The sequence below is a fragment of the Henckelia pumila genome, chromosome 4, assembly GCF_033568475.1.
Source record: "Henckelia pumila isolate YLH828 chromosome 4, ASM3356847v2, whole genome shotgun sequence".
NCBI classification, from domain to species: Eukaryota; Viridiplantae; Streptophyta; class Magnoliopsida; order Lamiales; family Gesneriaceae; genus Henckelia; species Henckelia pumila.
Genome location: NC_133123.1, coordinates 228,108,095 through 228,180,183, shown reverse-complemented (window position 1 = coordinate 228,180,183; position 72,089 = coordinate 228,108,095). Strand labels below are relative to the sequence as shown.

At 37.2% G+C, this 72,089-nt stretch overlaps 5 protein-coding genes across 9 annotated transcripts; 3 read left to right on the top strand and 2 right to left on the bottom strand.

Moving 5' to 3' along the window:
• The first annotated feature begins 18,357 nt into the window (after positions 1 to 18,357).
• On the top strand, positions 18,358 to 22,863 carry LOC140863973 (protein MAEA homolog). The gene is made up of 7 exons (XM_073267796.1): positions 18,358 to 18,796; positions 19,309 to 19,503; positions 19,591 to 19,713; positions 19,878 to 20,063; positions 22,013 to 22,146; positions 22,280 to 22,466; positions 22,545 to 22,863. Exons 1-7 carry the CDS (start codon positions 18,488 to 18,490, stop codon positions 22,644 to 22,646), a joined length of 1,236 nt encoding a protein of 411 aa, XP_073123897.1. The 5' UTR covers positions 18,358 to 18,487; the 3' UTR covers positions 22,647 to 22,863.
• Positions 22,864 to 23,393: 530 nt separating this feature from the next.
• LOC140863672 (protein RDM16) lies at positions 23,394 to 27,710 on the bottom strand. Of its 3 annotated transcripts, none has more exons than XM_073267262.1 (6): positions 27,397 to 27,710; positions 26,179 to 26,454; positions 25,551 to 26,018; positions 25,146 to 25,340; positions 24,895 to 25,055; positions 23,394 to 24,500 (listed from the first exon to the last, which is right to left on the bottom strand). In XM_073267262.1, the coding sequence occupies exons 1-6, from the start codon at positions 27,685 to 27,687 to the stop codon at positions 23,621 to 23,623; spliced, it is 2,271 nt and encodes a 756-aa protein (XP_073123363.1). In that variant the 5' UTR covers positions 27,688 to 27,710; the 3' UTR covers positions 23,394 to 23,620. The 3 variants fall into 3 exon arrangements, with proteins under 3 accessions (XP_073123363.1, XP_073123365.1, XP_073123364.1); XM_073267264.1 differs by lacking the exon at positions 27,397 to 27,710 and having other exon boundaries at positions 26,179 to 26,297; positions 26,374 to 26,454; XM_073267263.1 differs by lacking the exon at positions 27,397 to 27,710 and having other exon boundaries at positions 26,179 to 26,302; positions 26,374 to 26,448.
• Positions 27,711 to 38,840: 11,130 nt separating this feature from the next.
• Positions 38,841 to 39,452, top strand: LOC140862859 (secreted RxLR effector protein 161-like). The gene has a single exon (XM_073265896.1). The coding sequence runs from the start codon at positions 38,841 to 38,843 to the stop codon at positions 39,450 to 39,452; it is 612 nt and encodes a 203-aa protein (XP_073121997.1).
• A 1,786-nt stretch (positions 39,453 to 41,238) lies between these two features.
• On the bottom strand, positions 41,239 to 57,244 carry LOC140894416 (E3 ubiquitin-protein ligase UPL1-like). 3 transcript variants are annotated; one of them, XR_012153819.1, is made up of 17 exons: positions 56,905 to 57,244; positions 56,249 to 56,344; positions 55,969 to 56,175; positions 47,128 to 55,005; positions 46,741 to 47,058; positions 46,401 to 46,599; positions 46,026 to 46,315; positions 45,648 to 45,937; positions 44,335 to 45,457; positions 44,089 to 44,235; positions 43,923 to 44,003; positions 43,583 to 43,808; positions 43,354 to 43,493; positions 42,802 to 42,908; positions 42,528 to 42,690; positions 42,106 to 42,182; positions 41,239 to 41,716 (listed from the first exon to the last, which is right to left on the bottom strand). XR_012153819.1 is itself a non-coding variant. In XM_073302923.1 (16 exons), exons 1-15 carry the CDS (start codon positions 56,935 to 56,937, stop codon positions 42,588 to 42,590), a joined length of 11,238 nt encoding a protein of 3,745 aa, XP_073159024.1. In that variant the 5' UTR covers positions 56,938 to 57,244; the 3' UTR covers positions 41,239 to 41,716; positions 42,549 to 42,587. The 3 variants fall into 3 exon arrangements, 1 of the variants encoding a protein (XP_073159024.1); XR_012153818.1 differs by lacking the exon at positions 42,106 to 42,182; XM_073302923.1 differs by lacking the exon at positions 42,106 to 42,182 and having other exon boundaries at positions 42,549 to 42,690.
• Positions 57,245 to 59,988: 2,744 nt separating this feature from the next.
• Positions 59,989 to 62,709, top strand: LOC140862858 (uncharacterized). The gene is made up of 2 exons (XM_073265895.1): positions 59,989 to 60,069; positions 60,244 to 62,709. Exons 1-2 carry the CDS (start codon positions 59,989 to 59,991, stop codon positions 62,707 to 62,709), a joined length of 2,547 nt encoding a protein of 848 aa, XP_073121996.1.
• Positions 62,710 to 72,089: the final 9,380 nt, after the last annotated feature.

The window sequence follows — 72,089 nt, the reverse complement described above, 5'->3', positions numbered from 1 at the left end:
CATACTTTTGTTCTTTTAAAAAGTAACAAACAAACATTCATTTATATCGTTCTCAACTGTAACTTCGATTTTTTTATTTATTTGGCACTAAGTGTTCGTCCACTTAGCACCTATTAATGATCATATAAATAAGTTCCAACCTAAATTAACAAAATTAGCTAAAAAACTAAAAATATATTTAAAACATACTTTCGTTCTTTTAAAAAGTAACACTCTAATATTTTTTTTTATCGTTCTCAACTATGGTTGACTTTTTTTTTCTCTTTTCTCGAAAGCAGAGCTTTTTAGGTATGTTTCACTTTTATCACGCTTAATCGCCGCTTAAGCGTGCTTTTTAGAACACTGCAAATAAGAAAAATTTTGCTGCTCCCTCCAGTTTCGGCGACGGAGGAAAAATACAAAAAAAAAAAAACCAAGTTATTGTAACTTTTATAACATAATTATTATTTTTAAAAAAAATTAGAAGGTCAACATCTAAATTTTAAACCTAATTTATTTAATTATAAAATCATAAAAAAATATTTATTATAAAAGTTTAAGCGGTGAAGTTGGAAAGTCAACTTTTAAATTCTAAATTTAATTTATTATTTTAAAATAAAAAACATAGGCGCTTATTCTAACTTAACCGAGCTTAATTTGGTCAAAACCGTATCTTTTCCATGACCAAAATAAAAAACAAGTCAACTAAATTACCAAATCCAAAAAAAATCCAAATTTCTGTCCTTTTTTTCAAAACATAACTTTGTATAAGATCAAAACCAAAAATTAAGTCAACTTATAGGACCAAAACCAAAACAATCAACATGTAGGACTAAATCCAAAATAAAAACAAAGTTACAGGATCTTTTCCAAAACAAGCCAATATACAGGACCAAAACCAAAATGAAGCCAACATACAGGACTAAAATGCTAATTTTCTCGTGGTATTATGTATCCTCTCATATTTTTTATTTATTCATTCTTCTTAATAATCTCATCACATGTACCAAGCGGGCCCTTAATGCTCTAATCTTGAATCATGATGAAAATTAAAAATAATTTTTGTGAAATTTATTTAAATAATAAAAGATAAAAGAATACGGTGCATCGTATAATCTCAAGATCGATCAATTCAACTAGGGGTGCAAACGAACCGAACGTGTTCGTGAGCTTTACGAGCACGCTCGATAAATATTTGATTCGTATTCGAGCTTATCGAACTCGAGGCGAATTCGAACATGTTCAAACTTTTTTTCGAGTCGAGCTCGAGCCGAAATTACTATGTTCAATAGTTCGCGAATAGTTCGCGAGCCTTAATATTTAATTAATATAATATAATTATATAATAATATATATATACATTTCGAGCTTTCGAACCATAATATCCGAATAGTTCACGAATAGGTTCGAATATTTCGAACCGAACTCGAACTCGAACTTCATTTCGAGCCGAACTCGAGCCAAAATATTTGAAATTATCGAACTTCGAATCGAGCTCGAACTCGAATATACTCTTATCGAGCCGAATTCGAACATTAAAATTTTACCATTATTCGGCTCGATTCGGTTCGTTTGCACCCCTAAATTCAACATTGTGGTAGATTCGAAAACAAGTATGGTGTTGATTATTTTAATATTTGTCCTTATTTTCTAAACCCCTTTGTAAAATGTGACTTGGTTGTTTAGCAATAATAATATGACTTTTTGTTTTTTTTTTAAATAGCACCAATAATATGAGTCAAATGACTTGTTTCTTATAATAAATAAAAATAAAAGATAAAAGAATATTAGGATAATAGCCAAAATAGTCCTGTAAGTTTACTTGTTTAGTAATTTGGTCTTGTAAGTATTGAATTTTGAGTTTTGGTCCTGTAAGTTTAGTTATATTTTGATTTTTAGTCCTTTTTTTATTTAAGAAGTATTTTTATAATCGGACCGATGATCAAACCGATCTAACTTAAAAAAACATTCCAATTGATTGGATTATTTTAACCAGATGGTCGTATCGGAAAATCGTTTATATAATATAATTAATAATATATTTAAAATTATAAAACCTAAAAAATTTATATAAATAGAAAAAATATATATCTATCGTAGTTTGAAAACTAAACTTTAATATTTATAAATATTAATTAATTTTTAAAAAATAAAAAATATGTTAAAAAATTATAAACTCTAATATTAATAAATAATAATATTTCTAACGAGAAAAAAAATCAAATAATCATGTATATATATAATAAAATATTAAATTAAGGTTTTAAAATAAAAAACTAATTTTTCTAAAAAAATTCGAAAACCCAATTTGTTAATTCTTAACCAATTCTGCCGGTTCAATCGTTAAAACAGTTTTTTGGAGCATTTCGGATCAAATAAGTGACCGGTTCCGTGTCGAATTGGTTGAACCCGTTGGTACAGTCTGATTTTGAAAATATAATATTTAAGGTGTTGAAAACATAACATTTAATTGTTGATACCACAACAGACACGTCATCATTTCTCAATGTCATTTAAGCATTTTTAGCTGTCACGTCAGCATTTTCTAATGTCACGTCAACAATCTATGAAGAAATGACTAAAATCCAATTATAACTTAACTTGTAGGACTAAAACACAAAATTAAATACTTACAGGTGTAGTGAAAATTCCTCGCAAAAGTACGAGTGTCAAGTTTTAATATAGTGAATAATTCAGATATCGATCCCACAGGGAGTAAAATGAAAATAATCAGTGCTTGTAATTAAAATAGTCCAAAATTTATCTAGAAAATCAAACTTTGAGAATTTTGCAAAAAATAAAATAGCAATGAAGATTTGATAAGCACGCACACAACTTTCAGATAAAATCAATCAGAGAAAAATGGTCTAGAGGTTTAGATTTCACCTGGTTTCAACAACAATCAATCCTAATTAATTAATCTTCATGAATTCCAATCAATTAATAGCCAAAAACACTTACGTGTATTATTTTCCTCTCCCGAGTAATAAATAATGTTTATTAACTACAATTCAATTACAATATCCCTATTAAGAATTTATCGCAGAATCTATCACAAAACAATGTTCTTTTTAAAAGCTCTGTTAAAATTATACACTCTCCCAAGCTGTATAAATAATTAACAGTGTATTTTCTAATGGTCCTATTCAAAATCCCCTCTCCCGAGCAATGATTTCAAATAAATATAACAAATCAATTATTGATCAGATAATTGAAAAAAATAATCAATTCTAGAAAAAACAATTAATCTAGAAACAAAACTCAATTCAATAAAATCAAAAATTCATGAAAGTATGTACACCAAGTTCCATCCGACCTCTAGACTCTAAAAAAATTAGTTCATAACTGAATTCAAATAAAACCAAAATATATTCAAAAATCTAGACATGAATTCAGAATTAAATAAATAAAAGATAAAGGAACAAATTCATCGTCGACGCCGTGTTCGGTCTATCGAACTCCGTCTTCGTTCTTCAAGTTAAGCTCCAAAATCCTTCAGAAATTTCACGAGTAAAATCACAAATCTCTCTGATATGCGTGTGGTGTGTGTAGCGGCTCCTCCTCTTCTGATGGAATTAAATTCCCTTTTATATCATGTGAAAAAGCCCATCCAAAAAGCCCATAGAATACTTGCCCGAAATAATTAAAACATTCCAAACAGCAATGGGGCGGGCGCGCTAGTAACGGCGCGAGCGCGTCTTGAGCTCGACTCTTTCAATTTCTCTTCTTTCAGGAACTTGCGCGTTTGCTCTCTTTCTTCTCTTCTTCAGTGCTTGCATTAGCGCTAAAAATCAAGGCCCACAAGAAAGCCCAATAACTGTTCCTCTTTTGTCTGATCGATCCTTTCTTCTTCTTTTCTTTTCTCAGCCTCTTCTTTCTTATTTTATTCTTTTTCCTTTCTTTTATTTTCTTCACAAATTCTCATTTTTCATCACTTTTTCACATAACTTCAATAAATTCCTACAATCACAAAAACAACAACAAAATTCCGCATAAATCTGCTCGAAACAAATATTTAACAATTAAAATCATATATAAATTAAGTGTATAAAATACACTTATCAACAGGACCAAAACACAAAATAGGCAAACTTACAGGACTATTTTGACTATATTCCCAAGAATATTTATAGTATAAAATTGTAGGTAATAATAAAGAGAAAAATACAAGAGAGCATTTGTGTTTTTAAAAGGGGAATTTGGAGATAAATCCCCATACACAAACTAAACTTTAGGTTCAGTACCTATGTCATAAAATCTTATACTGCATTCCCTATTACATCAAAAATTTATTTTGAACTCCCTGTTTCACGTATTTATTTATTTTACCATTAATTTTATTTCTCCTAAATTATTCACGCTAATTTTATGCCTATTCTCTTCTTCTCTCAGACAAAACTCATGCCTCCTCTTCTTCTTCTCAGGCGAGAAAATTCACGGATCATTCTTTTCCCTTCTAAACCAACGCCTCCTTCTCACGCAAGAAAACCCATGGCCGAAGGAATTAATTTATCTACAGGGCGACGACGAGGGATATGAGTTTTGAATTGGGGCGAGCCAAGGTAACACAGACGATGACGAGGGACGAGCCAAAGCAACATAGGTTGAATTTATTGTCGATTTCTTGTTGATTTATGGTAGTATATTTGATTTGTGTTGGGTTTTTGTTGATTTTTCGAGTGAAAGAAGAATTTATGTTTGTTCGATTTCAGTGACATATTATTGTTGAGTTGATTCTGAGATATCCGGATGAATTTGGTATCCTTCTTCAAAGCTTTAGTGAATTCCCCTTGTAGAAAATAGTTCAATTTCAGATTTCTAAGAGCTTTAGTGAAATCTTCTTGAACACAATAGTTTAATTTCAGATTTCTAGGTTATATGCAGCACATTGGTGAACAATAATTGAGCTATAGTTGCTATTAAAATTGTCAAAAAAAACTAAAAATTTTCTGCTATTGGTGCTTGATTGTATTGGATATATTTTATAGAAGTCATTTTTTTTTTTGCATTATATAATTTCTACAATTCTTAAGCTTGTGTAGTTAGATGATTAGGGAATATGGTGCAAATTGTAGTTTATATATTCGATTTGTGCTAGTTTTTTTTTTTTTATTTTCTCTAGTTTCTTTCGATTTATGTTGGTTTAATTTGGTTCTATTTGAGCTCTTTTGGTGATTTGTCGAATTATTCTAGATTTTATTTGATTTGTGTTCTTTCTACTTATATGTAAAAATCTTACATTCTTATATTTTTATATTAAAATATTATGAATGATCTGAAAACAACTAATTTGTTTTCCATTTCACAGGAAAAAGAAGATGGGAGAACACATAATTTGCAAGAACACATCTACAAGAAAGTGTACTCGGTTGAGCGGAAGTTTTTTGGGATTGTTTTAGAGTTTTCTCCAATTTGATCAGTGTGTTCTCGATTTTTTCTATATTTCATGGTAATTTTACAAAATCTTTGACCCACTTTTGTTTGATTTAATAAATACCTTAATTTACTAAAATGTTTCGTGTCTTTTATTGTCATGCTTCTGATTTTGTTCTATTAGTTATGCAAAATGTTTTTTCCTTTTTCTTTTCTTTTTTGGTTATACTAATAAAATTTATGTGAAAGGGATGATGCATGTAAGCCGTAGGGATGAGCTCTGCATATTTAGGGAGAATACACTTGAAATTCGGAAAAAAAATATTGAGTTTACTTGGATTATTATTTGTATTTTTCAATATTTAACTTTATAATTATGCTGCACATTTTGAGTTTGTGATTATTTGTTATGACGTCGAGTGTAATAGTTTCCATGTTGTGTTCACATTGAGCTTGTCATCGGACTCTCAAGAAAAATACAATTTAAAGTTGATTCCAATATTCATTCTACAAATTGTTTTAGTTGTAGTTATATTTTTTAACATCGTGGGTTATTTAATAGTGTGGTGGTTATATTTAGTTGATGATCACATTTACTAGATTAATTTTGTGGTGGTTATATTTAGTTGATGATCACATTTACTAGATTAATTTTGTGAGCTTCTAATTTTGAATGACATCATTGTAGTGCAAGGTGTTGTTTGAGATCCTGTGAATATATCGGAATGCATACGACTTATCTCCAAATATTGCAGCACCATTGGAATTACTCGATGGACTCAAGTAAATGGCGAATTTCTTGGGTAGATTAAATGAATTTGATATCATAGAAGGGAGCAAAATGGGGCTTTTTCCGAAACCTGCCATGCCCACAACTCCATTGCAAAGACCTTCAAGAGTCGAGGACCCAACCCCACAAGTTAGCTTAAATTGAGAACTCAATCTTTTCATTCACTCTTTGGTTAAATATTTTACATTGGTTTCTCTTTGGTTTGTCCATGTTTTTTGCTTGCAGGTTTTTCTTCTATTTACTGCTAGTTTTTGTTCTATTTTTGAGGGGTTTTGTTTGGTTTTGATTAAATTTTTAGATGTAATTGGTTCCTTTTGCCACTGCTTTTTGTTTGATTTTCGCATAATTTTACTCAATTTTAATTTTGATTCTTGTTTGTCAACTTTTTTATTGATAATGTTCTTGGTTTCTTTCCAGGTGTCGGAGAATGAAGTATGATACATTGGCAGGAGCCCCATTTTGGAAGCATGGGCGTGCATCTATTATTTGAAGAATGAAATTAGTTTTGTATATTTGATTATAAATTTATATTAATGACTCAAATATGTAGTAGTAGTAGTAGTAGTTTATTTTGTTTGTCAGTTTGCATTGATGTACTGATACAATTTTTTGATATTTTAACCGTGTTGGTCTTGTTTGGTTCAGTCACATGTAGTACTAATATTATTCATGAAGTAGCATTATTTTGATAATGATATTAGTACCAGGTGCACGTAACTGTAGTACTAGTATTATTTATCATAACTTCATATTGTTTGGTTTAGCCACATATACTACCAATATTGTTATAAACGTAGTTGTTTTGATAATAATATGAGTATTTGGTGAATTCAAAATTAGTACTAATTAAGCTAAAAACATGAATAATCACAACAAAGCAGAGGATGTATGTTACATTGGCAGAAACCCCATTTCAGAAGCGTAGATGTACATCTAGTATTTGAATAATGAAATTAGTCTTGTATTTGATGATCAAATTATTTTGGTGACTCAAATATGTAGTACTAATAATAGTAGTACACATATGTATACGTTATCATATTTTAAATATTAATATTGCTGGTAAAATTAATTGAACCACAAATTTTAACATTAGTACTACGTAACAATGCAGTTGCTACTGAATATATGTAAACGTATAAAGACATAACAATGGAACTGGTACTGAACATGCATGAAAGAACCAATACATAATATTACAGGTAGATTTAATTGTACCCCAATTTTCCACATTAGTACTACGTAACAATTGAACTGGTACTGAACATACATGAAAGAACCAAGTCCATGATATTACAAATATATGTATATGATACCTTATTTTTACAATATTGGTACTGAGCATAGTTTAATTTTACCACATTTTGCCACATTAATACTACGTAGCAATGCAATGGTATTGAATACGTGAAAGAATCAAGACCATGATTATACACAAATATGTGTACGATACAATATTTTAACTATATTAGTACCACATGTAATCTAAAATGTACAAATATTTTGCCACATTAGTACTACATAACAATGCAATTTGTATTGAAAATACGTGAATGAACCAATATCATGATGTAACACATATATGTATATGATACAACATCTTAACTATATCAGTAATACAAGTAGTCTTAATTGTACCACGTGTTTCCACAATAGTACTACGTAACAATGTAACTGGTACTGAATATACGTGAAAGAACCAAGATCACGATGTTACATATATATCTCGTAAGTATAAACATATCTTTGAGATACTTATATGTCATTAAATTAATTACCATAAAGGTTACATGTATATTGGATTCATAAAAATATGTTTGATTGAGCTATATGTGATTAATGACGATAGATGTTACATATATCTTGGATTTATAAACATGCGTGTCAGTGAATTATATGTCATTAATGACCATAAATGTTACGTATATCTTGGATGTATAAACATATGTTTGAGTGAATTATATGTCATTAATGGTCATATATGTTACATATATCTTGGTTATATAAATATAGGTTTGAGTGAATTATATGTCATTAATGATCATATATGTTACATATATCTTGGATATATAAACATATGTTTTAGTGAATTATATGTTATTAATGACCATGAATATTACATATATTTTGGTTGTATAAATATATGTTTGAGTTACTTATATGTCATTAATCGCCATATATGTTACATATATCTTGATTGTCTAAACATAGGTTTGAGTGACTTATATGTCATTAATGATCATATATGTTACATATATCTTGGATATATAAACATATGCTTTAGTGACTTATATGTTATCAATGACCATAGATATTACATATATTTTGGTTGCATAAACATATGTTTGAGTGAATTATATCTCATTAATGGGGTACCAAACGTCTTACAAAGTAGTACTTATGTCTTGATATGTGGTACACAATAGCTTAGTTGTGGTATCAATAATACCCAATGTGAGGTACCATGCACATATGTATGATTTAGTGATCTTCGTACTTGTAATGTATTAGCAGTACAAAAGATCTTATTATGTAGTACTTATGTCTTTATTTGTAGTACATTTTAGCTTAATTGTGGTATCAATATTACCTAATGTGTGGTACCATAAACACATGTATGAGTTAGTGTTCTTTTTTCTTGGATGATATTAGCAGTACGAATGGTCTTACTATATAGTACTCATATCTTAATTTGTAGTATATTACAGTTTAGTTATGGTATCAATAATCCCTAATGTGTGGTATCATTAAGACATATATGATTTAGTGGTCTTCGTTCTTGTAACGTGTCAACAGTACAAATGGTCTTGTTATGTAGTACTTATGTTTTCATTTGTGGTATACTCAAGCTAAATTATGGTATCAATAATAAGCAATGTGTGGTACTATGAAAATATGTATGAGTTAGTGATCTTTGTTCTAGTGTGATACTAATAGTACAAAACGTCTTAAAAAGAAGTACTTATGTCTTGATATGTGGTACAGAATATCTTAGTTTGGGGTATCAATAATACTCATTGTGAGATACCATCAACATATATATGATTTAGTGGTCTTCATTCTTGTAAGGTATTAACAGTACAAAAGATCTGATTAGATAGTACTTATGTCTTTAATAGTGGTACATTTTAGCTTAATTGTGGTATTAATAATACCAATGTGTGGTACCATAAACACATGTATGGGTTAGTGATCTTTGTTGTTGGATGATATTAGCAGTACAAATGGTCTCACTATATAGTACTTATGTCTTGATTTGTGGTATGCAATAGCTTAATTGTGGTATCAATAATATCCAAACACAGTACCATGGACACATATATGAGTTGTATTCATGCACTCGATAATAATACCAAGTATTAGTAATACTAGTACTACAGTTAAGTACACCTGTTACTAATATCATGATCAAAATAATGATACTTCTAAAATATATTAGTACTACATGGGATTGAACCAAAAAACACCAACAACGTCAAGATAAAACCAAATAACACCAACACCAAGAAATTAAATCAGTACTTATGTCTTTAATAGTGGTACATTTTAGCTTAATTGTGGTATCAATAATACCAATGTGTGGTACCATAAACACATGTATGGCTTAGATATCTTTGTTCTTGGATGATATTATCAGTACAAATGGTCTTACTATGTAGTACTTATGTCTTGATTTGTGGTATACAATAGCTTAATTGTGATATCAATAATATCCAAACACGGTACAATGGACACATGTATGAGTTGTATTCGTGCACTCGATACTATTACCGGGTATCAATAATACTAGTACTACAGTTACGTGCACCTGGTACTAATATCATGATCAAAATAATGTTAATTCTAGAATATATTAGTACTACATGGGGTTGAACCAAAAAACACCAATGTCAAGATAAAACCAATTAACACCAACACCAAAAAATTAAATCATTATATCAATGCAATTTGCAAAACAAAACAAACTACTACTAGTACTACATATTTGAGTCACCAAGATAATTTGATCATCAAATACAAGACTAATTTCATTATCCAAATACTAGATGTACATCCACGCTTCTGAAATGGGGTTCCTGCCAATGTATCATACATCCTTGACTCCTGCCAAGAAACGAACATTATAAATAAAAAGTTGCAAACAAGAATAAAAATTAAAACATTAAATGCATGTGTTACATATTATCAAAAATCATAATCTTAAACCCCTTCTTTGAATGCGCATATGTTATGTTCCTTCGTATGACACCAAAATTTAAGAAATATAATCCGAACCAACATTTAAAAACAATCAACACCAATCAAGAAGCAAATCAAACCTCAAACTTCGAGAGAATCCATTCGGCAATGAAATCAATAAGAAATTGAGATCAACAAAAAGAATGAAACAAAAAATAATATGAAATCAACTATGACAACTTAAAACCAACGAAAAATGTGAAAATTCAGTAACAAAATACCAGCGGAAAATTGAGTAGAATTATAATATATACAATAACATAAATCACGTTTACACACATCATGGTATAAAACAATCTCACATATAAATAAACAAGAAAAAAATACAAACCAAAAACCCCTGGGCACGCCCTAGTATACTTGTAGATATATATACTGGTATAGACAAAACTCAGACATCAACTCGAGCTATTACTACTTATAGAAGTACCATCTTTGGGCTCCTGATGGCTTTAGCTACCTGCCATATCTACACACAAAAACAACAGTAACCCCATGGGGTGTGTGTTCAAACATAGCGGATTGTCATTGCAACAAAGTCAAAATGTTTAGAATTAACTAAGAAGTATCATTATTGCAATCAAAACTTTCAGAACTAATTGAAGACAAGGATTACACGTTTCATCAAAACTCATCAATGTTGTAGCGCCCCGATTTTATCTTAATTGACTTTATTTGAGATAATCGGAGATTCCAGAGTTCAAGAGCCGACTTGATTTTGATCAGGATCCTTTTTGAAAATTTTGGAATTTTCATGGACTAAAACGCAATTTGGAATTTGTTAGATATTTAAGCAAGCTTTGTCTCTCTTTTTCACCTCATCCTCCTCCTCCTTCATGTCTCCCTCCATTGAAGCGCCTCCCAAGTTTTTCGAGCTTCCAGATTTCAGTCCGAGCTCGATCCGTCCGTTGGAATTTATTTCTGAAGGCAGATTAGCGATCACGGCTGCGAGAGCTTCGTTCTATCATTGATTGAGGTCAGTGGAGTTGCGAGATTGCAGCTTTGTGCAGCCTGAATATTGTAGCCGGTATAGTATCGATTTCTTATTATCGATTGAGGAAGTTTGATTGAATCTTGATTGAGGAATCGTTGTTGTTTCCAGGTTTGGAGCCTCGACGTTTGAGAAGAGGTATAAGATGACTTAGACTGGAATGGAATGGAACGATTAACTCGAATCCGACTTGATTCGAGTGTTCCGAAAAAATCACATACTTGCATGTTATTTGATTTACTTGAATGAGTTATGATTTTCATTGCATTCATATTGAGCCAATGGATTTATTTCATTTTGAGTTAGACGTTCTGAGAACTATAGTAGAGGGAATTGACAGACGATTTACTGCAATGACCGACTTAACTCTATATAGTTGCTTCAGAGTCTAGAGGATTGAATTATACACTATCCACCCCGAGTGGAGGGTCGGTGTGATTTTGTGTGATAGTTCACCCTCGGGATCCCAATAGAGGAAGAGAAGAGCTGATTACCTTTTGATTATCCGGACTTGATAATCCCAGAGTTTTAAAGACATTCATTTCACTTTGATTTGTCTTGAATTTGCATGGTTGATATTTGAGTATCTGGAAGTCGATGTATTTCGTTTGAGATGCTTATTTGATATTGCATGCTAGTCTCTTTTACTGGAAATATTATTCTCATCGGATTATCCGGCTGTTGTCTTGTCTTTGTATGTGTGCTTGGCAACAGGTGTGGTAGGACCGAGTCAAAGATCGCATGGATAGGTGGTCGAGTTGATAGAGTGAGGCCTTGGCGTTTTTAGAAGTTGATTTTGTAATCGAACTTAGATTGGATTCGTACTTGTATTGTATTGTATCGCATTGAATAGGATAGACTGAAGCATGTTCTAATAGTTTGAGATTGTATAACTCTAGAACTACTTCTTTTGGACTATGTATGATGTTTGGATGATTTATGCATGTCAAATGAATTTAGTTTTGAAGATTTGGAGTTGAATAGAGTTGAGCATATCTGTTTTATTTTATGCAGATTTGTGCCCGCTCGATCGGTTGAATCTTATCGATCGAGCGAGCACCCCTGAGCTGAGGCAGAATGTTGGACATTTTGTGTCCGCTCGATCGGTAAGATTCTACCAATCGAGCGGAGGGCTTTGATAAGTCTCGGCAGAGACTTGGATTTTATGGCCCGCTCGATCGGTAATGTTTTACCGATCGAGCGAGCACTATTTAATTAAAATATATATATATATTTGATTGCTTTTAAATCTTGGATTCTCTTATGCTTAATTATTGTATATCCCGAGATTAGAGGTTTAGAATCGAGGTCTCACATTAAGTGGTATCAGAGCGATAAGATTCTTGGACTGAATTTAGAAGTGAGCGGGGTAGATCGAGTCCGCATGAATTGAATTCTCGCATGTGATTGAGTTATTTAAATTGATTTGTTTAAATACCCTGCGAACATGCTTTATTAATTGAGAATTATTTGAATTACATGATTTTGTGATTTGAATTGTAAAGCATGAATTATTTGAGATATGAACTGCATTTCACCTGTATCCGGAATTCTGAGAGGTTTCAAGGACACCGATTGCAGCGATTGAGGTATCTTGTGTCCTATCCTTTGATTATCAGATGGGTCATCGACGAGTTATTAACAAGAACCCACCGCCAGTTATTCCTACGACTGAGCAAGCTAGTACTGAAGTTGATCAGTTGGATGCTACAGCGACGCCGATGGAAACCTTGCTGAAGAGGTTTCAGTCGTTTAATCCGCCCTTGTTGTTGGGTACAGAAAATCCAGTTGACTGTGAGAGTTGGTTGGACGACGTTGATCAGTTGTTCGATTCCCTTGACTATTCTGATGACCGCAGAACTAGGTTGGTCATTCATCAGCTTCGTGGTGTTGCAAAGAACTGGTGGATTACGACAAAGAGATCCATGGAGAACCGAGGTACAACTATTAACTGGAATCTGTTTAAGTTTGAGTTTTATAAGTGGTTTTTCCCTGTTTCGTACCAAAAGGACAAGGGAGCAGAGTTTGCCAATCTGAAGCAAGGGAACTTGAACATTGAAGAGTATGTTGCCAAATTCGATAGTCTGTTGCGTTTTGCACCGCATATCGCTGACAATGAAGAAGCTAAAGCCGACCAGTTCATTAATGGCCTGAACCCTGATATCTTCACGCTGGTAAACACTGCTAGGCCAGATAATTTTGCGGATGCAATGAATCACGCAAAAGGAGCTGAAGCAGGTTTGTGGAGACAGAGAGGAGGTCAGTTTGTGCCTCAGCAGCAGCAAGGACAGTTCCAGGCACAACCTTCTCAATACCAGAACCAACCATCGTATTACCAGAATCAGTCCTTTCAATTGCATAATCAACCACAGAGTTCTGAGGGTGGTAGCAGTGGAGGTAATAGAAAGGATTACTATCATCTGAAAGGGAAGCAGTTTACGAAGCACGGAACCAGATCTTCGAGCTCTAGTGGCTCGAGACAGTTTGGATCGGGATAGAGTTCGGGTCAGTCAGGAATGTCTTGTGCCAACTACGGAGGTCGTCACTCCAGTGATCAGTGTAGAGGTATTTTTGGAAGCTGCTATATCTGTAACCAGGTGGAACACTTTGCCAGAGCGTGTCCTCAGCGTGTCCCTGAGCAAGCTCAGAGTGGAAGTTCTTTGAGACAGATAGCTCAGCCTCAGCAGCAAGCACCTACTGTCCACTCTTTCCAACCTCAGCAGCAGAATAGACAGGAAGGTAATCAGTATGCGAACCAGTCTCCCAGACAGCAGACACGAGTTTTTGCTCTGTCTGAGGATCCGCAGACTCAGGCTGCACCCGATAACGACAGATCAGGTAACGTTCGATTTTGGTTTTCTATTCTTATTGGACTGTTAGATACTGGCGAGTCTCTTGCCTTATTATTGAAAAATCTGTTTTATGTTTAGAGTGCCTTTAAACTTTTGTTGAATCGTTTGAATTGTCGAATGCTCCAGTAGTGTTGGTAAATTCTTTTAACCGGATCTTTCAGAAGAATTAGTTGAGACTAGGAATTCTTATCGTTGATTTCTTACCTTTTTGGAATGAGAATTGTACTGATCTTTCAGAGCTTTTGAGAATCATATAGCAGATTGTGGTACCAAGCAGTTGTATGTTATTCTTCGATGTCGGGATTCTTTTTGGTTCGAATGGTCTTCTTCAATTGTATGATTTGATGATGGAATTTGTGTCGATCAGCGCTCTCTTCTTATCGAGATTTTGGGGATGTATTCTTATTCAGAGGAATCGCGCTATAGTCTGGACATCGAGACAGCTGAAGACGCTCGAGACTCAATGTCTGAATCTGGACTTTGAGCTCGCAGCGATCTTATTGATTAGAAGATCTGTTATCTAGTGTCTTATGAGGAAATTTTCGTGATCTTTTCTAATCTTAAGAGTTGGAGTATTTGTTTTTGCAGACGGAACTGATTTGGAGGCAGAGAAGAGGATTAAATTGTATGAGATTTCTGACTGCGAATCTTAATCGGAGGAATTGTATGCAACAACTGATGTTTTGAGATGTTCTTATTTTATCTACTATCTGACTTCTATTGACCGATTGTTGGAATCTGCTACCGTTTTCTGTACTTAATGACTTTCAGTAAAGATTGGAGGATTGATATCTTGTCAGAGGTCGTCAGATGTCATGTTTTACCGAAGCCTGTCAGTTTAGACAGAGATCCTTGATGCACTCGTTCTTTCGGCATAGTTTTCGATGAGGTTTTGTTGTCTGATTTTAACTTATTCAGTTCGATATCCTCAGAACGACGGATAGCCAGATTAGACGATTCGAACTTTAGATGTTATGCTTGAGTTGGAACCAGAGATGTTTCGGATTGTGACTGAGCAGATGAGGATTTTGCCGAAGAGAATGAGTCGAATTTTGATTGGCGGACTTGAAGGAGTAACTTGAGAGACACAGTTCGTGTTGGAACAGTGTTTGATTTCGAGGACGAAATCTTTTCTTAGAGGGGGAGAATTGTGACGCCCCGATTTTATCTTAATTGACTTTATTTGAGATAATCGGAGATTCCAGAGTTTAAGAGCCGACTTGATTTTGATCAGGGTCCTTTTTGCAAATTTCAAAATTTTCAGGGACTAAAACTCAATTTTGGACTTTGTTAGATATTTAAGCAAGCTTTGTCTCTCTTTTTCACCTCATCCTCCTCCTCCTTCACGTCTCCCTCCATTGAAGCGCCTCCCAAGTTCTTCGAGCTTCCAGATTTCAGTCCAAGCTCGATCCGTCCGTTGAAATTTATTTCTGAAGGCAGATTAGCGATCACGGCTGCAAGAGCTTCGTTCTATCATTGATTGAGGCCAGTGGAGTTGCGAGATTGAAGCTTTGTGCAGCTTGAAGATTGTAGCCGGTATAGTATCGATTTCTTATTATCGATTGAGGAAGTTTGATTGAATCTTGATTGAGGAATCGTTGTTGTTTCCAGGTTTGGAGCCTCGACGTTTGAGAAGAGGTATAAGATGACTTAGACTGGAATGGAATGGAACGATTAACTCGAATCCAACTTGATTCGAGTGTTCCGTAAAAATCACATACTTGCATGCTATTTGATTTACTTGAATGAGTTATGATTTGCATTGCATTCATATTGAGCCAATGGATTTATTTCATTTTGAGTTAGACGTTCTGAGAACTATAGTAGGGGGAATTGACAGGCGATTTACTGCAATGACCGATTTAACTCTATATAGTTGCTTCAGAGTCTAGAGGATTGAATTATACACTATCCACCCCGAGTGGAGGGTCGGTGCGATTTTGTGTGATAGTTCACCCTCGGGATCCCAATAGAGGAAGAGAAGAGCTGATTACCTTTTGATTATCCGGACTTGATAATCCCAGAGTTTTAAAGACATGCATTTCACTTTGATTTGTCTTGAATTTGCATGGTTGATATTTGAGTATCTGGAAGTCGATGTATTTCGTTTGAGATGCTTATTTGATATTGCATGCTAGTCTCTTTTACTGGGAATATTATTCTCACCGGATTATCCGGCTGTTGTCTTGTCTTTGTATGTGTGCTTGGCAACAGGTGTGGCAGGACCGAGTCAGAGATCGCATGGATAGGTGGTCGAGTTGATAGAGTGAGGCCTTGGCATTTTTAGAAGTTGATTTTGTAATCGAACTTAGATTGGATTCGTACTTGTATTGTATTGTATCGCATTGAATAGGCTAGACTGAAGCATGTTCTAATAGTTTGAGATTGTATAACTCTAGAACTATTTTTTTTGGACTATGTATGATGTTTGGATGATTTATGCATGTCAAATGAATTTAGTTTTGAAGATTTGGAGTTGAATAGAGTTGAGCATATCTGTTTTATTTTCTGCAGATTTGTGCCCGCTTGATCGGTTGAATCTTACCGATCGAGCGAGCACCCCTGAGCTGAGGCAAAATGTTGGACATTTTGTGTCCGCTCGATCGGTAAAATTTTATCGATCGAGCGGAGGGATTTGATAAGTCTCGGCAGAGACTTGGATTTTATGGCCCGCTCGATCGGTAATGTTTTACCGATCGAGCGAGCACTATTTAATAAAAAAAAAACATATTTGGTTGCTTTTAAATCTTGGATTCTCTTATGCTTAATTATTGTATATCTCGAGATTAGAGGTTTAGAATCGAGGTCTCACAAATGTTCAATCACATGGATTTCTCGGGATCACATCGTCCTTTAGTCATTGATTTTCAAATAATAAGCACACACAATTAAAATAAGAAATTTACAGTCTATTTTTTTTTTTACTAAATCAATTTAACTTTTTGAAAATAATCGCGTAAGAAGCTATTTTAAATATTCTTGAACCCAAAGAAGAAATTTAAGGGAGTACAATGACCAATCTTTTTCGATGTCGTAGCTAAGAATTTCAATAACTCCTATCAACAAATCTAGCAGCAGATAAGGAATCGAAAAAAATTCACAGCTTAATTGAATGCAATAAACCTTACAGGCCTTCTACGAATTTTTTTTTGTCTATCCTATTTTACCTTCATTTTCCTCTGTTTTACTATGTTTTCTTTTCCTACGTGTTTGAAGGCAATATACGTACACAAGCTAAAATATCCTCTGCATTCAAGGCATCTACATATACATTTGTTTTGTTTGACCATCTCTCATTTAATTACCAGTTACCACTACAAGGGAAAAGAAGCCAGATATCGTGTCTTCTATATATTTTTTACTATAAAAGTGTGTGTTTTCTTCCATTAAATGTGATTTTGAACACTATTATGATGGTCACATTCTAAATTTCATTTTGTACTTAATACTAATTACATCACATTTTTTTTTAATATACGTATAATGGTTTAAGGCATATGGATTGACTAGAATGAGAGTTCAATTTTGATTCTTTCGACCAACGTAGTTAATAATTTGTCAAAAAAATATAAAAATTGTTTTATGATTATTGAAAATTTAAACATGATTTCTAATTACACTTTTCGAGGAAAAATATTAATTGAAAGTATTGTAGCAACCACAATACCTGCAAGCATATATGGAACATCAAATAAACTCTTTATTTGTCTCTTTCTCCACCGATAAAAACGTTAAAATAAATAAATGCCACGAAACTTGTATATGTCATTTGCCAAAGAAAAAAAGAGCTTACTCTTTCGGACACATTGATTGTCCATCCCTTGATTTCCTCAATTTATAGATCTTACTCTGGGATTTTGTAGATGGGTGGTTTTTTCCGTCGAGCGAAAACGAGTGGTGAAAAAGAAGATAAAGGAGGAGAATAAGGGGCAGAGTTGAGGAGGTGACTCGCTGGTTTTCAATTTTTTTGATTGGGATTTTTGGTTAGTGCCGAGAGAAATGGTGAAGAAGAGAGAGGGGAAAAAGAAGAATAAAAGGAAAGGTTGAAGAGTTCTCTCACGGGAAATAAAGTTTTAGGGAATAAAATAATATTTAAATAGAAAATGATATAAAATGTGAAATAGAGAGTTTTGAGAAAGACTTTGGGGAAATCTACAATTTTATGACAAATGGACTGATCATTAAGTTTGTGTTTTGATTAGGGATTTATCTCTAGTTTGCCCTTTTTAAAAAGAATCCACAGGAAAAAAGAAGAAAAACAAAATGTCTTCTCCGATGGACACCGATGCGCAACTCAGTAACGGCAACTCCGGCGGCGACGCCGCTGTGGGCGCCACTACTCCGTCGAAGATGGGGAAACTGGCCGAGTCTCTGAAACTGGAACATCAGTTCCTCCGTGTTCCTTTCGAGCACTACAAGAAAACGATCCGAGCCAACCACCGCGCCGTCGAGAAGGAGGTATCAGCCGTGATTTCCGCCGTCACGGTGGCCGCAGATTCAGATATCTCGCGAGACGACGCTGTTCTCCAACTCAATTCTATTGTCTCCCGATTGAACGGCCTTAAAAGAAAGGTTTTTTTCTTTTTCGTTTCACATTTTATTTCGCTTTCTTTCCGCACAAAAGTTCTTTTCCAGTTCACATTTTTCTTTCTTTTCGTTTTCTGTTGCGGAAGTATCCAATAAAACATGTGTGTAATTTAGAAACGCGTCTTCTCTCTAACAATATTTGCATTCTTAGTGTTTTATGGTGAAAGGAATTTCAAAGTTTGAGGTTCTCAAATATATTTTTGTTTAGATGGTCAAGTTCAATCATCAAGAAAATTATAGCTGTTAAGAAAAATCTAGTTTTTGGCAAAATCTGGCCACACGTTCAACGGTAGTTTAATCTCTCTTAACACTTAAGTTCAGCTGTCAATCTAACTTCTAGTGTATTAGCTTGAATTAGGAGTGGTCTTGGCATTCGATTTATGAGAGTCTGAGGCATACATTTAGGGTTTAGTCGTGAAGGTATTTACTGGTTGCACTCGGTTGAAAGTTGGAGTTGAATTATCAGAGGTTCTTAAATCTGATGTTTGATTGATCAGTTGGAAGAGGAAAGTCGAACCGAGCACTTGCAAGCTCAGAGATGCCGAACTAGACTGGATCATTTAGAATCTGTAGAGGTGGACAATTTGTCAGAATGGAACAACATCCGCCTGAAGCGGATACTTGTTGACTACATGTTGCGAATGTCATACTATGACACAGCTGTGAAGCTAGCAGAGAGCAGCAATATTCAGGTGTCCTTTATGACGAACTTCATATTGCATGTTGCTCTTATCCAAATGATAGCTGGCATATAGATAATCTTTGGTATCTGTGAGCAGGATCTCGTTGATATAGATATGTTTCATGAAGCAAAAAAAGTCATTGATGCTCTTCAAAAGAAAGATGTGGCCCCTGCTCTAGCCTGGTGTGCTGATAACAAGTCCAGACTGAAGAAGTCAAAGGCAAATCACCATATCTACTTTTCTTGATTCTAATACTACCACAGACTAGCACCATTCTTTCCACCTGCTACAGTTGCTTCTGCCAAAACTATAGTGTCATGAATGATGTTAAAGTTTCCTTGATTATTTCTTTTAACCAGATTCTTTCTGATTTTCTTCTGCAGAGCAAATTTGAGTTTCAACTGAGACTGCAAGAATTCATTGAGTTTGTGAGAGCTGAACACAATATGCCGGCTATATCATATGCACGGAAGTATCTGGCTCCTTGGGGAGCTACCCATATGAAAGAATTGCAGCGAGTCATGGCAACACTTGCTTTTAGAAGTAATACTGAATGTGCTACGTACAAGGTGAAACCTATTTACCTGTCCTATTAAAATTCGTATTGCTCTATCTAGGGGTGGAATCGGGTCGGGACCCGTCCCGTAACCCCCTTACCCGATTCCCGTCCCGATAGGAATTGAGATATTTTTTTTCTCCCGATCCCGCACCCGAAAAGTGTCGGGACCCGAATGTTCGGGATCCCGTTGGGTCGGAAAAGGGTAATCCCGAATAATATTTTTTTCAAAAAAAAATTCTATGAAAATATTTTTTTAAAAAAAAATTATGAAAAAAATAAAACAATTTTTTAATACATTACAAATAAATTAAAATTTCTTTATATATAACCATTAAAAAACTAAAACATTTTTTTAGTACATTACAAATAAACTAAAACAACTTTTTAATTAATAAAAAACATATAATTATTCATAATAATAAAAAAACAAAATAAAAATTTATAACTCAATGTTAATATTAAAAAAGATAAATATAAAAAACATTATATGGTATATATTTATTAAAAAATTAATATTAAAACATAAAATTTTAAAAAAAAATTATTTTTTAATTAAAAAATATTATTAAAAAAATATTATTTTTATATTCGGGTCGGGTCGGGTCGGGTCGGGTCGGGTCGGGTCGGGTCGGGAAGAGTAGCCTATACCGATCCCGATCCCGAAATTAATCGGGTCGGGAAAAATCCCGACCACTCGGGTCGGGAAAATTTCGGGACGGGATCGGGTTGGGAATCGGGACGGGTCGGGATTTATATAAAATTTGCCACCCCTAGCTCTATCTATGGTCTGGATGCCTTGGCAGTATTGTGAAATCCAATTTCTACTCAATTTATTATACCATCAATAATTTTCATAAATCCTTGTGCTCTATTGGTGCGAAGATTCAGTTTTCTGGTTTAAGGCGAGATTTTTCATTATGATGGTTAAATAAGTCAGCAAATAGGACTTGATCGAGTTTCTGTGGGTCACTGTTGATTTATTTTAATGATTTTATAAGTTGTTATTTGTTACAATGGTGATATGACTACTACTTTTTGTGATAAAATAAACATCCTCTTTTCGTATTGTGTGATTCTTTGGCTGCTACTCCTAAGTGGGTTTGATTCATACATTCATGTTTTCCTATTCAAGAGTGTGTGATATTTTTATGAGTGAAGTGGTGACCCCAGGACCCACATCTCTATGGAGCATCTTTAACCTCTCACCTGTCAGCCCTCAAGTAATACATCATTTTTTATGCAGAATATTTTCATTTGTTTATCATTGTAACTTAGATATAGTCATCAACTTTTAACTATGATGTTTAGTTCCTGGTTGATTTTTTTGACATCTAATGTTATCTTATCGACGTTGTGCACTTAAAGATGTAGCAAATAAACCACATAAAAGGTAGAGATAGTGTCCATGAGTCTAGTCTGCTTTCCACGAGTCCGTGTGTCCAAGTCCCGCCTAGAATGCTTATTGCTTCCCCACCCATAGAGAAAATAAACCCAATCTCCCCAATAATATCTTAGCTGCAACTTTTTCTCTGAAGAGGTAGCTGACAAACTACCTCTACGACAGCCATGATGGAGTTATTTTCCCAGAGTTCAGTTCTGGGTGCGTTCTGGCATCTCCCCAGATTTCTCTCCCCCCTCCTCCCAGCATACACTCACACACGCTGAAAGCGGATCACCATAATGCACTACGGAAAATATTGAAATAACTTAATTTGACAAATTTAAGAAACTAAATTAGCCTTTTTTCCTGTGAAGAGAGGAAAAATAACGTGATGGGAACCGTGAAAGAAATTCAGAACATTCTACTCTACTTGAATAATTTAATTTTCTCCCTATGTATAACTAACCATTAAATTCCTCCGTGTTTGTATTGTTTGCTGTGAGTTTTTCCATTTCATTAAGTAGATACTGTGCTAATAACAAAAATACATATTAAACTTCATGATTGCTTTCTTCCAGGTTTTATTTGAAGCAAAGCAATGGGACTACCTGGTTGACCAATTTAAGCAAGAGTTCTGCAGATTATATGGCATGACACTTGAGCCATTGTTGAATATATATCTGCAAGCGGGCTTATCTGCACTGAAAACACCGTATCCGTGTTCTATGTGTAGCCTGAATATTTTTAAGATGGATATTACTAATTTTCAGCATGATAGTTTTTTTTTTACTTAAGTTTTGTTATATGCCTCTTCCTCTCCTTGGTTTTGTCTTTGACACGAGTAGATTTTGCTATGAAGATGATTGTACAAAAGAGGATCCTCTGTCACAGGAGGGCTTTCGCAAATTAGCACAGTCTCTGCCATATTCAAAACAGCATCACTCAAAACTTGTTTGCTACATAAGTAAAGCACTAATGGATACTGAAAATCCTCCTCTTGTCCTGCCAAATGGCTATGTTTACAGCACAAAGGTTTGTGGTTGGTTTCAAGTCTTCTCAAAGCATGGAAAATTTTTTGATGTACCTTCTAATATTTTGTTTGATGTACAGGCTCTTGAAGAGATGGCGAAGCAAAATAATGGTAAAATCACATGTCCAAGGACAGGTTTGGTTTGCAACTATACAGATGTGGTGAAAGCATATGTATCGTAGGGTCTGCATTTGAGAAGTTGATGACTTTGCTTGTCAATTATAATCTGCATCTAATCTGGCTGTGACCTGGGAACAGTGATATATATATTGTACATATGCAAAAATGGACGGTTGGCATTTGTACTTGGCACATGTTATGTTTGCTGAAGCAGATCAAGCATTTTACATTTGTAAGCTGTGGATATTCATGAGAAATTAAAGATGAAGTTGAGTTTTATATCACCATATCCAGATCAAGTTGGATATTCATTTTGCCATTGCATGGCTCGACTCTTTGGATACATTTGTCATTAGTAACTTTTAGGCTCCGAGTCTCGATCTTCAGTGTCTTCTTGTGGAATCTCAAATTAGATCTTTTGGAAATTCCATTGCATTGTGAACGTATGACTCTTTTGTACGAGGACTGGAGTAGCTCTCTCAAACGCTTTAGAACCCATTTGGATTTAGTAGATATTTTTTAAAACAAAATGGCTCTAATTTTGACTTAAAAAATGTTTTTTTAAACATTTAAATGAACATCCAAACACCTTATTAACTAAAAAAACAATTTTTTTCTAGTCTAGCTGTTGATACCAAACGGGCCTAAGTATGAATTATATTTTAAATAATCGGTAATAATGTTCTATAAAATACGAAAAATCATGTATGAAATTAATAGCATGTAAGCAGAAAATCTCTTACAAATAGGGTTGGAAAGAAAGTTGCAGCATCCAAGTAAACAAGTTACAAAATGCTACTGAGAGAGGGTTTCAATGGGAACTTTAGCATAGCACAAGATGGTTCACAAAAATAAGGCAGAAAACCAGTGAAGTCACAGCCAACACCGTGCCCTACGCTCTTAACTCATCACAGAATGGTTCCAATTTTACTAAAGACAGCTCTTAACTCATCACAGAATGGTTCCAATTTTACTAAAGACAGGCAATTGACAACCAAAATGAAGACGGAACTTTCGCCTGCATCTAACTCTCCAATTATATTGATTCTTCGGTGAAGTTAACAGCAAGATCCCAAAAATGAGCGACGCCATGATCTGAAAAGAATTTGCGCGCGGCTGTTTCAGTTCTGCATTCTTGAACGAAAAATCTGTTAAAGCTTGGTTTGGCAACACTTCCCTGCCACACAAGCAGGCATTTGTTAAGGGGCTTATCCTCATCATCATTCTCGTCCTCGTCTTCTTTCTTAACAGAGGCAGTCCAGTCGATTCTCTTAAGCATAAGCTTTCCATATCTCTTGATTGGTTTGGCACCACCTTCAACAACGACGACGCTTATACCTTCTGAAATTACGGCACATCCTGTAAGCCTGTTTTCTTGGGCATTAATATCAACCTTAAAACGAGCCTGGGGGTGAGAAAGGTCATTGATCTTGTAAATAGAGACAATTGTATCAAGTGAATTCGAATCATCAAAAAGCTTTCTCTCTTTCTTTTCACGGCGTTCTTTTGGAGTGAGCTTTCGAGCAACATTCCTATCAATGTGAGCTTGCTCACGCTCAGCTGCTGCACTTCGTATTTCCATTTCAAGCTTTGTAGGATCTTGGGTTGCTTCCGATCCAAGCACTTTCATGAGGTTGCTCATTTTGACTTTAGGTTTTGGTGGCTCCAGTACACCCAGTCTAATCATTTCTTGCCTATCTTTCTCCCGACCCAATCGACGCTGTGTGCGGAGTTTCTTCTGCTCCTTCTTGGTTAACTTCAAAGGTTGAGGTGGAGGAGGAGGTGCTTCAGCAGGAGGCTCGATAGGTCGTGGGTGTTCAACATATATTGTTATCTTTTCCATTTTCATTTTATCTTCATCTATGTCACCCTCGAGCACATCACCATAAGCACCAGATTGTAGAAAAGGCATGTCCCTACAGGTCAAAGAAAAGCAGCTAGGTGAATAGCCTGCCTCTTAGACTAATCTCTGCCAAATATTTTGTGACAAAGAACTCCACTTTCAAAGGAATTTAAGCATATGCCCAACAATAGCAGGTACCAAATATTCATACAAGCACAAACAATTCAAAGTGTAACCCTTTACCTTAAAAGGTGTACAAAGATATATTTTCAAAAATATAGTTCTAGTGATCACTCAAAATATAAAAAGGACCAGCACAGCCTCTCCTTCAAGGCAGAGGTGAATCCCGTCACCACAAATGTATAAAAAAACACCAAGAGGTTACAAATGGTGGGGTTCAGATTAGAACAACTTCTTTAAATGTAACTAGAGAAACAAAATACTCAACATAGTCGAAATTGACTTACCACCATTCCACTTCGGGAATTTGCTCCTTGGGTTTTTCTCTAGTAATAACTCTCTCACCCACTTCTATGAGATTTGGATTAATATCTGGCTCAGATTTTGCCTTTGCAAGCTGCACTTGTTTTGACTTGAGCTCCTTGGCTTTTGCTTCTCCAAATTGAGACTGTCAAAGCCCAATTTCAGAAGAATTAGAGAGGATCCGGAAATTTTCCTAAAGTTTAAACATCCTCACAGAATGGCACAAATAAATTACCTTTAGTTTAATGATTTCTGCGTCTTTTGACCACTTTCCTTCCTCAACAAACTGGAAAGTCATCCTTTTGGGCCTCAGTAACTTATTTTTGTCAATCCCCATCATCGAATCAAAATGAGGATTTATATCTGGATCGATATCAAGTTCAGGTTTCAGAATTTGGAAGGCATCCTTTTTTTGCTTGTTGATGTTTACCTGGGACATAATATGGAAAACTATTTACTTACGATCAAACAAATTAAAAAATATATGAATGATAATAATGTCTTTCACCTTCATTTTTCCTTTCTTATAAGTTATAACTCATTCAACAATAATTCAAATTTTTTTTCTTATCCAAAAGTAAGAAAATCGTCAATATTTCAGACTAATTATTATAATCATTATGGTGGTAATTCATGATACCTTGAGGGTGCTCAAGCTATTCACTTTTGAAATATTCACCACATTGCCATGCTCATCAATTTCCCTACCCAGTGCATCCAAACGAAGAACAGGTGCTCTAGAGGGCTTTGGCTGAATAGTAACCTCTGGGGGTATCTGCCCAGGAAACATATTAATGAGGGGAGCAAACTCTGGGTCTTGTCGAAACCCCATTTTGGCAGCTAGCTCCTGAGCACGTTTTACAGCTTCATATTTTTGCGTAGTGAGCCCAAGGATATGAGGCAAACCACCGCTGGTTGGAATTAAAGGAGGTGGAGCAACAGGCACGCTTGATGAGCTTGGCGAGACTCCAACAAGATCTGTAGCCGGGGGGGTTGCAAGAGGAAATGTCGAGGACAATTTACCTTTAGTGGATGGAGAAACTTTAACAATCTCTTTTTCGCCCATCTGTGAACTACCCTCTCCTCCTTCACGAGCATCTCTGTTCAACTACACAAGGTGAAATAAAGACAAATGGTAAATTTCAGAAAGAGCGCAAGAAAAGACCAACCTTAAATATATCATCTCCCACTGAGAAGCATCTGTTTCAGCATAAGAAAAACACATCTAGGAATTTGCATTTTAGGTAGCAAAAAAATGAGAAGCTTACTGATGGTATCTTCTTCATCCTTTCAGCGAGGTCCTTCTGCATTTGTAAAGCTCTCTTAGCTTTTGCTAAAGCATCAAGAGATAATCCTGCACTCTTTCCAGCATCCGAAGCTGTCCCATCTGTACTGGATTTCCCAGGAACCTCATGAGATCTGCTAATATTAACTCCCTTATTTTCATTTGTCATAGAAGATACCTTTGTAGCAGGAGGATGAACTTGAGCCACAACAGCTCCAGGAAAAATGCTAGATGTTGTAGAAGTTGATCCAATCGCACCCTGCAAGTAGAATCCCATCAATCTTCCAAATCAAGAGCATGGATTACAATACCAGCTCAGGTATTGAAAGCTAATAAACAAGTAAAAATTCAATCTTTCAGCATGTGATGGCACTTACAAGTTACAACTCAAAACTAACAGTAGATTCATCTCAAAATACACTGCCTAAGTGATCCCGAAACAATGATGAAAAGGAGACTTGAATAAAGGTGGTGACACTTCAAACAACTGAAAATTAACATCATTCAAGTTTCATAAAGGATTGAAGTATTCCAGAATACAGAAAAATAAAAATCCAACAGGAAAAACGTTAGCGTCACGTTTTGAGGAAAACCGGTAAGAAATAACATAAGAAATTGTTAATAGATAATCTCAATACATAGTCTATAATCTCAATTAGAATTGGATATAATTAAAGTGCTCAAACCACCAAATGAAGAGGGAACTTCCGAACTCCTGGGTGAAGTCAAAGTGGAGTTGGCAGGGTTGCTGCACAGCTCAATCTTAAATTTTCTTACAAATTTTAAGTAATTAATTGTTAAATATTTCAAAAAAATAAGAAAAGATTTAGCCCCCTGGTTATATTTTGAGTTCTCCAGTCACCCCTGTGCGAGATTCCTAGCTCCGCTACCATCTGAACTACATTACAATTGCATATTACATAAAGCTATTTAAATTTTGCAGACACTTGAAGTGCCTCGTGCAGTTAAAACAATCCAAAATAAAAATTCCTAAAGGACAAAACAATTTCCAAATTTAATGTCGCGAGTACTGTTGCTAATTGCATAATAAGTATTCAACCATAGGTCGCCTGCTTAATTTACTTGGTCGAGCTAAATATTGTACCCAGTCGTCCATAAAACTGAATTCAGCATTGTCAACAGGATTTGACAAAATATATAATATAATTACAGAAAAGAGGAGGAATAGTTAGTTGCTCACGTTAGCAATCAGACCGGTTTCAGCATCCTGCGGTTCCAAGGAATTTCCACGATCATCCTTAACATCATCAAACCTAGGCCTCTTCCTTCCATTTTCTTCGGCAGCACTAGTTCTCTTGTCAGTCTCTTTCCTCTTCTTTCTCTCGACCGAGTCCTCTCTCGATTTCTCGCGGCGGGAATCTCGATCAACGCTTCCCTCTCGACGGTCGTGAACATCCCGGTGCTTGGAACGGTGGCGGTGGTGGTTGTGGTGGTGTTTGTCTCGTCTGCGACTCGAATTTTCCTTCTCCATGGCCAAGCCTAGCCTAGGGTTTGTGTTTGGGTTACGATTAGATTTTTATTATTATTATTATATATATATATATATATATATTATTATATTATTAAAGTATAAACCCTTTAATTAACAAATTTTCAATTAATTGATGAAACTTGATTTGAAATTACCATTAACGTTGGTTGAATTTAGAAGGAAAATGGATGGAAGGGGCATTTTTGGATAATTATAAAATAAATCATGACACCAAAGTTTTTATAAGGTGTTTAGACTTAATAAATAGTAAAAGATTTTTTAAAATTCGATTAGACATGACCATTGGTCTAAAGATTTGGTAGTAGAGTAATACTTTTGTGAGACAGTCTCATTCATGAGACGGGTCAACCCTACCCATATTTATAATAATAAGTAATACTTTTGGAATAAAATGTAATATTTTTTAATGGATAACTCATACAAGAGACCCGTCTCAAAGAAATGACCCTTGAGACCGTTTCATAGGAGTGTTTGTCTTGGTAGTAATAGAATTGGTTTGAGGTATAAATCGAACCTACAATTATCGGTAAAACTTGAGGTGGAAAGTAAATTTGAGAGCAAACTTACTTTGATTTATGGTCTAGTCTCAATTTCTAGAAGAATGATCAAAGTTGAAATCGTAAACCATAACTAACATAAAAATATCATCATAAGTAACTTAAAATACAGTCTCATTACTTTAACATTGTTAGGAGTGTTTCATCGGTTGATTCGATTTTCGGTTTTAGAAATATATAATATAATATCCGAACCGTTTTTCTTCGATTCGATTCGATTTTCTACTAGAACGGTTCGGTTATTTCGATCCGTTAATTTTATTTTGATACAATTATTTAATTATTAATAATATAAATAAATTTTAAAATACAATATGTTATATTTTTACGTATTTTAGTTTTCAACCTTTAAATTCAAAGTCAAATGACTTAAATAAACAAGATCAACTAAAAATTATTAAAAATAATTCTTTATTCACTATTTATGTAGTAACTCAGATTCCATTTTAAGATAATAATATGTTAAACATTATTAAGGGTTAGTACTTAACCAATTTTGAGGTTTAATCGGACTTCAGAATTAAGAATTGGGCTTCCAAAGTTTTGGCCAGTTCGGACGGTCCGAAAAGGACTTCGGACGATCCGAACTCAGCAAGCCGGGGGCTTCGAAGAAGGGCATGTTGACTTCGGAGTTAAGGCACGTTCGGACGGTCCAAACCAGGATCGAACGGCCCGAACTCCCTTGTGCAAAGCAGGCAGGATTACTCAGTCATGGATTTTGACAAGTGTCGGATTTAGAATACTTCGGACGGCCCGAAGTGGCGATCGGACGGTCCGAACTCGACGTGTCTCGCATGCAGGCAGTGAGCTGGATCGGACGATCCGAACCCGAGTTTGGAGGGTCCGAACTTGACCGAAAATTTTCCTATAAATAGGGCTCATTCGGATTCAATTTGAAATACGAATTCCCGAGTTTTCTTCTTCAGTTATATAGTGTGAGTTATACACTTGAGGGCCCTATCGGTTATAATAGAGGTACTGAAATAATCATGTGTGGTTATAGTCATCCGAGACTAGCGACTCCAAAGGGCTATCGACGGACGAAGGTATGGTCCGAAAATCTATTTAAGTTTTGGGAGTACTTATTAGCTTAGTTAAGGCTTATAGAACTTGTGTAGTGATACGGTGAACTTTTGAATATAGGCTTGAAACCTAGGATCCTACTAGACTTGAACTAGCCTAGAGGTACGTACACATTGACTGAGATTATCAGCGAGTATACATGTTTATATGTTGCATTTATTTGGCATTATTATGTGGCATGATGTATACTTTACCGCTTTCTATACTCATATATCATGTGCACATACACGTTGAGCCTATACCTTGATATACCTGATTAAAGAGCCGCTCAGCTCTATACTCGATAGTCTGTCACTGAGAGTACCGCGACGGCGGGGACATGTATGTCTGACTACTCTGGTGTACTAGACGAGTGTGGTTGCACCCAGAGGTTGATCCGTGCGGTGGCAGCACTCATGTGGTGCCGGTACTGAGCATGACTTTTCAGATGACCCTTTACCAGTCATCATGTTTCATGCGTCATATATATATGTTTACTCATGTTTATGTATTGGGTGTTAGCTCTCACTTCCTAGTTGTTATCTTGGACACCCTATTCCACGGGGCAGATCGCAGGATGGACGGAGCTGGTAGTTGGAGGCAGTACTAGGGAGCAGGAGCCTTGAGAAGTTATTTATACAGCATGATTCGATATAGCTGTATAATGTTTACTTTTAAGCTTTTTGATATGGTTGTATCACTACAGTTTTAAGCATGGATATGTTTTACTAAGCTGATATGTAAATTATGAATTATGTTTCCGCACGTTTTACTCTGTTAAGCATTTTTTTAATGCATGCTATTAGTTGTCAGTTAGTAGGTGATTCAATGCAGGGTCACTACCTTTTTGGTATCAGAGCATTCTTAGATTTTGTGATTAGTACTTGGGATTTAGTCTAGTCTTGAGTAATTAGTGCGTATTTGGGATTTTAAATGTGCAAATATTTTCAGGATATGGCCGGGAGAGGTGATGAGAGCCATGGTAGGGTTGCTCAGGAAGGTGGTCATCATCATGAGGATCGACATCGTCCTCTTGAGGGTAGACGTCGCTACTCTATTAATAATTTTATGCAAGTAGGACCAAAGCTTTTATTGGGTGGCGAAAATCCTGAACAAGCGAGAGGATGGATGTCCAAACTCGAGAGTGATTTTCGAGCTTTCGATTGCACTGAAGAGCAGAAACTGGAAGTTCTAGAATTTGTTCTAGAGGATCGAGCACGCTTATGGTGGAATGCCAAGGCTACTCAGACACGTACGGAGAGAGGACAGGTAACTTGGGGGGATTTCTGTCAGCAGTTTCAGAAACTATATTTTCCATCAGCAGTTCGACAGGCACGATCTATGGAGTTGCTGACTCTGAGGCAAAGATCAATGACTATTGATCAATATCAGCAACGATTTCTTGATCTGCTACCTTTCAGTCCTCATATCAATGACAGTGATGCGTCCAAGTATGATATCTTTCTGCAAGGATTGAATCAAGATATCTATTCACAAGTTGTCGTCTGTGATGATCCGACATCTTATGAGACTTTGGTGAACCGTTGCCGTCAAGTGGAGAACAGTAATAGGCAAGCACAGTTTATGATGACAGGACAACCTAGTGGATCTCTTGGGCCTAGGGCTCAATCTGTTGTGCAATCTGGACCTATGTCTTCTTCTACTACTTCATCTGGTTCTCGTGGCTCACGGGGTATATTCCGTTTTGGGAAGAAGAAGAAGAAGGAGGAGTTTTGCAGTCACTGTGGTGGGAAGCATCCTGCAGCTTCGTGTCGGAAGGCTACTGGTGCTTGTTATATTTGTGGTGAGCAGGGACATCTGCGGAGAGATTGTCCTCAGCGTATGAGTTCTGCTAGTGGATCGGGATCACAGATTGTCCTCTCTCGATTTCTCGCGGCGAGAATCTCGATCAACGCTTCCCTCTCGACGGTCAAGAACATCCCGGTGATTGGAACGGTGGTGGTGGTGGTGGTGTTTGTCTCGTCTGCGACTCGAATTTTCCTTCTCCATGGCCAAGCCTAGCCTAAGGTTTGTGTTTGGGTTTCGATTAGATTTTTATTATGTATATATATATATATAATATAAAGAATATTTCCCTTAGACACCATTTTTTCATTTGCCGAAATTGTCCTTATGTGATATAAATATTACACTTTTACTTTTATTTTTATTTTTTTGAAATTTCGATATTTCAAATTTCCATATTTTTCTCAACTAAACATTATAGATAAGATAAATTGATAAATAAATTTTAAATTTATTTTTATATTATTTTATAAATAAAAAATAAATAAATATTATCGAAAAAATAATATTTATACATAACATACAATATTAAATATATTATATGATTTTACACATGCAATGTGTGTGTGCCATTATGCAAGTATTATATATAAACGTACGTGGTTTATGGGCCCGAGTCTACTTTAGGTTTTCATTTTAATATGTACATACAATTTTTTAAGCATTAACATTAATTTGAAAATACGAGTTTTTTTATGTAAGATAACGTTCAGTGAAAATTGATGCACGTGTTGCGTTTTTATATAAATTTTTTAAAATTCGATTAGACATGACCAGAAAAATTGTTGGTCTAATGGTCTAAGCTTTGGTAGTAATAGAATTGGTTTGAGGTATAAATCGAACCTACAATTAGCGGTAAAACTTGAGGTGGAAAGAAAATTTGAGAGAAAACTTACTTTGATTTATGGTCCAGTCTCAATTTCTAGAAGAATGATCAAAGTTGAAATCCTAAACCATAACTAACATAAAAATATCATCATAAGTAACTTAAAATACAGTCTCATTACTTTAACATTGTTAGGAGTGTTTCATCGGTCGATTCGGTTTTCGATTTTAGAAATATATAATCTAATATCCGAACCGTTTTTCTTCGATTTGATTCTATTTTCTACTAGAACGGTTCGGTTATTTCGATCCGTTAATTTGATTTTGATACAATTATTTTAATTATTAATAATATAAATATATTTTATAATATAATATTTTATCTTTTTACGTATTTTCTTTTTCAACCATTAAATTCAAAGTCAAATGACTTAAATAAACAAGATCAACTAAAAATTATTAAAAATAATTCTTTATTCACTATTTATCATCTCATAAAATATATAATATAAATAAAATCATTAATCTAATGAAATTTTTGGGTTTTCATTCGATTCAATTTTGACTTTTGACATATATATAATCAAAAACCAAACCAAATAAATTTCAATTTTAACATTTATGTCCAAATTTTCAAATTTCAATTTTTATTTCGGTGTTTAATTTTTTCGATTTAAATTTATGAATTTTTTATTTTTATCCGAAATTCAAACACCCCTAAATATTTGTTGGAAATATTGAATGAATTGTGATTGTGGAAAGAAATGGGCTTGAAAGAGATTGAAAGGATGCTTGAAAGGGCTTGAAAGGATTGTCCCAATGTGTTGAATAAATTCAAATTTGGTGAATAAATTGGAGGGAAAATTTGTTTTGGTTTATCCCACATTGAAACAATTCCAATGTGTTTGACTCCTTAAATAACCCAAATTTGGTTTATGGGATTGAGCCCTTAGGGCACCGATGTTTTGTAAAGAGGCAAGACGCTAATTGATGCAACAAACACACGCGCGGCCGGCCGGCGCGGCGAGGCAAGGTCTTATGATCAATTATTCTTTTTGGATAGAATTTAATTTTAAAAAAATAATATTTATTATTATTTTTAGTGATGACCGACCGAGCACAACTCTCACCTTGCGAAACAGTGGGCTTCAGAAAAGGTTGGGCACCCGAGCGGTCAAATTATACCGACCGAGCGCACCCTTTTTTTTTCGAGGCAGTAAGTGTGGCCAAAGTAAGGCGCCTGGGCGGTTAAATTTGACCGATCGGGCGCGCCTTCTGGGCTCCAAAAATTTGTGTTTGTTTTTGGGCTTTTTCTGTCATGAGTTGCATCCTTAGGCCATAAGACGTATTGTTTGAAGTCTTAGTGTGAGACCTCGGTTTTAAACAACTAATCACGGATTAAACAACAATTAAGCAAACAAGATCCAAGATAAAAAAACAAAGAATTTTTTTTAAAAAAAATTAACACATGCATACATCAGGGCACGGGTCCGTGCATGAACATTTAGGCGACCCGGACCCCGTGCCACCTCCGGAAGAGGGTCCGTGCATCCAAAATACACTAAATGTCCAATTCTCTGCCTGCTTACACGGACCCCTACACAAACAGGGCACGGGGTCCGTGCATGCACAAAAACAAACTGACTCTGAAATTCGAGAGGGCACGGACCCTTACACAAAAGGGGCACGGGGTCCGTGCTCTGCTACACTAGAAAAATTTCAGCAATTTACAGAACCAAAATCTTGCAATACAACTTCCTAAATCAATCCAAACATAAATCATGCATTAAATCACAATCTCTCCAATAATACATGAAGTCCTAGAGTTGATCAAGTACTCAAAAGCATAGAACATGCACCGGTTCTAGATATTACAATCCAAAACGTATAACATAACAAGTTCGAAAGCTAAACATTCTATGAAACATAAACTAGATTGGCATGCTATTTTTCGACTTATAAACCGAGTCCCACTACTAACTCTCCCTCTTGATGCTAACCAGGTCTTCGCTGACTTGATCCTGCCCCACCTGTTGCCAAGTACACATACAAAATAAAGCAACAACCGGATAAACCGGTGAGAAGATATTCTCAGTAAAAACAACATAACAAGTAATGCAATCAATAAACATTCTTCCAAGGCAACACATAATCAATATCAACACAATGTAATGCATGTCTTTAAAACAGGGATATCAACTCTGATAATCAAGGGGTTGCTGCTCTGCTTTTGGGATCCCGAGGATGAGATCACGTAAACAACCCACCAACCCTCCCAATCGAGGTGGTGCTACGTATCCCTTTCCTCTAGACTTTGAGCAACTATAATGAGTATGCTAGCACTAGGCGAAACAGCTACGACCTAGGCCACTCGATTATAGCTCCCAAACGTCCAACAAAAGGGATGTTCTGCCCGCTGAAACAATAATGCTGGCTCAATATGAATGCATATGGAAACATAAAACTTTAAGCCATATAATAACATTAAATAACAACAAAATACAAGTTCCTCATGCTAGAACGAGTATCGATGCAATATGTGATTTTTAAGGGAAACTCAAAGACCAACTGTCCGAGTATGCTATCCCGCTAACGATGACTGCTTTTACCTTTCAATGCAGTAGTTTCAACTCCGGATAAGCTACAACAAAATATTGTATCAAAGACTATACAATCTAAACAACTATGGTTCAAGGTAAATCTTTTTACCGTTCTTCGTCCAATCTCTTGACGATCAAATGCTGTTAACACCGGCTTGACAAACTCCAAACAAATCTATACGGAGACAATAGATGATCAATAACAATTATCAAACTCACAAACCAAAGTTCAACAACTCAAAAATGGTTCGAAATCTCAAAACTCAAACCGGCGGCATAACGGCTAAAACTGAACAAACCGAAAACGCAGACAACAGTTCAATATCGATATCAATACGAATCAATGCTAATACAACAACAAAAGCTCAAACCCAACCAATCTCAAAACTCAACTTTCGAAAATAGCTTCCAAAAATCAAAACAAATCCGAACGTCGCTCTATTTCAAAACCGACAGATAATAAACGACCAGAACTCCGCCAAGAACAACATACTCAAATCTCAATCGATTTTAACAACATCCGAAAACTAGAATGTATTTGATCGTAGAAAAACTTACGATATAACGAAGCTCTCGCTGCAGTGATCGCTAATCTGCCTTCAGAATTAATTTTCAACGACTGGATCGAGCTCGGACTGAAATCACAAGGCTAGGAGAAATCTTGGAGGCACTTCAATGGTGGAGCACGGCTAGGGGAGGAAGATAAAGTTCCAAGAATAGTCAACCCATGCTAGATATAATAACAATTTCAATATTTATGTTTTGGTCCCTGAAATTTCCAAAATTTGCAAAATAGACCCTGATCAAAATCAAGTCGGCTCGTGAACTCTGGAAACTCTAATTATCTCAAATAAGTTCAATTAAGATAAAAACGGGGCGTTACACTTAGGCTATATATATGATTAGTTATAACGTATAATCAGAAAGAAAATCATCTGATAACATATACATCAGATTTCTGCAAAATCTCTCTCTCACTCTCTCATAAGAAAAGTTGAAACTTATTTTCGTTCGCTGAAGTTCGTGATATTTGTAGTGTTGCTATATCACGATCGTTAGTCGTTGTATCTTAGAGACGATTGTCGCCAACGTTGAGCACTGTTAACGGGCAATTTCGTCTTGCAGTAGAGAGATTCTCTCGCCTCGACTAGTTGCTGCTTTTGTTGTTGTTGCTATACAAGTTTTTTCAGAATTCGGAGTACATCCTTTTAACAATCTCAAGACGAAATTTTGTATTTCTTGGATTCTGAAGATGTCTACCATTTCATTCACTCCGCTCGCTTCTGCCCCCGCACATGGAGAAAAGCCGCCAAATTTTTCTGGTGCCGGCTTCCAACGTTGGCAGAAGAAGATGCTCTTCAATCTGACTACACTAGATCTGTCTAGATTTCTCAAGGAGGATCCACATGTCGTCGTTGAAGGTGATTCTGACACGCAAAGGAGGACCGCTGTTGATGCATGGAACCACAGTGATTTTCTGTGCAGAAACTACATATTGAATGACCTTGATGACACTTTCTATAGTGTCTATTCCTCTGTGAAGACTGCGAAGGAACTCTGGGATTCCTTGGAGAAGAAATACAAATTGAAGATGCCGGCATAAAGAAGTTCGTGGTTGGAAAATTTCTGGACTTCAAGATGATAGATTCAAAAACTGTGATGAGTTAAGTGCAAGAGATACAGATAATCTTGCATGACTTATTGGCCGAAGGGATGGAAATCAACGAATTATTTCAAGTCGCGTCTATCATTGAGAAGTTGCCTCCGATGTGGAAAGATTTCAAGAACTACCTTAAGCACAAACGTAATGAGTTGAAACTTGAAGATCTGATTGTGAGACTTCGCATCGAAGAAGACAACAAAAAAACTGAGGCCAAGTCACATAAAAATATGGTGGAAACCAAGGCCAAAGCAAAGCTGGTGGAATCTAGCACGAGTCACAAGAGGAAGCGCCCCCATGATGGAAAGCAAAAGGGGAAAGCAAAGAAATTTCAAGAAAGTTGCTACAACTGTGGCAAACCGAATCATATGGCAAGGGACTGCCGTCTTCCAAAGAAAAATAACAAAAATCAGAAACCAAAGCAAGTCAACATGGTTGAAGAAAGGTATGTACCTTTAGAAATTTCTGATATTGATTTAAGTGTCGTTATTTGTGAGACCGAAATGGTGGATGATCCAAGAGGATGGTGGATCGATACAGGCTCTATGAGCCATATTTGTGCCGAAAAAGATATGTATTCCACATATGCCACTGTTGGTGATCAAAAACTGTTCATGGGAAACTCCGCAACGTCTGAAGTTGTTGGAGTAGGAAATGTGGTGTTGAAAATGACCTCGGGAAAATAGGTGACGTTCAAGAATGTGCTGCATGTGCCAGACATTCGAAAGAACTTAGTTTCTGGTTTTCTTTTGAGCAAGGCTGGATTTAGAATGGTATTTGAATCCGATAAATTTGTATTGACAAAATCCGGTGTATTTGTTGGTAAAGGGTACCAAGATAGTGGTCTCTTTAAATTGAATGCAATGAATGTTATCCGTCCTGCGGCGAAGAATAAAGTTGTTGGTTCTGCTTACTTGTTTGAAAGCTATGAATTATGGCATGAACGATTATGACATGTTAACTTCAACACGTTGCAACGACTTGCAAATTTAAATGTAATGCCTACGTTTAAAAGAAATCCACAAAACAAGTGTGAGATTTGTGTTGAAGCAAAAATGTTTAAAGCTCCATTTCATAATGTCACAAGAAGTACTACGCCACTTGAATTAATACATACTGATGTATGTGATTTATAAATGGTACAAACACGAGATGGAAATAAAGTACTTTATAACATTCATTGATGATTGCACCAGATTTTGTTATGTATATTTATTGAAAAGCAAAGATCAAGCAATTGAAGCTTTCAAGAAATATAAGACTAAGATTGAAAATCAACGAAGTTCAAAAATTAAAATGATTCGAAGTGATCGAGGTGGAGAGTATGTGGCTCCTTTTGAAGAATTTTGCTCAACTTCGGGCATCATTCATCAAACGACAGCCCCTTACTCACCTCAATCCAATGGCGTTGCTGAACGCAAGAATCGAACCTTAAAGGAAATGATGAACGCGTTGTTAATAAATTCTGGCTTACCTCAAAACATGTGGGGTGAAGCGATTCTCTCAGCAACTCACATTCTAAACAAGATTCCAATCAAAGAGAAAGATGAAACACCATATGAACAGTGGAAAGGTCGTAAACTTTCTTACTAATACCTCAAAGTGTGGGGGTGTTTGGCTAAAGTAGAAGTACCTAAGCCGAAACAAATAAAAATTGATCCTAAAATGGTTGACTGTATATTTATTGGTTATGCATACAATAGTAGTGCATATCGATTTTTAGTACATAAGTCAACGATTCTTGATGTAAATAAAGGCATAATAATGGAGTCAAGGAATGCTGTATTCTTTGAAAATATCTTTTCATGTAAAGAAAGGAAATAAATAAGTTCGAACAAGCGAACTCATGAAAACACAACTGAAACTCCGCAAAACAACGAGGAACCAAGACGCAACAAGCGTGTAAGAGTTGAAAAGTCGTTTGGTCCTGATTTTCTAACATACATGTTAGATAATGAACCAAGAACTCTTCAAGAGGCTTTATCAAATCCTGAGGCTCCTTTTTGAAAGGAATTCATACAAAATAAAATAGATTCCATCATGCATAATCATACGTGGGAGTTGGTTGATCTCCCTCCGGGATGTAAACCTTTGGGATCCAAGTGAATTCTTAAAAGAAAATACAAAGCCGATGGATCTATAGATAAATATAAAGCTCGACTAGTGGTTCAAGGTTTTAGACAAAAGGAGGGATATGATTTTTTCGATACCTACTCTCCGGTTTCTAGAATAACTTCCATTCGTGTTCTCATAGCTATTGCAGCATTGCATGATCTTGAGTTACATCAAATGGATGCTAAAACATTTTGAATGGAGAGTTGGAAGAAGAAATATATATAAAACAACCAGAAGGGTTTATTGTACCCGGAAAAGAACAAAAGCTGTGTAAACTTGTCAAGTCATTGTATGGACTTAAACAACACCTAAACAGTGGCATCAAAAGTTTGACACTGCAATGTTGTCAAATGGTTTCACAATAAATGAATGTGATAAATGTGTCTACATTAAAGGTACTACAAATGCATATGTAATTGTTTGCCTTTATGTAGATGACATGTTAATAATGGGAAGCAAGCATGAATTGATTGTGAAGACCAAGAAAATGTTGAGACAACATTTGACATGAAGGATTTTGGATTGTGTGATATTATTCTAGGGATTAAAGTTTCTAAAACATCTGCTGGAATTATGTTATCACAAACTCATTATGTAGAAAAGGTTCTTGAACGATTTAATGCCACAAATCGTCATCCGGCTAGAACACCTATGGAATTGGGTACACATTTAGCCAAAAATAGAGGAGAACCTATTTCACAAGTGAAATATGCAAGGGTGATAGGAAGTTTAATGTACTTAACTAACTGTACCCGTCCCGATCTTGCATATACTGTAAACAAACTTAGTCGGTTCACAAGTAATCCAAGTGAGGATCATTGGAAAGCATTAATGAGAGTCCTTGGATATTTGAAATACACTTCGAGTTATGGAATAAAGTATACAAAATATCATGCGGTCCTAGAAGGATATTGTGATGCAAATTGGATTTCTGACACGAAATACTCCAAGTCTACTAGTGGATATGTGTTCACAATTGGTGGAGGAGCGGTGTCATGGAGATCCTCTAAACAAACTTGTATAGCTCGGTCGACTATGGAATCCGAGTTCATTGCTTTAGATAAAGCTGGAGAAGAAGCCGAGTGGCTTCGAAAATTTCTCGAAGATATTCCATGTTGAAATAAACCGGTGTCTTCCATTACTATTTATTGTGACAGTCAGTCAGCAATAGGAAGAACACAAAATAGTATGTACAATGGTAAATCTCGACATATTCATCGGAGACACAATACCATAAGGCAATTGATCTCGACTGGGGTTATTTCGGTTGACTATGTGAAATCAAAGGAAAACCTTGCGGATCCGCTTACAAAAAGTATAAATAGATATCAAATGTACAAACTACTTGGAGGAATGAGTTTAAAATCCACAAATTAAAATATTTATAGCGGTAACCCAACCTTGAGAATTGGAGATCCCAAAACCTTGGTTCAATGGGACAACTAAGTTATAAATATTAGTTTGAGTGCTTGGAATTGTTACTTGCTCATTCTTGAAATATCCAAGTATAAATGACCTGCAAAATGTGGTGAGGTAAAGTTTTCTTTTAATGATTCCTATAACTATGAGGTAGAGTAACGCAGGATACTCTTGATAGGAGATCACCCATATAAGTGCAAAGTATTGGCCGCTTTGATTGACACACTTATGAATCTAAGATATGGTCCAGGGCCGAAATGGACACAACGTGAGAACAAAATATGTTCGAGTATTGTTATGTAAATACTATTGACTTGGTTTACATAAACGGTTGACTAGTTCAAGACATCGCGTCACTATGCAACTAGTAAATCCGATAGTATTTTACTAAGGTAGGTTCAAAGCCACAAGCTATCTATCCTGATGTAACAATAACTCAAAAAGACTTTCCACTTCCAGTGAGAATGCTAATATACGTGAAATTCATTCATGTGGAGGATTGTTGGAAATATTGAATGAATTGTGATTGTGGGAAGAAATGGGCTTGAAAGGATGCTTGAAAGGGCTTGAAAGGATTGTCCCAATGTGTTGAATAAATTCAAATTTGGTGAATAAATTGAAGGAAAAACTTGTTTTGGTTTGTCCCACATTGGAACAATTCCAATTCCAATGTGTTTGACTCCTTAAATAACCCAAATTTGGTTTATGGGATTGGGCCTTAGGGCACCGATGTTTTGTAAAGGGGCAAGACGTTAATTGCAACACACGCGCGGCCGGCTCGGCGCGGAGAGGTTTTATGATCAATTATTCTTTTTGGATAGAATTTAATTTAAAAAATAATAATATTTAATATTATTTTTATTGTTGGTCGCCCGAGCGGTGAAATTATACGACCGAGCGCACCCTTCTTTTTTCGAGGCAGTAAGTGTGGCCAAAGTAGGGCGCCAGGGCAGTTAAATTTGACCAATCGGGCACGCAGATTTCTGCAAAATCTCTCCCTCACTTTCTCATTAGAAAAGTTGAAACTTATTTTCATTCGCTGAAGTTCGTTATATTTGTAGTGCTGCTATATCACGATCGTTAATCGTTGTATCTTAGAGACGATTGCCGCCAACGTTGAGCACCATTAACGGGCAATTTCGTCTTGCGGATAGAGAGATTCTCTCGCCTCGACTAGTTGCTGCTTTTGTTGCTGTATAAATTTTTTCAAAATTCGGAGTACATCCTTTTAACAATATTGTAGTATCGTACATCTATTGCGAAGAACTATTTACTTATACGGAGCATTCATGTAAAACATTTACATATATTATATTCCTATTAAAAAATTAATTAAAATTTGGATAATTTAAATAACCAAGAACGAACTGATAAAGCCGCATCTAACATACGATCAGCTTAACAAGGCATTGCAACAAAATGATCTACCGACGAATACATAACCTGGACCATATGTCAATAACAAAACGGAAACTTAAGACTCAAATGAATGAATAGCGAGCTTTATTTGATGAAAGATGCATCAAATCCTGTACATGGTAGTAGGGTAAAAAGGGTCTCTAAAACCAGTAAATTCAATTGCATATTGCAATTAGCAAGTCACTCGTTATTATGTTTTACGCCCGAAGCCGATTTGGCAAGTGAGATGAAAAAATGAGAATGAATACCCATTCCCTCAGAGGTAGATAATAAAAGGTATGTACACAAGGGACATAGTTTAGCTCCTCCCTTTTTCATCTTTTGTAGACAGGCATATATATATATATATATATATATATATATACAGTAGAAAACCAAACGACTAGACATTTTCCTGCTTTCAGGGTAGAAGCTAACTAAATAAATTGAATCTGGAGCTATAAAAGATTCTTCCACCGATGACATAGAACCCATGTGAAGGAGAGAGCATGATCATCTGTATCTTTGAAAGTACTCAAAAGATGAATCAAATCTGCATTTCTTATCTGCAAAATAAAGTATCATATCTCAGAGAAAACAAATTTAGCACATTCATTGCATTTTTCAGGATGCACCAACGCATTTACAGCAGTCAATTGTCTAGTTTGTGAGATAGTGGATGTTCCTACCAACATACAGAGAAAGAAAAGATACCCAAACTGGGCCAAGGAATAAGTTTCAGCACATTTCTATTCGCAATGTTAGTTCTGTGTATCTGAGAGGAAACATGTGAGTTTGAAAACCTTTTGGTTTGTTGTATTAAAATTGACATTCTTTGGCTGCCGACAGGTGGATTTGAAACCAAACTGTTTTCTAAAGTCAGCAAATAAAATTAAGAACAAATGACTTCGAATATTAAGAGCTGATTATGTACTGTTGAAACTTGAAATGGTACCAGATAGTTCTCACACAAAATCCAAACATTTCTTAAATTTGACCACCCAAATTTTTTTAGGGGACACTTGAGACAACCTGAAAAAAAAAACCAAGTATGCACATTCATTAGTGCAGCAGCTGAGAGGTTTGGATTCACACTCTGACCACCAAAAAGCAATTTGAAAAACGTTTGATAAGTGTGTGCTAATGTTATATGGATACAGCTTGTAGATATTGATAAATTTGAAAAACTTTCAACATTCCAACAATTCCACGTGCACCTCAAACTGAGATTAAGGGACTCCAATTGGATCGGCAAAACAAGGTGCATGTATCTCAATGATGCTTGAAACAGATATAGACAAAGCAAGAACATGCAGGCGGTCCAAGTCAAATCAAGAGATGAGTACTGAAATGAAATGAAGTTAAAAAGTAACTAACATGTACATGGCAATGAGGAACCTGGAGGCTAATTTTGCAGAACACCATGTTGCCACTAATTTAACCAAATCCAAATCCTTCGCTAGCTTCGTGGATTGCCAGCAGCATACGTTCTTGAAGTTGTTCCTTCGAAGAGTACTCTGGAAGGTCCAGCTGGTTGAAGCTGGAAAGAAGTAGTGCACAAGATGAATTTGTAGCATAAGATTTTGAAACAAACATTTAATTTTCAAGAACAGAATTTATCAACTCTCTACTCCACATTACAAGAATTTACCAGGTATGAGCTGAAGGAAGTCTCTCAGGAGCTCCATAAGCTTTGTGAATCTGAAATCTCTGGGGACCAGATATGCCTTGCAATGCCTTGAAACCTTCTAAAGGAACCTAAAAAAACCAAAATTCAATTTAGTGCTGGAAGAAATCTTGCTATCAACAAAGGATGATAATGCACACTAAATTAGACATATCAGAAGATATCCACTATATCCAAAAGACAATACAATTGTTTTGCACCAAGACGAAAACTATGCCTAGAATTAAACTTGTATGTCATACATGTCAAACTCAAAAAGTTCGTTCCTAATTTCGGTGTAGTTATTTTCTAATCCTCTATCTTTCACACACAACCACACACACTCGAGCTTTCTCGCTGTTCCAAAAAGCAACAGCTTAAATCAGCCCAAGAACCATTTGTCTCAATAGACTAGAAACATCATGGTTCAAATCGTCAGATATGCCCTTTCATATTGAAGCTGATTATAAGTTTAGATATTGACCATCGAATTAGCCACACAAGTACTTTAAAATAATTCAGGATTACACAAATCACCTTGGAGGTTCCAGTCACAAACTGAAGCAATCTTGCCATGTCTTCCTTATTGAAACCCTTGACAACCTCCCAAAACCACTGAACAACATTTGATGCTGCTGTGTAGCCCGTATACTCAGTGTTGGCCTTCAGATCATCCACTGCAAATATAATCAAATCACAAGAATATTTTCCAAACAACAAATATTATCACATGAAATTGAGAATGGAGAAAAATGCATAGACTTACAGTCAATCTCAGGAAGACCGCTAATCAATAATTCAAGCTCTTTATCGTTAAAAATAGATATAAGTTCTCGGGGTACTAATTCATTGAAACCTTCAAGAAAGGAATTAATCTGAGGCCGGATAGCATTCGTCAAAATGTGGTCAGCTACAAGATCTACATATTCGTGCTTGGTTTCTTCCGTTACTCTTATGTTTCTTCCTCCCGGCTTCAGCTCATAATCAGTAACCTTTTAATAATAGCATATATATATATAAGAGATACTCGACTGCACGAGTCTTATAACATTTGTGTTGAACTTAGCAATAAGATGGGGGAAAACTTCCCAATGTATAGTCTGTACCTCTGTTTTCTCATAAAGGATGTGTTTTTCTTCATCCGCATCTTTGCTAAATGTCAAATCTGGTATATCACTCACATCATTCTGTCACAAGGGAAAGGACATATTTAGAAACTAAACAAATTCTCTTGGTTAAACCAAAAATGGTGGCACTCTTAGTCCCACTCACCTCAAGCATCCATTTCAGATTTTTATAGTAATCAGGATCAACAGCCTCTATGTCATGGTAAGTCACCTTCACACCAAGGATGTGTTTGTAGAAGGAGCGAGTAAAATAAACATCCAGCAATTGCCCATCAAACAGAGCTTTGGCAACCTATAAATAGGATGGTAACAACAGATATATTAGAAGATGAAAATACAATTACAAAGAGCTATAAATTTTCGAGCTCAAAATAGATACTCGGACAATTACCACACGGCCTACAAATCTGAAATAAGAGAGATGTTCAGTTTGATATACGGAATTCGGATTTGGCTGAAAAGTCGCATTGTTTCCAACAGTGGTGAAAAGAAGAGCTCCTTTGTCGAATAGGACCCTTGACAGTAGCTGATACCATTCTCTAGTTAAACCACCAGCATCAATGCCCTCTTCACCTTGAAAATGCACATTCAACCGCCCCTTAAGATCTTGACTAGGTCTCTTGCGTAGCTGGTTATATGAATCCTCCAAAATGTATGCGCGCCTAACACTAATTCGCAGTGGACCTGAGAGGTGTTGATCATGCTGCTGCCTAATCCTGGACCGAAAATAAGCCCTTTTGTTGTCGAAATCAATCAGCCGAGGAGCTTTCAGCATCATGCAGAGTGATTTTTCCAATAAAGCAGGATTCTGCCTTATAAAAGCATTAAGAAGGCGACGGTGCTTCTCAGCAAACCTTGCAAATGTGACAGATCCGTCTAATTTTCTGCAAGGATCAACACATTTGGCTGATGATGGAACTGAGCTCCCAGCAGACTCTTTCACTTCTCTCGCTGTCACATTGAAATTATCTTGATGCAAAATTGTAGTTTTCGACTGTATTTTCTCGCAAAGAACAAAAAAACCCTCAATAAACGGCAAGAGCCTCTGACTTCCAGGGGGTAGAGGGGGAGATGCAGGTGAAACCTGCATCTGCTCGCCAATGTTAATACTGGAAACTGGAGAGTGTGAATTCTGACTTAGCTCTGACTCCACAGCACTGATGCACTCACTTAGCTCTTCCCATAATGATTCCAATGCGACATTTAACTTCGACATGGTGGTATGCTCGTCCTGCACCTCATCATCCACCCTGTCCTCATTCAAATCACTGCCAACTGAAGTAACTGCACTGAGTATCTGAAGCACACGAAGAACTGAAGCCCCAGCCATGGATCCAGAGCTCAATCCCAGCATGTGTGTATCTCTAAGTGTTACAAGTTCATTAACAGCTGATCTGCTCAACCTATGGGCTGACTCAGAAAGCTCCAAAACAAAAAATTTGCGATGAGAAACAGCAACAAAGGCCAACTTCTCTAGTACCTCACCAGCCATTGTGTAAACTTTGTCTGAAAGCCTAATGATAAATGTTACAGATTAGCATTACTTCTCTATCAGTCATTCTAAGATGAACAAAATTAGGTAAAATGTCACGAAAGTGGTGGATATGAACTATGAGGTAAAACCCTGTGTTTTTAATAAACGCACAAGTCACAAGGAAATTTCCATGAAAAATATAGGCAACAGTCAGAATTTAAAAATAGTACCCTTCATGCCCTAGAAGGCTGCAGAGATTATGCAAATCCTGCCTCGGAATCCGTACGAAGATATCACGAGTTGTATCACTTTTTTTACCATTTGCTTTGGAGTTCAAAGCACTTGAACTCTGGTCAAGAGGATTAGGTTTTACTTCATCTACATGACGATCTTTCTGAATGTCGCTTGCAGTTTCATTACCAGAAATATTTTCAGTCTGAACAGCAGTTTCTTCCACAGTAGACTTAAATTCTACCTTGGCCGCCGCAGCAAATACAACCACCCGGAGCAGACCCATGACCTACACCATGACAAGAATTAAATACTAAGATAACGCAAAACCTCTTCAGGAGCAGTTGGTACACACACGGCAGTGTGAGAACATTTACCTGTTCTAGGTGAGCAATACTCCGCAGGCAAAGTGGCTGGCTCAAAAGTTTAAGGAGCAATATCAATGGGACATCCCCGTTTTGTGAGCTTTCAGAAAGGCTAACATGGTGCTCTTCTCCAGTGAGTTTGTCCTTACCCTTGTCACTCTTTCCTCCTGAATGACTTGTGTTGGCCGATTCAGAAATATTTGAGGTCTCATAGTAGAAAAGAAGACTGGCAATGCCGGAATGATTTGTAGCCATATAGGTTAGAATCTCAAGTACCCGTCGCATTACAATTGGAGGGACACCTTGGAAAAAAAGGGTTATTCTTGTTAGACCAAAATCCAAATCACAAAATATTGGACATCATCAACAAAAAAGATTTACTCATACCATCACGCAATTCGGATCGACCATTAATATCAGACTGACATCCATAAAGCCTGTGTGCATTCTTTGCAGTTACTGCACCAGTTACACCTACAGCCTCAGGATTGATCACATCAAGCAGAAGACGAACCAGAATAGCTCTCGTCTCACTGTGGGTGCATAAGTTTAACAAAAGTCTCTGCAACAGACCTTTCCCAAGAGGCTAAAAGTGACAAACAACAATACTTCAGTATTAACTCACACATGATCAAAACAACAAAGAGAATACTGAAAAAGCAGCAGATGTCTGTATTCTGGAATCTATGAAATAAGGTATTTTTCAAGTTAAAAAATTCTGAATTACCTGTGCCAGTCGTAATAGGCGAATTAATGCTTTCAGGCCCTTCGCGTTCAAAAGTGGTTCTCCGTCAAGCTCTTTCAACTTTAAGTTTTCTACTAGAGAAGATCCCCGACCAATAGAAACTCCGACACCCCTGTCCATCACTGTCCGCCTATCAAAGCCTAATCCCAATCTATTTCCTCGACTATTGAGCCCATGGCTATTTCCAAACAAACTGCGGGCATGATAACGATTTAAAGCTCGATCTCTGAGCATTTGCGCTTCAGCAAGTAATGGAGATGGCAATGCCGATAAAACAGCCTCTGAAGAAGTCAAAAGAACCTGATAGATGGAAGAAAAATTAGTAAATTTTAGGCCAAGCAAATAGGTCTAAAATTCAAAACAGCAAACCTCTTCACGCAGATCAGCAGAAAAGGTGGCAATAATCGATGCATTGTCCATATCAACGGGCTGACCATCTGATTGCTGCGCAATCCTTTGAACTCTTTGTTGGGCAAGCACTTCAGCTTGAATATCAAGTGGAAGAGCAGCCAAAAACTCAGGATCGATATCTTCAACCGTAGGAGGTGTGTAAGTAGGAGTTGGAGCCTGAGCAGGCTGTGCTTGTTGTGAAGCAAGAACCTCTGCACGAAGATCTTCTGGAAGCGCATCCAAAAAAGTTGGATCTATACCATTTGAATTTGAAGCCTCGTTATTCAACCTACTTTCATCAGCTTGACCTGAATCTCGAACAACCAAACCACTTTGTTGCAATGATGGATCCTCTAGATTGATCTCGGGCCGAGGTAATAGTTGGGCATTCTGACCGTTTTCCGCTGCAGCGATACCCATTTCAACATCACTATTTTCCGGACTTGATGACGCATGATGATTGCCAAGATCTTGCAAACATGATCCAGAAATCGATGGAGCATGAGAACTGGACTGATAATCTGGAACCAAGGACCTAACAGAACTCTCATCTTGAGATGGAATGCCATCCCTTGAAGTCATATCAAAGAGCACTCCATTTTGAGCAATCAAACCTGATGATGTCTCCAATGACTCGCTGCCAAAAGCATTTCCTTCCCCCATTTCAATGTTATCACTAACAATCAAACTTGGCACATTTTCCCTTGCTTGTTGGCACCCACCAGCTTGTTCAGCAAGGACCTCTGTGTTGCCCTTCTCAAGTGGTCGAGGCTCAACTAGTTGATTAACTTGACCATCATTATTGTGACTCCGATCATCATTCTGCAGAGCATCAACAATATTCTCTGGTTGATTGTCAGAAGTGACGGAATCTCCCCCCTGTTTATCTGGAACTGCCAGGTTTTGTGATTTTTCAGCATTTTCAGCAGTAACATTATTGCTCAATAGAGAAATGAATTTCTCTTCCACTGCCTGTGCAATTGCAGTGGCTTGTCCACCAGCTTGGGGTTGTCCATCATCAGTCCATCGGCCATCACTTGGCCCCCTTCGACCCGACACATGCAAGGACTCTAAGCCAGTAGAAAAATCAGCTAGTGGAGGAGGTGCAGACCCACTAAGTCGGTCACCAAATATATTAGAAGGAGAATTTTCATGAGGAAGAATGGAAGCATCAAACATATAGAAATGGGCCACATCAAGGTTTTCAGCACCTTCTGAATCCTGGGTGGTATTTCCACTAGAAGCCCATACTGACACTAAATCCCCAGAATGTGATGGCCTCAAAAGGAGAGGGTGTTGAAGACCATTCCCTTCTGTAACTGACCTTTCATAGGAAGTTCTATTAGCTTGACGCCGCCGCTCAAAACCAAAAGATCGACGCATTCCAAATAAATCGTCAACAGTCACACCTTCAAAGGTTTCGGCTACATCAATTAACCCTCCTCCAGTTCCTGTTTGTCCAAGTACCTGCAAATGATCTAAGCCATCAAGGGCTTCCCTCCACCTCACCTCAATGACACGATTTTCATGGAAATCATCTTCTTCATCAACCATATCATCATTATATTCATCTCCGATGCCAGCATCATCACGATCCTCCACATCAGTATCGGCTAGGGACATCAGACCAGTGCCATCTTCTGCTATATCCTCATCCTCATCCTCATCTTCTCCATCGTCGTCATCATCATCATCCTCACCATCATCACCCATGACATCCTCTTCATCATTCATATCATGATCTACTCTATTCTCCACATGGAAAGTCATTTCAATCTGTGTTGTATTGGGTGAGGCACGACTTTCTTCCATCTCCTCACGCATGTAATCCAACCCAAGTTCCATAGGTGGACTAGCATTCGGAATCTCCTCAATTCTCATCTCTTGCTCCATGGACACATTCAAATTTCTAGTTTGATTACCATCATTGTGAGGGATAATTTGGGGATATGATTCTAAACCAGTATTACTAATGGCCCTATGTGGCTCGCTCCCATCCTCGGTAGTTTGCAATTCTTGCGAAGCTGGAATTCCATCTTGCAGCGCATCGGACCTTCCACTTGGGCCAGTTATTTTTTTCTTATTTAGAGCATCAGATTTAAGAACTTGTTCGCTTGCATTAGCAGCCCTTGTCAAGCTTTCCAAAGACTTGAGTATGAGATTCACAACTTTCGACGCATCTGGGTGGTCCAAATCAATAGCTTGAAGAATGTCTGATAAGCAATGCACAATACCACCCTCTATCATACTTTTCGCAATGTCAGGTGAACACCCAGATCCAGGTAAGTTTCCTGAAGAAGAATTCTTTGACAAAATGGAATACACCAAATCAACAAAAGCAAGGATTTTCTTGTCAGGTAACAGAATGCTACAAGAATGATTATTATCAACTTGTGAAAATGAAGATAGCGATTTGAAAAGTTCATTGATCACCCTTCTCCTTCCTTCACTAGAGCGGCCAGCCAAAACAACCAAAAACCATGAAGCTTTTTCAGAAAGCTTGTCTCTCCATTCATCTGAACCAAAAGATTTATCTACTGAAAGGGGAAGAAGACGATGTAGAATATGATGAATTACACCCCCTTGTCCAGGAAGGCCTATATGACCAGACACGCGCAGTTGAGACATTTCCAAATCTCGTTTCAATATAACTCCGCCAGCATGAACATACATAAATAAAATGTCACTCAACAATTTGAGCACAAAAGTCATCTTAGCTAGGGCAGCCAATTGGTCTGACAAACCATCTGATCCTAAAGTTACCGTCTCATCAACCTTTAATTTACCCTTCTTTTTGGTGGTAGGTTCATTTACCTCCATAGTGTTCAGCTTACCGGCGCAATCATCTTCCTTCTGCGTAGGATATGCCAACACAATTTCAAGAAGAAAATCAATCACTTGAGTAAGATTTGCTGAAACCTTTTTATGTCCTTTAGAGTACTTACTAAACCCATCATGAGCCTTACTTTCAACAATACGGCATTCATTAGTAGATGCTCCAGCTTCAACACCAGATGCTTTTACCTTATCTTTCTCTTTATCTTTTGATAACATGATAACGGACCTCCCTCCCAATGACTCCAACTGACAGACGGCAAGTGCCGCTCTCATGAAGACCTCTGGATTTCTGGATATAACAGGTGCCATTAATGTCAAAAATGTTCTCACAGATATGCCACCAACATGCCGATTTCCACCAAGAGTTTGGCGTATTTCCAATTCCATGGCTGTTTGCAATGTCTGAGGATCTTCAAGAAGATGTCTGATAATAGCAGAAGCTAAGGTAACATATCCAGGAAAAAAACTACCTCTTGGAATGCCAAAAAGGGCAATCATGCCGCCACTTTCAAGAAATTGCAAAGCGAGAACATGTGATTTTGTTAGCCGAGCACATAACTGAAGGACAGCCTGCATTACCATTGGTGGCACATGTCTCTTTATCAGGTCACAAGCAATTACCAGTGCCTTAGAACTCTCCTCCATCATCAAATAACCAGTTGGCTTTCCCAGCATATCTTCAAACTCAGATCCATCTGAAGCAGCGTCATTCTTATCTTTAACTATTGGAATTGATTTAATTTTTGCCTCAGATTGATTTTCTGTTGAGTCAGATGATGGACCATTTTGTGCTCCATCATTTGCATCACCACATAATTTGGGCCTGGTCTGCGACAAGTTATCCAAGATGAGAAGTAACGCACTAATACATTTAGGAACAAGGAGCCCATTTGAAGTCTCCTTGCCCATAAAATTCATCAAGATATCAATTGCAATTGAGACAATTCCATTCTGCGCAGCGATTTCACGTGCACTTCCATCTTCTGAAATAATCAATGCTAAAGTATGTGAGATCATACCCAGTGGACTGCTATCCTTGGAGAACTCAAGTGGGCAGAGCTTTAACTGCCGAACAAGATAAGAAATAACTTTCGCACGGTCTTCCCCGGTGTTCCGGTTGCAAACAGTCACAAGCAAATCTGTCAGCCGGAAAGCCACTGTATCACTGCCTTGGAACAATTTCATAGCTGTTGCAAGGATGTCATCGGCAGGAGGCGCTTTTGCTTGTCCCTCTTCTATTAAAACATGCACAGATTTATCAGCACTATCAATCTTAGGTGTTTCTGATGAACTACCAAGAGATAAAGCCAGTGCACGAGCCAACTCATCATCCTCCTGCACAGGATCTTCCGCATGATTAAACAACCATTCCATTGCCATCTCAACACTATTTGTTTCTGCCCTTCTCAGTGCCTCCTCTGCTCGCACTCTTGAGAAGCCCATCTCAATTATGGTCGCAATGGTTGCTTCATCGGGAGGAGGCATAAAACGTTGGCTCGCAGTTCCAGAAAACCCACCACGACTCCGTTTTACATCACGAACACCATTGCACACGTGAATCATAAGTGAAATGATTGAAGTGATGAAACAAGGACCACATTTAGGAAACAAAGGATGACACCAAATGGGACGTATCACATCTAAAACTTGGGACTGCAACATGAAAATGAATGCTTCTGGGTCCTTTGGAACAGGAAACAACCCCAATGACAAACCAACATCAACAGGTTGCACAAGTATCTGAGAAGCTGAGGTTGAAGATAACAGCAAACCAGAATTAACAAAATACTCAAGTTCACGACAATGACTCTGCAACGTATCAAGCAGCCAAGAGCTTTGAGATGGTTTGCCCCCCTCACCAATCTTAACAATATCAGCACCGGAAGCTGAAACAGCATAAGGAAGAGTCCAAAGCAACTGACTTGTTGCTTCAAAAGTTGTAAGAAGCTCCTTGAATGTCCCATGGACATAGAAATTATTAATCATAGCATTGTAACAAGTACGCCGCCGGCTATCAAATGTAAGAGCCACCATATCAGTCACAACTTTCCCCAAATAGCGACACTTGACTGAAAGTGATATATCATGTCCACTAGAGTTGGAGTAACCCGAGAAACCCAAGGCATCAAGAAAAATTTTAGCCAAAGCAGTTCCAACACTCTTAGCAGCAGAGACTAGAGATGCAGTTTCAGTCCGTCGACGATTTGGCAGAGTAAAACCTCTCACCAGAGCTGTGAAGAATGAGCGCATTGTTGAAGCAAGCTTATTGAGGTTTTCAAAAATCAGTATTTCAGGACTTTTTTGCTTCATTTCAGCATAAGAAATCTCTGCATTACTTGGTCCAGCTTCATAATCCATTTGGAAAGCTTCCAAACACCTGCCAATCCTGCTACCTCGAAGACGAGCCAAACTATGTCGACTGCGACGACTGGAACCTTCACTTGGACGGACCATTGGTATAAACTCACGTTCGACTCCCCAATGTGAGTGAGGTGTATTTCTGACAGTAGCAGGATTCATGTACCTAATAGATGGAATATTAGCATCGTCATCACTCTCCCTCCCAACGACAGTAGATGGTCCTATATCTGCAATTACAGGGTCCAGTTCAACATTCCGCTTCTCCTCTACTTTCAACTCACAACACAAAGATACTTGCCAAAGAATTTCACGATAAGCCTTGCCAAGATCCTTAAACACATCAGCATCAGCAGAACCCAATTCAGAGATAATGGTAGTAGAACCTTTTAGCAAAGAATTGCAAAGGTACAGGATGCCTTCCAAACTAGAGAGACACCTTAAGATCTTTACTCTTTCAGAAAATTCCACCTGAGCAAATTGGGATCCCCCAATTGAAGTCAAAAGCTCATTTGTTAATTTCAAATGTTCCCTCAGAAATATACACAATGCACGAGCAAGTGAGGTAGAATGTTGAGGAGAAAAGTTTTTAAATGCAACAGTGATGCTTTGGCCAAGAGCAGCTGAAAGGGGTATGAGAGGTAAAGTAAACAATTGCAAGACACACTCAATTCCTTTCTTTTCGACAAAAATTCGGCATGTATCAGAATTCTGAAGAACCGTTTCGAGAAAACGACAAGCATTACTAATACAATCGGGTAAAAATGATTCCACATTCATCGTTGAGGCATCCAGAATTAATTCACTTCCGGGTTTATGTGAATCTCTAACATCTACAAAGGGTAAATCTCTATTCTCAGATTCAATTTCCATCGGAATAGGTTCAGAACAGCTTGAAGAATGTGTAGACTGAGAAGCTACCTCAAGCCCAGATCCAATTTTTGCAATGTTGTTCAGTATTTCAATCAGCATATCAACTCCTTCGACGCGCAATGATGAAGCATGGCGCATAAGTTCATCCAAACCACTGGATAATGAGCCAAGAGTATCAGCAGCAAGGGCTCGTAGGTATGTTTTGGAAGTAAAAACTTTTACAAAGCACCTCAAAGCATTACGTTCTTTCACAGCCTGTAGACCACTGTTGTTCAAACAAAGAGCATCAAGACACTGTGGTATACAAGTAATCGCCTCTGCAGAACAAAGAACACCATCCATAATAGCATCCATAAAAGCGGAAGGCAGACCTGCTCCATCTAAGACAGAGAAACACGTAGGATCTTTGTGAATTAAATCACTCATGACAGTAGCCGCCAGTGAAAATACGCCACCACCAAAGTCTTTTGCTCTTTTAAATATTATGCATATGCAATGTGGCAAGAGGCTCTCTTCAGAGCCATACATGTGCGTCGTTGTCCCAGGTGCATAAGTACCAAGAGATATAGCACGCAATAAGGCTTTCATCAACAACCGACGGTGATATGAAACCAAAGCTTCAGAATAAAGAGGTTGAGAACTATCAAGCTCAGCAAAAGTATCTGTCATAATCTGTGAACCACTATACCCAGCACTGTCAAGGTCAACAGAAATATTATGTTGCTTTGAACCATTTTCGATATAAGATACTTCTACCATCAGGCGAGTTATAGTGTCATCCAAACCTCCCAAATCTCGAAAAAGAGCAGCAGCAGGATTGCTGTAATCCATAAACGCTTCTAGAACATGCACAGCTGTGCTAACCAAATGCAAGTGCTGAGGATTCACATCTTTCAGTAGAGGCAAAAGAGTCGGTATAAATCCCGCTTCACGCATGGCTGAGCAACCTGATGAAGATGATACCAGCATCGTAATAAGAGATAATAGAGACTCCGCAAAAACAACAGAACACTTTGATGGATTGTTCACAACAGAATCAACAGCTTTCAGCATAAGGCTGGACAGAATACCACGGTGCCCACCCGTTGTGACAACAGACAATACTGTCGGCTGACGAGACCTATCTTGACAAAGGGCAACCAGGGAAAGAATGCATAAAATTCGAATTTTTCCAGGTATTGCATCTTCATAGCTCAACAAGGTAACCAATTCATTGATGAACTCTGGCTCGGTGTTCAAGTAAGAAACCAGGTCATCAGTATCACTGCAGGCTTGAACAAGAACTATAAAAGCATAGAGGCGGATGCATGTGTACTGATGGCGTGTAACTGCTGAGCTAAAGGCCCTAGCAAACCGCAATCTTGTCAGAAGAGAAAACCTCAAATGATGCGGAACTTTATACTGTACGACTAACTTATTAAGAAGTTCAAGGTCGGACTCCTTCCTAGTGTCAACTGCAGATATGTGTATGACTTGTAAACCTCTGGTCGTCTGTTCAGAAGAAGTGGATTCATTTGCAGTTTCACTCGCAGCATAAAACTGAAAATGCAGAGAGCAACCCAACTCGAAAGCAATTGGGTCCAATACATTTTGTAAAGCACATGAAATCAATCCTAGACCTTCTTCCTTGCCCCCCCATCCCTGGGCAAATGCAAACAATCTTGAACGAAGAGAAGCATCTCTTAAAATGTATTTTGCATTAGATTTCTTCAAAAAAGCAGCCAAAGTTTGTAGAGAAGCCTCCACAACATCCGAATCAGTGGAAGAAAGCAAAGACGATAAGTGATGCTGCACGGCCATTAATTTGATCAAGAAGACATATTAGAAACACATAAAGCAAGCAATGAAGTGCAAGTCTATCGAAACAAATGACAAAACACAAAAAATCTAGGGCTTTATATAGAGGCAAAATAATACTTATAGTATTTGGTTTTCTTGAATGCAAGAAGCTTAAAAGATTGCAATCTCAGAATATGTTATGTAAGAGCTTTATCTAGAGGCAAAATGATACTTATAGTTTTTGCTTTTCTTGAATGCAAGAAGCTTAAAAGATTGCAATGTCAGAACATGTTATGTAAGAGCTTTATCTAGAGGCAAAATGATACTTGTAGTTTTTGGTTTTCTTAAATGCAAGAAGCTTGAAAGATTGCAAGTATTAAAGAACACTGGCAATAGATACGTGTCCTCACCATCTAAAATCAACTCCCCAACCCCCCCTACTTCTATCTTTCGGACAGCTACCTCCCTCCTCTCTCACTCAGCCTACTTGCAGATCAACCACCTTCCCACCATCAAAGGTAAAATCACCCAAAACTAACCACATAGATGCCTGTTAGTTCTTTTTCCTCAATAATTACAACAATATTCACTTAGTATGATATTTTAGCATCGTGAAAGCGAAGGAGTGGATACAAAGCATCATGGGCATATTATTAGATTTTAAATAATGAACTTATTAAACTTTGGTTTCTGATAAGCAATGACAAATATATAGGCTAACACCAAGAGTTTTTCGGTTTCAGGCACAAAAGCAACCAATTAACCCAAGCAAGCCAAAACTGATAGCCTCTTTAACTAATCAATAAAACCCATCAATCAGACTTTAAAAGATTCCATGTATTAAGATGCATCAATAACTACTAAAGTTTGAACTTAAAAAATATATCCTATTTAGATGACCACATAAATCTTTAAATTAAGATGCTCAGAAATAAACAGTCTATGTGGCAGAATGAGGGTAAAGGAAGGAACCTCGTAAGAGCTGTAAAGATGTTTATTAGTGCAATTTTCTAATATTATCCTTATGACACGAAGGATGTGTAGAACAGCTTCTCTTGGGAAGGGTGGATCAGATTCCAAAGAGTTTTCCTCAAGCTGCAAATCCTTCCTTGGCTTGATGTATTTCTCAAAATAGGTATCGAAATGATTAAACAAGTCAACCCAGTGATGAAAATCTCCCTGCAATTACAAGTATCATTATTATCAAAGCAGAGAGAATAAATTCGCAAAGTCTGCCAGAGTAAATATGCACCTTGTCAAACACCCAAGAAAAACCTTTCAGAGAATCTTCTATATTCTCTGGCGGTGTGGCAATAACATTGTTAATAAAGGTTTTAATCTTGGAAGGCTGCAGGAGGGAAAAAAAAAAACAGGAACATCAACTATCCCAAAAATGGCAAAAAAACATACAAACACAACAGGAAAGGAACAAACAAAAACACAACAGAAAGTAGGGAATAACTAACCAATTAAATTTTTTAAAAAAAATCATATGGATTAGAGAAGATTTTAGAGCAAAGATAAGCAGCTAAAATGAAACAGAAATATAGCTGTTTTTTTCTCTAGTTATGATTCTCTGGCGCATTGTGTAACTATTCAGAACAGATTAACCCTTGTCAGTAGCAATCCATTATAGCATTATTGCAGGAAACAAATATGTTAATGTGATCAAAATATAGTTTTGCGACATGAAAAGATTGACCTTTTAGAGACTCGACCTTTTAGTCATAGTTTAGATTTAGATTAGATTAAAACATGACATTCCCAGCCATAGAACGTCTGAAGCACTGCAATACTATGTCATCGAAACAAGTGCAGCAAGCAAAATCAACCATTAAGAAAACTTCGCCCGAAGAAATTCAATCAAGCAAACAAATCTAAGAGGAGCAAGAAAATAATTCCACTGACCACTTCAAGTGCCCTCCTTCGTTTCAACTTCATCTCTCGCTATCAATCAAACGTGCCCCATTGCCCAATTCAAGGGTTAATCCGCCACAAACTAATAAATCAATCGATTAAATAATAAAATAACAAATATGATCCAAGAACACGATAAAATACAGGAATTGAGGGATTTGAAGAAGGTGAAACTCTGATGGGGTTGAAAAAATTGGAGAAAATCTGAATCAAACACAGAAAGCGACTCTCTGTGTGAATCAATGACAGGGTTTTCGGAACGAGGGTTTTTGTTTGCGATTGTGATCGCACAGGATTTTAGCGAGGTGGTGGAAAGAAAAAGGAAAATTGAAGACTGAAGGATGTTTTATTCCTTGTTTTTATAAAAGAAAAGATGATGATAATAATTATTATTATCGTTAGAATAAATTTTCTTTTTTTGAAGGTTCGTTAGAATAATTTTGGTACGAGAAGGTTTTTTTTTTTTTTTTTTTAATTGACATAAAAAATAATTGATGAGATAGTTTTAAAAAATAATTGATGTGATCCTTATGTATGAGTTTTTATCTTATAATAATTACACTATGTCTCGCTCACATTAATAAATGTTTGAAAAGTAAATTTTGTAAAATAATTTTTGGTTTTGTTCTTATTTAATGAATATTTTAATAAAATAAAATAATTATTTAAATAGTTAATGATATTGATTGACTGTTCATTAATAATTCAAGATCTTCCTTTCAAAATAAAATAATAAGTTGGTAAAAGAATATAAAATATAATATTAAATATGAAAACTACACTATATAATTATTTGAGATGAAAAAAATGTAGAATTAATGAGTAGGAAGATGAAATATTTATTTAACATAATAATTTTGGAAATACATTTGACATCTCCCTTAAATATTGTGGTAAGTTATACAAGTTATATATTGCTTGAGTGATTCTTTAAACACAAAAATTTATCTTATGGATTAGTTTTGTGATATTGATTTTTCAACCTGATCGAAATCATGAAAATATTTATTTTTGGGTCAAAATTATTTAGTTTATAAGTATGAATCAAGTCAACTCTTCAAACCAACATAGATTTATGAGACCATCTCACAAAGACTTACAAATTTTTTTTGAAGTTTGACTTACAAATTTTAAAATATGCTTAGGCCCCGTTTGGTTTCAGAAGCTAGACTAGAAAAACACTTTTTTTAAAAAAAAAATGCTTTTTTAGTTAATAAGGTGTTTGGATGACAAAATAAGTGCTTAAAAAAGCACTTTTTAAAGTCAAAAAGCCCGTTTGGAAACAAAAGTTATTGGCTTAAAAAAGCACTTTAATAAATTCAGCTTTTTAAAGTACTTTTATTAAAAAAAAAACAGAAATAATTTTAGTGTTTGGATAAATGTTAAAAAAGTTCTTTTTAAATTTAAAACATAAGCAGAAGCCAAAAAGCCAAAATTTCTGGCTTTTAAAAAAGCACTTATTTGGGCTTAAATAAGTGCTTTTCTTAAAACGTCTATTGTAACCAAACACGTAACTTTTTAAGAAAATCACTTTTTTAAAAAAATAAGTGCTTTTTCCAAAATGTCTACTATTCCCAAACGGGCTCAAAATTAGAATTTTTTTCAAAAGACAAAAAATATAGTTTAAAAAAGTACTTTTTTTAAAAAATATCTATCAAATCCAAATGGAGCCTTAGTGTTGTTTTGCACGCTAAAGTTGAAGTAGTTATATAATATACTATAGTTTTTATTGCTTTTAGTGGAGTAAATTTCATATGAAAAGGTCTCTGTTATATTTGTGAAACGGGGTTAGTCTGGCTCATATTTACTATTAAAAAATATTATTTTTGACATATAAAAATAGTATTTTCTAATAAATCAAGTCAAACAAGATTTTTATTATAAAGTTGATCTATCTCATAAGAGTTTTTGTTATGTAAATTAATGAAGTTTTTATTTTTTTAAATAGTGATAGAATATAAAATTTTTAAAATAAATATAAAAATATTATTAAATTTTACAATATAATATAAATAAAGATAGAATTTGAAGCTTTAATTAAAAAAAGTTATTTTAGGAAAATAAAAAAAGTTTCGTCAATAAAGTTATATATAATGAATATATATAATATAATTTTAAATAAAACTTCATCAAATTACTTAATAGTGATTGAATTAAATTAAATAGTAGGGTAATCAAGTTTGGTCTTAAATATCAAATTAACAATCACTTAGGTTAGTTTTCAAATAAATCTTTATTATTATTTTTTTCATTTCCAGGCTCACGCAACACTTATTCCAGTTTTCACCCTTAAATAAATGGGATTTCCACATATATATCTTTCGCAACCAAAAATATCGTTCGTTGTATAATGCAGTGTTCTAAATAAATATACTATTGATGCCCCTAAAAAATATATGGGTCTAACCCGACCCGAGCCCAATAATCCATATTTTTTGAAGTATATAGTGAGGTCCATCTAGTCTTATTTTATGAAAAGCCCAGTCTGAGATGGCTCTGTTAGGGAATGGGATCGTGATCATAAATTCATGGGTTTGAGCCCTAACCGGTACGGGCGGAGCCCGACCCGGGTCCAAGACGGGTTCGGTATCTAGAACCTTCTAGTCTTCTCGGATACATGAAGATCTGCAACAGATAAAGACAAATATCTTATGAATCCAAGATTTGATATGATTTCAAACTCATCAATTAGAGTCCTACTCTAACGCATGTTCTACCTTGACAAGGTAACCTACCCCTCCAAACCCCTATAAATACAGGTATGGTTCATGGTTTATTCATTCATCTCTTCTATTCACTTCTTGTTCACACACTCATGCACGCATATTCTCTGGTTCTTACTATTAGTCAAGCTCTTTTCACTTTCGAGCACTGACTTAGGCATCGGAGGGGTCACGCTGAAAACACCTTCAGCGCCCCCTAATTTTAGCTTCTGTCTGTACAGAGGTCTGTCGTGCCCGACCCGACCCGCTTTGTGGAGGATTTGGAGATTTACTCTACCAGACCGAACCCGAAGGAAAATTTCAACATCATCAATTGGCGCCGTCTGTGGGAATTTGAAGAAACAGAGTTAAGATGGTTGGCACGAATGGAGTAGATACACAGATGGAGCAACTGGTTGCGGCCGCTGTTGAAAAGGCTATGGCTGCAAGGGCGGCCAATCTCCCTCCCCCACCACTAGATCAGAACGCGCAATTAGAGGAGATCAAGAAATTAAAAGAAGAGATGGAACTTTTGAAGAAAAAATAATCCGGATATCTAGCCACGCCAGTCCGGAATATTCCATTCTCTGCTGAAATACTGGAGTCCGAACTCCCCAAAAATTTTAAGTTCCCACATGTGGGAGAATATGATGGAAAAGGAGACCCAGAAGAGCGCTTGTCCCGTTTCGAGAATGCCGCACTGCTGCACAAATATTCTGACCCGATCAAGTGCCGAGTTTTCCTCAATACCCTGATTGGGCCAGCGCAGCAATGGTTTAACCTACTACGACCGGGGGATATAAAGGAATTCAAAGATTTCAGCAAGGTCTTTCTACACCACTTTGCTAGTAGCAAAAAACACCCTACAACTACTCTTAGTCTTTTTGCTATCAAACAGCAAGGCCAAGAAGATTTGCACACATATATCCGACGGTTCAGCGCTTTGGCCCTGGAAGTGCCTACTGCTACTACTGATGTGCTCATCAGCGCTTTCACCCAAGGACTTGCTATGGGGGATTTTCTTAAATCTTTGATCAAAAAACCACCATATACTTACGACGAGCTGCTTGCTCGGGCGGAAAAATATGTGAATTTAAAAGAGATACAAGTTTCTCGGTCGAATGGGTGGACGGACAAGCCCTTGAGTCCAAACAATGTTAGAACTCCTAACACGCCTCGGAGAGCGGGACCAGTTCCTCGACTCGAGCTGCTTGGACAATTCACCTCTTTCACCCCCCTAAGGATGAGCAAGACTCGAGCCCTCCAGATATGCGAAGAAAAACAACTTTTACAAAGGCCCCCATGGAGCGAGCAGGGGCCTCGCAGGCCAAAGTCAGACCAGTACTGTGACTTTCATAATGAGTACGGGCATAACACCAATGACTGTCGACAATTGGAACAAGAAATTGAGAGAATAATTCAACAAAATCCGAGGATAAAAGACATCATAGGAAAGCAGAACGGAGGATATCAATCGAATAAGAGGGGTTGGGATGGTTCCAAACACCTAGGACCCAGACAAAGACCCGAGCCACCACGGGGCAACTTTCAGCGCCCGAATCCAAATCAACCGGGTAACAATCAGGGGCCGCCCCCACCCGCGAGAGGAGTCATTAACATGATCTCCGGAGGACCAACAGATGGAGATTCCAAAAGAGCAAGGAAAATGAGCAGTAGGAAATTGAGCAACATGGAGATAGCCGACCATATGGTTAGAACAGGCCCGACCCTTTCTTTTGGTCCGGATGATCTTAAGGGCTTGTCAGATACTACTCATAATGACGCACTGGTTATTCGAGCTCTGGTCGCTAATTACGATGTGGCCCGGATTTTTGTGGATTTCGGAAGCTCGGTCAATGTACTATTTCAAGAGACCATAAATCAGATGGATTTAGGAGAGTATAAGGTAGAACCAGTGGTGACGTCGTTGTTTGGGTTTACAGGTCATGCCATCCGACCTATTGGACTGATCAATTTACCGCTCACTTTGGGAAAGGACCGTACAAGCAAAACACGGATTTTCAGCTTTATTATCGTGGATGCACCGTCTGCGTACAATGCTATCTTGGGAAGACCGTCCATGACTATCTTCATGGCCGTACCATCAGCATTATATCAAAAGCTCAAATTTCCTGTGGGTAACGAAATTGGCGAGGTTCAGGGAGATCAGAAGATTTCTCGCAAGTGCTATGTAGAAGAAGTATGGATAGAACAAAAAGCAGTCAAGGTTGGCCATGATGACCAACCCGGGCCTAGAGGCCGGGAACAAGTAAACTTGTTAGAAGAACATACCCCTATGACTGCAGAAGAAGAATGCGAAGAAATTTTGATTTGCCCTCCAACTGGGTCAGTCAGGGTGGCAAGGACGATAGAAGCCTCCCTCAAAGAAAAACTGATAAATTTCTTGAACGAGAACAAAGATGTCTTTGCATGGACTGTATCCAATCTCTTAGGGGTGCGAAGAGAGGTAATGGGGCATAAATTGAACGTTATCCAGGAATATCATCCAATTATTCAGAAAAAACGACACTTTGGGCCCGAAAAAGACGCTGTGATTCAAGGACAAGTCGAGGAACTCTTGAAAGCTGGACACATTCAAGAGGTATACTTCCCGACCTGGTTATCAAATGTAGTACTGGTACCTAAGTCTTCGGGCAAGTGGCGCATGTGCGTGGACTTTCATGATCTGAACAAAGAATGTCCAAAGGATTGCTACCCCTTGCCTCGAATAGATCAGCTGGTGGATTCTACATCGGGGCATGAGTTGTTATGCTTCCTGGACGCCTATCAGGGATATCATCAAATTCCCTTAGCCAAGGAAGATCAGAATAAAGTGAGTTTTGTCACCTCCACCGGAACTTATTGCTATGTGGTTATGCCCTTCGGACTCAAAAATGCTGGGGCCACTTATCAAATATTAATGGACAAGGTGTTCAAACAACAGATAGGCAAGAATATTGAGGTGTACGTGGATGATATCCTGGTCAAGACCCGAACAGCCGTGCAATTCATTGCCGACTTGACCCAGACATTCCAGACACTTCGCGATTATCGACTAATGTTAAATCCGAGCAAATGTACATTCGGGGTTTAGACCGGGAAATTCCTTGGTTACATGGTCACAAGGAGAGAAATTGAAGCTAATCCGGAGAAAGTCCAGGCCATTATCTCTATGACATCGCCTAAAAATATTCACGAAGTGCAAAGGCTGTCAGGAAGGATTGCTGCACTAGCTCGGTTCATCTCGAGATCGGCGGACAAAAGTTTTCTTTTCTTCAAAGCACTCAGAAAAACCAAAAACTTTGAATGGGATGAACAGAGCGAAAAATCTTTTCAGGAATTGAAATCATATTTAAGAGAACTACCGGTATTGAATAAACCAGTTCAGGGCGAAGGGCTCTTTGTGTACCTAGCTGTCACGCCCCGGGCTGCCAGTTCAGTCTTAGTAAGGAAAGAGGGAATAAATCATTTACCCGTCTACTTTGTCAGCCATGCCTTAAAGGGAGCAGAGCTTAATTACATGACACAGGAAAAGTTAGCTTTGGCCCTCGTCATTACAGCCCGAAAACTAAGGCCCTACTTTCTATCTCATCCGATCACTGTTCTTACCAACAGCGCCTTGGGAAAAATTGCAGCCAACCCAGATGCATCGGGAAGATTGATCAAGTGGATTACAGAGTTGAGTGAGTATGACATAAAATTTGAACCCCGAAATGCTATCAAAGCTCAAGCCCTAGCCGATTTCTTACCAGAGACTGTTCAGTTAGAACAAGAAGACCATTGGAAGATATTCGTAGATGGATCATCTTGTCAAACAGGAAGTGGGGTTGGGATTGTGATATTATCACCCTGGGGTGAGGAAACCAACATCTCAATAAGGTTAGATTTTCGAGCATCTAATAATGAAGCAGAATATGAAGCACTCTTGCTCGGGCTAAAGGCTGCTCGAAATCTTGGTATATCCCGAGCCACCCTTTATTCCGATTCGCAACTGGCCATACAATAGAGTAAAGGGAAGTTTGAAACTAAGAATGAAAAAATGATAAAATATGCTCAAGCATTAGACAAAGCCAAAGAAGATTTTACTGAACTTATTATGGAGTTGATCCCGAGGACTGAAAATACAAAGGATGACCACTTGGCCCGTCTTGCAAGTTCCGTGGGAGAACCATCTAAGCCCGGACTGAAGGGTAAAGAGATGATATCCCAACTTGAAAGTCTAGATGACATAATAGCGGACGTACTAGAAGGAGATTGGAGGTATGACATACACAAATACCTAACCAAGAACGAGCTCCCGAGTGATAATAAGAAGGCTTGGGAAATTAAAAGAAGAGTCTTACGTTTTGCGATGGTTGACAAGATACTCTTCAAAAGGTCATTCTCCCAACCTCTTCTCAAGTGTCTTGGCCCGGACGAGGCTAATTATGTCCTACGAGAGATACATGAAGGTTGTTGTGGAAATCACCTGGATAGTATAGCCTTGGCTAGGAAAGCCCTCCTGGCCGGCTTTTTCTGGCCCACAATGAAGAAGGATACATCCGCCCTGGTCAACTCATGCTACAATTGCTAAAGGCATGCTAATTTACAGTGGAGGCCCACGGAATTTATGAAGGCGGTGGTAGCCTCCTGTCCTTTCGATCAGTGGGGGATGGATATTGTTGGGTCATTCCCAATAAGTACGGGTCAAAGAAAATTTTTGTTGGTGGCAGTTGATTATTTTTCAAAATGGGTCGAGGCCGAGCCCCTGGCCAAAATCACAGAAAAAGAAGTCTTGAATTTTTTATGGAAAAATATTGTTTGCCGGTTCGGGATACCGCGCAGGCTCATATCGGACAATGGAAGGCAGTTTTGCGGCTCTAAGGTCCAAGCTTGGTGTAAACAGATGAAAATTGAACAAATTTTTACATCTGTTGCCTACCCCCAAGGGAATGGACAAGTGGAGGTTACTAACAGAACTATCGTTCAAACACTCAAGACCCGGTTAGATTCAGCTAAGGGAAAATGGGTGGATGAACTTCCATCTGTCTTATGGTCTTACCGAACTACAACAAGGTCCGGGACGGATGAGACACCGTACAATATGGTGTACGGGACTGAGGCAGTCCTTCCTGCCGAGATTGGACAGGAAAGTGCTCGAATAATAGCCTACGGTCCTGACAACAATAAATTAAGGGCCATGGATTTGGACCTAGTTGAAGAAAATCGAGCTAGAGCTACAGTTCGGTTAGCAGCCTATCGCAAGAGAATGACCCGAGCCTATAATAAAAAGGTTTACCCCCGAGCCTTTCAAGTGGGAGACCTGGTTATGAGGAAAATCCAACACCATGGAGAGAGAGGAAAACTGGACGCAAAATATGAAGGACCTTTTAAGGTGGTGGGGAAGGCAGGAGTAGCTGCCTACTATCTGGAAGATGCACAAGGAAAACGGCTGTGGAACGCTCAACACTTGAAGAAATATTACTCTTAGAGGCCCGGTCCGACTTGCTGCCTCACCCGACCCCATGGGAGTAAAGGGTTGTGAGTTATTTCATTATTTTTGAGTTTTTTTGTTAATAGTAGTAGTTCATTTCCTTTGTTATTTCTTTTACATGTTTTTTGAGATTATTAATGAAAAAATGACATATTTTTGTCAAACATCACGCCATACATGATCAAAAACAAAGTCCGACCAGTTCGGCACACATCACGCCATACGTGATCAAAAGCAAAGCCCGATCCGTTCGGCAAACATCACGCCATACGTGATCAAAAACAAAGTCCGACCAGTTCGGCACACATCATGCCTTACGTGATCAAAATCAAAGCCCGATCCATTCGGTAAACATCATGCCATACGTGATCAAAAAGCAAAGCCCGATCCGTTCGGCAAACATCATGCCATACGTGATCAAAAAAAAAAAAAAAAAACAAAGCCCGACCAGTTCGGCACACATCACGCCATATGTGATCAAAAGCAAAGCCCGATCCGTTCGGCAAACATCACGCCATACGTGATCAAAAGCAAAGCCCGATCCGTTCGGCAAACATCACGTCATACATGATCAAAAAGCAAAGCCCGATCCGTTCGGCAAACATCACGCCATACGTGATAAAAAAAAAACAAAGCCCGACCAGTTCGACACACATCACGCCATATGTGATCAAAAGCAAAGCCCGACCTGTTCGGCACACATCACGCCATACATGATCAAAAGCAAAGCCCGACCAGTTCGGCACACATCACGCCATACGTGATCAAAAGCAAAGCCCGATCCGTTCGGCACACATCATGCCATACGTGATCAAAAAACAAAACCCGATCAATTCGACACACATCACGCCATACGTGATCAAATTCAAAGTCCAACCAGCTCGGCACCTACCACGCCACTCGTGGCCTCCATCAAAAGCCCATTCGATTGGGAAATGTTACTTGTACTTGGTTAATACAAGAGTTCTTACATGGGCTCGGGATCCGACCAGACCACATGGTCTAAACTTCATACTTCTTTTAGACCAGTAGGGGGAGGTACTATTGATGCCCCTAAAAAATATGAGTCTAATCTGAACCGAACAGCTCGGCACTTACCACGCCATTCGTGGTCAAAATCAAAATTATAGCCCGATTAGTTCGGCGCTCACCACTTATTTTGTGATCAGATTAAAACTCACATTAATTGGGTAAGTATCATAAAAGTTCCAGCTCGGACATCATTCTTTTGCTTAGCAAAATTTTGTTAAGATTTCAACTCGGAAATCAATCTTATACTTGTCAAAATTTTGTTAAGATTCCAGCTCGGGAATCAATTTTACTTAGCAAAATTTTGTTAAGATTCCAGCTCGGGAATCAATCTTATACTTGTCAAAATTTTGTTAAGATTCCAGCTCAGGAATCAATTTTACTTAGAAAAATTTTGTTAAGATTCCAGCTCGGGAATCAATCTTATACTTGTCAAAATTTTGTTAAGATTCCAGCTTGGGAATCAATTTTACTTAGCAAAATTTTGTTAAGATTCCAGCTCGGGAATCAATCTTATACTTGTCAAAATTTTGTTAATAATCCAGCTCGGAAATCAATCTTATTTAGCAAAATTTTGTTAAGATTCCAGCTCGGACATTATTCTTTTACTTAGCAAAATTGTGTTAAAATTCCAGCTCGGGAATCAATCTTATACTTGTTAAAATTTTGTTAAGATCCCAGTTCGGGAATCAATCCAGTACTTGACAAAATTTTTTTAAACTCAGAAATCAATCTTTGCCAAAATATTAACACGGGACATCCATTCATAATACGAAACAAGTTAAAAACCAAAAGAAAGACCACGCAGGGTCCGAATAAAAGGTTGGATACATTGTTCTTCAAATATGGAAAATAAAAAACACTAAGGGGCGGCATCTTCCTTTTTCTCAGGCTCTTTCTCCTCCTGCTCAGCTTCCTCCCCCTCAGATCTCTCCTCCTCGTCAGGCAAGTCATCCAAGGCCTTGGCAGAGTCAAGGGAGGAGAAAGGATGTTCAGCCTCAGAATATCCCTCAGCTCTGACCTGGGCTAGACACCCCTTAAAGCCGTCCTCAAAGAAAGCCACATTCTTCTCAGCACATAGGTCGGCAAATTCAGAGGAGTTGATAAAATCCTTTTTCTTTTTAGACCATCCGATCTCAAACTCTTGATCCTCGGCAGCCAGAACATCCTCGAGCTCGGTGATATGCTTCTTAGCCTCATCCCACCCGTCCTGAGTAGTCTCGATGTCCGACCTCATGTCATGTATTTCCTGACCATGAGCGTCTTTAAGGTCACGGATCTGCTTGGTCAGTACGGTTATCCTCTTTACTAGAGCATCTTGGTTCAGAGAGTGGTCAGATCGGGCCTTGTAAGATCGAGGAGTGACCTCTCCCACCCAGACCATGGTCTACAAATGAAAATTCAAAGTATTATTCAAGGGTAGGAGAATAAGAAAAAAAAATTCTAAATGAAAATTACAAGGAATTACCTGCATGAAAGACAAGGCCAAGGATTCCTCAGCCTCCTTGTCCTGGACCGCCCGGACTATATCTAGGTCTTCAGTAGAGACCATATGTTGCAGAATATTCAAACTCCCGGTCTGGTCTGGATGGGCAAAGAAAGAAATTCCCGGGCTGTACGGATGGTCAGGATCACCCCGCTCCATATTCTCGGGAAGGGACCCGAGATCGATGAAAACTTTCTCCTTCCCCTTTCCATGAACGATGGTGCTGGTTTGGAGAGGAGGCTCTTGCTTGCTCGGGGCTTCATCTCCCCAAACTTTCTTGGCAGACTTCTTGGATTGCTGCTCGGAAATATGCGGTTCGGATTCAGTGGCGAATTCCGCAGACGCCTCGGGCTTCTTCTGTTTCAATCTCTTGGCTGCAGCTCGGAAGTCAGCCGTCATCTCAGCTTCGATTATTCTTTCGTTTGTAGAAGAAGAAAAGGTTAACATGAGTGCACGGGAGAATAGAGAAGAAAATGATTGAAAAGGTTAAGTACCCCTACCTAAATCACCCTGAACCTCTATCCCTTTCCTACAAAAGCCATATTTGCAAAGCAGGTCTTCCTTGATTAGGCTCTCGATATTGAAGGTTTTTTCAGAGAGGGTAGCAAGAAAATTAGTGAAATTATGGCTGGGTGGAATAGGAAAGTCAGGGGAAGTAAAATTCATTGCCCAGTTAGATCGACACTTCCAAGGCTGCTTGGGCTCAGGACAAACAAAGAAAAATCTATTGTTCCAACCTTTATGAGAGCTTGGTTTTCCCTTCAAAAATTTGTACTCGGGCCGGATAGAAATATAAAATCGACCCGAGGCTATTTTCTTGATCTGAAGGAATTTGGTAAAATTCCCTACATCTAAGGGAACCCGGAAAAAACAAAACAAGACTCCTAAGGATAAAATAGAGCTAATAGAGTTAGGGGTCAACTGGCTCGAACATATACAAAAAAATTGGCACAGGGCCAAAATGATGTGCGGGATTGGAAATCTAAGACCCATCTTCACTTGGTCTAGGCTAAAACTTAGGAAACCCTTGGGGGGTTTATGAGCCCGGTCATGGCGTCCCGGGATTATCAATGTGTAGGCTTCGGACATGCCCGACCTATCTCTAATTGTTGGACCCATGTCCGGACTAAGATGGGAAGCAAGTACTTCGAACCAATGCTTCCCATCTTCTCTTAATTGGGCTTCGTCATTCCTAAGCCGATGAAGTCTCCTCATCTTAGCCTCCCGAGTCTCAGAAGGGCTCGGGTCGGCATCCGATTCTTCTTGATCAGAGGGTTCAGGGGATTCGGGATGAGGAGAGGAAGGGGCATATATAAAAAGGGCTAATTCCCTAACATTGGAGTCATCAGGGGAGGACATCTTAACTTAATATTTAATAGAAAGACTTACGGAAAAAGATGGATGGTCGGGAATTATAAACGAGAAGCTTGGTAACTGACCGATCGGAAAAGACACGGGAATATCAGCTCGGGTCGGGAGAGCTCTCGAAATTTTGACAGAGTAACTCCCAGGCTGTAAAAGTAAAAAATGAAGTTTTTTACCGTCCTATTTATAGGAGGATTGAATGGACCTGAACCGACCGATGATAGCTTGGATCAGCGGTTCAGGGCGGGCCACGTCACTCAGGGAATCTCTCGGGAATCGTACAGTCACGAGATCCTCACCGTTCAGAGAAAGCACATGACGAGGATCGAGATCCGGACCGTTCAGAGAAAACACTTTGTGGTATATTACATTACAAGCATAATATATGGGGCTCGGGGTCCGGTCAGAGGACTATGTGGTCTAAAATTCATACTTCTTTAGACCAGTAGGGGGAGGTACTATTGATGCCCCTAAAAAATATACGGGTCTAACCCGACCCGAGCCCAATAATCCATATTTTTGGAAGTATATAGTGAGGCCCATCTAGTCTTATTTTATGAAAAGCCCAGTCTGAGATGACTCTGTTAGGGAATGGGCTCGTGATCATAAATTCATGGGCTTGAGCCCTAATCGGTACGGGCGGAGCCCGACCCGGTCCCAAGATGGGCTCGGTATCTAGAATCTTCTAGTCTTCTCGTGAAGATCTACAACAGATAAAGACAAATATCTTATGAATTCAAGATTTGATATGATTTCAAACTCATCAATTAGAGTCCTACTTTAACGCATGTTCTACCTTGACAAGGTAACATATCCCTCCAAGCCCCTATAAATACAGGTATGGTTCATGGTTTATTCATTTATCTCTTCTATTCACTTCTTGTTCACACACTCACGCACGCATATTCTCTGGTTCTTACTTTTAGTCAAGCTCTTTTCACTTTCGAGCACTGATTTAGGCATCGGAGGGGTCACGCCGAAAACACCTTCGACGACCCCTAATTTTAGCTTTTGTCTGTGCAGAGCTCTGTCGTGCCCGACCCGACCTGCTTTGTGGAGGATTTGGAGATTCGCTCTACCAGACTGAACCCGAAGGAAAATTTCGACATCATCAGTCTTAAATATCAAATTAACAATCACTTAGGTTAGATTTCAAATAGATCTTTATTTTTTTTTTCATTTCCAGGCTCACGCAACACTTATTCCAGTTTTCACCCTTAAATAAATGGGATTTCCACATATATATCTTTCGCAACCAAAAATATCGTTCGCTGTATAATGCAGTGTTCTAAAAAACTTGATTAAACCTCGTTTAATCTCGTTTAATCTTGAAACTTCTCCAAAACGCCTCGTTTCGGCTAAAAACGGTAAAAAAAACTCGTTTCGGCTAAAAATGGTCAAACACATGTTGATCATATTAAGTGTTATTAAATACGCTTAAGTGTAATTTTTTAAAATACCAAAATTGATTAATAACATGAAGAAAGAACATGAATTATCAAATTTATTAGTAAGTAATGCTAGCAATGTAAAAATTATACAATCTTGGATAGTTAATTGTACCAATGATGAGTATAAGCAGTACATATTGGAATATTAATACTAATATTTTAAAGTAGTCTTGTTAAATTCAGTTTGTATTTGATGATAATTGATATAAAATAAATGATATAATTAATTGAATTAGACTTTGGCAAAAAATCAATGCATTCTAGTTAAATTTATTATATTTAGGCATTATTTACTCCATTAATTTGTGTTAGATATTTAAAATTTTACGGTTAAGCTCGTATTAATACCACATACGCTTGCTTACTTTCACGCTTCGATGCGTTTCGCGCTTTTTAGAACATATTATTAATTGATAATTAGCTTATTTTTATTATATTATTTTTTAGATATGTAGGAAACTATTAATTACTATAATTTTAATACTTTTATGTTTTTAAGAACTTGAAATTTATTCGTTTAATATTAAATTTATGGTAATTTTATCATTTTATTCATTATTTGAATTAATATAATTAAAATTTTAATAAAAGTTAGAAAACGTTTTTTTGCGTTTAAACTCGTAGTAATCTCGTTTAAACTTGAAAACTTGAAACTTGACCTTCACGTTTCGACACGTTTTGCGTTTTTTAGAACCTTGGTATAATGTACATAATAGCATATATGGAGTTACATTGATTTGAACTTATATCTCAAGTTCAAAATCCATTTATTATAAGGGTGTGTTTACTTGGCTTGATAACAATAGGATAAACTTATTAATCTAACTTCATCCATTGTTTACTTACAAAAAAAATCAAATATCTCAAAACTCAAGACCCGTCATTCAACTCTAATTCATGGTATTAGACATCCTTAATTACACAAGGGATAACACATCATAACCCATATTTGTGGAAAAAAACATATATAAATCCTAATCTACCCTCCTTCAATTATTTTGTTTTCCTCCCAATTTCTTTCGGTCTCTCTCTTTTTTATTACTCAATTTATCAATTTTATTATTTTTGAAAAAATACATATTTTTATACCTAATAATTTTGATAAATGAAAATGCCTCCGTGTGAATCAATAATAATTTAATTAGTAAAAAATAACTCAATCCAAATTATATGAATACAAAATCAAGCATAAGATTGTATATCATAAGTGGAGGATAAAACTGTATTTCATCATTCAATCAGTATTTCAATTCCAAAATTAATAACTCGAAGTAAACATGTTATTGTTTATTCATCATTATTTTAAATCCTTCAAAATCATTTTAATAATCCTAATATAATTTATTCACGTGTAATCTCATCCCACTAAGTAAACGCAGCCTAAAAGTATAGTGTAGCTCAAATTCTTTATTTCTTAAAATTAAGAAATAGAAAATTGATAAACAATGATTTAAATAAAGATTAGTGAATACAATCTCTAGATAATCCCTTGATTTTTCTCTTCAATGACAATTTCTTGTGAAATGTGAATTTCTTGAGTGTTTGATCTTCTTGAAAGATGATTTGATATCTTGATAACGTTAATTCGATGGGTTCACACCTTGTTATCGAATTAACCTTCAAAATTTGGGAAGAACGCGATGAACTCCTTGAATCACGCCTTGAATTTT

Bases quoted from the DNA above. Each gene is read 5' to 3' on its own strand.
- LOC140863973 (XM_073267796.1), top strand. From the start codon at position 18,488: ATGTCTTCTCCGATGGACACCGATGCGCAACTCAGTAACGGCAACTCC. The intron at 18,797-19,308 runs GTTTTTTTCTTT...TTGATTGATCAG, and splicing joins TGAACGGCCTTAAAAGAAAG to TTGGAAGAGGAAAGTCGAAC. The intron at 19,714-19,877 runs GCAAATCACCAT...TTTCTTCTGCAG, and splicing joins CCAGACTGAAGAAGTCAAAG to AGCAAATTTGAGTTTCAACT.
- LOC140863672 (XM_073267262.1), bottom strand. From the start codon at position 27,687: ATGGAGAAGGAAAATTCGAGTCGCAGACGAGACAAACACCACCACAAC. The intron at 25,056-25,145 runs GTAATTTATTTG...GGGCTTTGACAG, and splicing joins CAGAAATCATTAAACTAAAG to TCTCAATTTGGAGAAGCAAA. The intron at 24,501-24,894 runs GTAAGTCAATTT...TTTGACCTGTAG, and splicing joins ATTCCCGAAGTGGAATGGTG to GGACATGCCTTTTCTACAAT.
- LOC140862859 (XM_073265896.1), top strand. From the start codon at position 38,841: ATGAAGGATTTTGGATTGTGTGATATTATTCTAGGGATTAAAGTTTCT.
- LOC140894416 (XM_073302923.1), bottom strand. From the start codon at position 56,937: ATGAAGTTGAAACGAAGGAGGGCACTTGAAGTG. The intron at 56,176-56,248 runs GTGCATATTTAC...TTGTAATTGCAG, and splicing joins TTTCTTGGGTGTTTGACAAG to GGAGATTTTCATCACTGGGT. The intron at 42,909-43,353 runs GTGATTTGTGTA...TGGTTTTTTTAG, and splicing joins TTGTGACTGGAACCTCCAAG to GTTCCTTTAGAAGGTTTCAA.
- LOC140862858 (XM_073265895.1), top strand. From the start codon at position 59,989: ATGGTTGGCACGAATGGAGTAGATACACAGATGGAGCAACTGGTTGCG. The intron at 60,070-60,243 runs GCCAATCTCCCT...AAAAATTTTAAG, and splicing joins AGGCTATGGCTGCAAGGGCG to TTCCCACATGTGGGAGAATA.